At 51.1% G+C, this 71642-nt stretch overlaps 1 long non-coding RNA gene across 1 annotated transcript; it reads right to left on the minus strand.

Moving 5' to 3' along the window:
* Positions 1-10792: 10792 nt before the first annotated feature.
* On the minus strand, positions 10793-31651 carry LOC110359583 (uncharacterized). Its single transcript, XR_010466225.1, has 3 exons — positions 28494-31651; positions 18752-19042; positions 10793-11518 (listed from the first exon to the last, which is right to left on the minus strand). It is a non-coding gene; the product is annotated as an uncharacterized LOC110359583 (long non-coding RNA).
* Between the last annotated feature and the right edge of the window lie 39991 nt (positions 31652-71642).

The raw sequence follows: 71642 nt of genomic DNA on the forward strand, positions 1-71642 counted from the left end.
GTCAGGTCACGTTGCAGGGGGAATGCAGCATGTCAGCAGCAGCATGTGCAAGTCTCACCATCTGCAGAGCCCCGTGGGCTGTGGGGAGGCCAGAAGAAGTGACATCTTGAAGGGAAGTGGCACTGTGTCTTCCCACAGGGAAGTGGGGTGTTCAGCAGGGATGGGTGATGGCTGGGTTCCACACTTGCATGGGTCCACTGGTGTTTCATCACCCAACAGTAGAAGCCAAGACAAGCCTGCTCTCAATGTGTGGACATGGAGGAGATTGGGCCACTGTCAACACTGAGACTGGGCCACCACATCACCCAGTGTCTTGTCTTGTCAGGTTTAGAGAAGAAGCCAAGTGCATGGCAGGTGGCATATTTTGATAGACATCCCTTTCACCCAGTTTGGTGACAAACAGTGATATGTGAGGGCAACAGCACGAGACCAGCTGCCTTGTTCATGCAAACCCAGAGCATGCTGTGCAAGGTCACAGGGCTGAAGATGTTGGGGGGGGTCCCAGACCCCTTCCAGTGTTCACACCATGGTGTGTAGCTCATCGCACATGATGTTCAATACATTTCGCTGTGTCTTTTCATCCTCCCTGCTGCTAGCAGCTTACTCCAGGACAAGAAGCTTGTTCAAACATATTTTCCTTTGTGTCCAATGTCACCCACTAGTTCAAAGGTTTCTCCTGCCTGGAGCATTTTTGGGGAGCAAGCTGCCCTCTGAGCCACCCTTCCAAAGATGGGGAGGGGACCATGCTGGGAGAGTCTTGGAGTGAGCAGGACTGGCAAGACTGTTCTGATGGGGTCTTGCTAACACACCGTCCACAGCACTGATGGGTTTCTCTCTCCAGGACATACTGCAGTTCGACTCACACATGACTTCTTCACTGCTGAATCAAATTGGCAGTTTATGGCCCTTCGGTGACTGACTCCCCCTGCAAGTTCTCTGTGCTTTTCATTTACTTCCAGTTACAGCTGGAGTTCCTGTATCAGTTCCTAAGTACCTGACCTCACATTTGTACTATTGAATTTCCTTCCAGGTCTCTTACTGCAGTCTTTAAGGTCACCCAATCACTTCTGTTTGATATTCCACTGCTGCCATGTGTTGGCTTCCTCCTTTGAATCATCAGCAGGTTTTATCAGCAGCCTTCTACCTTTTGTGCAAAGATCATTAGAGGAAATATTAAGCAAAATCCGACTCCAAATGGATCTTTGAGAAACTCCATTAGTAGCCTGCCTGCAGCCTGGTGCTTGCTGTTCTAACACTATCCATTGCTGCCGCCCCTCCAGCAATTTCCCATCTTGCCCCTGTTCCTTATCATTTCTCCATTAATCCCCATCTTCACCAGTTTAATTAATAATTTCTTATGTGCATTACATCAAGTGCTTGACTGAGGCTCAGGGAGACGAGATCTACTTCAACTCTTTTGTCTGAGAAAACAGACATCTTCTTAAAGAAAGCTATCAAGCCAGCCTGCCACAGTATACCTTTGGTAAATCTATGCGGTATTTAATCCCTTTTTCTATTTACTTCAATGCTTTTAATTACAACTTCCTTTAAAATCTATTCTAAAGTTTGGCCTATTGCTCAGGTCAGGTCTCGTATCGTCTTTTCTCCAGATCTTGTTTTTCCCTCTTTCTGGCCAGCCAGCTCTTCAGCCCAGGGAAAGAACTCCCTGGGACATGAGCACCAATGTGGTCTAGAAGAAGAAAACTCTTGGAAATGCAGTTTGTGCAAGGGAACCACAATGCCCACACACCCACCACAAGCAAACATCTATACTTTGTCAGGATGGAGCCTCTTCTCCAGGGATGGTTTCATCCCATGTACTGCACAGGACACTTGGTCTCCATACAGGGAAGCTGGGGAGTTCAGAGTCGAGGCCAGCATGTGTCCCCGAGAGGTGACAATGACAGTTAGTGCTGCTGTGTGCGAAGATCACACAGCTGCAGGCATTTTTCTGTGCTAGAGGTTTCAGAGGGCACCAGTGGGCTTGGTCCAACAAGCTTGGCATGTTGGACAGGATCAGCCATCAGGTGACACCAGAATAAAAGATCAGCTCTATGTCTGATTTCAATACCCAGTGAGAAGAAATTAAAAACAATAAAGAATGGATGGACATCCAGGAGAGATAAAGTGTGGATCATTGCAAGCACAGCACCCAGACGGATCCCTGCCGAGGAAAGTCATATGTCTAACCCAGCCAGGAGACATGTAGAACTTGGAGAAGAGGCTGTTAATATACTGAGACAAGGAACCCAAGGGAGGAGGAACCAGGGCAACTTGTGCAGCACATGTGTTACGCCACAAAATTACCCTCATTTCCTGCTGAGACTCCTGGCCTGAGCTCCCCTCCAAACCTGCTACCTGATGGAAACCAGTGCAGGGCAGCACTGTGCCCACAGAGTTCTTATTAAAAGCAGGAAATGCTGTTCTGCCCCTTTGTGTTGCCATTTCATGAGCCTGTTGAGCTACTCCAGTTTTGGGACGCTTTTCTCCTTATACACCTCAGGCCACTCAGTGCACGTACCCACCAGAGCTGCTGACCCTGCAGGAGGCTTCTCCTGGCTCAAATCACAAATAAACCTTTGGACTGCCCCATAATGTTTAACCCAGAAAACTGATGGCTGAAAGACATGTGATAGCTCTCTATAAATATTTTGGGGAGAAAGAGAGGGAGGGAAAGGTAAACATCAGCACTGCAGCTTGTTATTTAAACTATAGGCCAGTGTTGGCACAAGAGCAAAATGGGATAAACTATTCATGAATATATTTTGAGTAGAAATTGGAAAAATTGCTGAAGCCATCAGAAGATCAGGGTGGATGTGTAAAACCTCCTGAGAGGAGCAGGGAGGTGTTGGCTCAGAGCCTTTTCGCTGTTTATGAAAGAGCCTCAGAGCCTCTTAGGTTGTGCAGGTCACCCTGCTCCCAGGGGCAAGGAGGGAGGGTCCTGCACCCCTGGGGTCCACACAGGAGGAGCTACACCATGTCCTATGGCCTCCCAACCCCTCTGTCCTTCTCAGATGCCATTGCTGCCCAGGAGGTTTGTGTTGTGCCTTCCTGTGGGGCTCAAAGTTTTCCTCTGCAAAGGTGGGAAAGGACTTGTGGGGAGCAGCACCCCTGGAATTACCATGTCTGAACATTGCACTTTCCTTATTTATCCAGCTCTTAATTTTCTTTGCCTAAGAAAAGGGGAAATTTTATTTCTTATTAGCAACAACTGGAAACCACTCTCCTTTAAGCTGAGCCCTCTGTTCAATCAGGATAAGGAAAATTAGATTAAAATCCTAAGCTCTTTGTTGGGCAAGGGTCCCCTGAAATGCAAGTGGGTGCAGCAGTGAGGTCCAGAGGCAGTGGTCACTTTGCAGGAGAGGAGCAGGGGCAGAGCCACCAGCACTGTCCCCCAGGAGGGGATGGAAGCCGGTCCCAAGGAGCCATTGGGGTTTGGTGTGAGGCACTGTGGTGGTGGTGGCGGTGATGGGTGGTGGGTGAGGAGAAAACAGGGGTGCTGCAAATGACATGGATGACCTCGACTCTGAAGGACCCTACATGACTGGAGGTGGCTCTTACACCACCACTGTGCCCAGACTGAGTGTCCCCACACAAGGACAGGAATGACATGACAGGCCAGGATCTCTTCCCAAACACAAAATAGCATGAGGCACAGTTCTACAGACACTGGAGATGCAAAATCATGTCCCTGTATGCTCCTGCCCAAGCTTTACATGGAAGACATGTTCTCATCTCTTGGTAGATCCCAGTGTTGACTAAGGGCATCAAATGTCTGTTGTAGCAGCTACAGCAAACCTTTTGCCCATAAAGTTGGACTCCAGACAGGAGTGGTGCCCAACGACAGGTTGAGGACCAATGGGCCCAGACTGAAGTATAGAAGGGTCCATATAAATATGAGGAAAAACATACATGAGGGTACCAGACCCCTGGAACAGGCTGTCCAGAGAGGTTGTGGAGTCTCCTTCTTTGGAGACATTCAAAACCCACCTGGACACGATCCTGTGCAATCTGTTCTAGTGACCCTGCATTAGCAGATGGATTGGAATAGATGACCTCCAGAGGTCTCTTCAACCCAAATCAGTCTGTGATTCTGTGATTGTGACCCTCAGAGTGCCTCCCCCATTCCTGCACCCTGCCTGTCCCTATTCCTCTGTCTCCATCACTCTTCTCCCTTCATTCTCCTGCTCTGTTTTCCTGGGAAGCTGGCACAGCTGAGATAGATGGCAGCTCTGCCAGGGCTTGTCTGAGCTTGCTCCTGACCTTCAGCTGATGGACCCATGGAGAGGTTCTGCTGACCCTGCACCCAGCTCCCAGCAGACTTGACTATGGGATTGCTATGCAGGGTACAACCGACAGGTCATCTCTCAGCTTTGGAGAACTCGATCCTGAACTGACAGAAGCGCCTGTGAACCAGAAACAAAGTTAAAGTCTGTGTTTGTGTTTGTGTTTGGTTTTTTTTTTTCAGCAACATATGTTTAGTAGCAGATGCTTCCTATGGGAATGTGACCAAAGCAGGGATGCCTTTGCCTGACCCTCTTTTCATAATGTGCAGACCAAAGAGGAAAATAGAGAGCAAACATTTATTTTCAGAGGTTCAGGAAATTGCATTTCCACCCTGACAGCCCCTTCGCCCTGCACAGAAAGTCTCCCTGTGTTTGCAAAGCTCTGTGCTTACCAGCCCTGGTGTGCAAACAACTGTGTCCCCTTGCCAGCCTGTATTTATCTCGTAGAAAAACCCACATGCAGATTATATACAAATGAGGTGCAGCCTAGGAATTTCTGTTTAGTTCTCAGAGCAGCCTGAAGTGCTGAAGACATTGCACATCTTTGAAGTCAGCCATGAAAGAGTCAGAGATGTTCCTGGAGCTTCCCCAGAATTTTGGACACCTATTACTTATATGTGCTCTTCAAACACTAAGGATTTGCCAGCTCTTCCTAATAAAAGCCAGAACATGCCTTTTAACTGGACCAGGCCCTGGCTCCTGAAGGTCCAAAGCAGCGGTTACTTGTGGGGAGTAGCTCCTCCCCGGTGCAGGAGCACATCTCCATCCTTGGGCTGGTGTCCCACTCCCCATGTGGATGCTGCTCCAATTCTCCCACTCCCTTCCTCTATCATGTTTAAACACAGAAGGTGCAGACACATTATGTAGCAGTGTGGGTGACTGGAGGGGCAGGACAGGGGTGGAAAATTCAGCCTCCATGTCCAGATCTCAGGCAGCCTTTTGGTCATCTCTGGAGTCTGTCCAGACGACTTGGTTGTTTCTGGAGTTTGCAGCCATGTGCTGGGGCTCAACCATGTGCTCCAGGCTAAAGACATGAAACTATTCTGCGACATGGTCGGTAAAACATGTCAGAGCAGCATGTAACCGCTATAGTCATCGGTTCTGCCCCTCCCTGCAAGCAGCTCCTGGATCTCCTACCACGCACACACGTGCTATGCCTCACCGGCTGCAAAAGCAAATCTGCTGGAAGGAAAAAAGGAATTCTCCGATTCTGCCTGTGCTGCAGTGACATCAGCTCCAGGGCAGGGCCTTCAGCAGCGAGCCGCAGCCGCGAGAAATGCTAAGCGGACCGTTAGTGCCAAGAACATATCCTCCCTCAGCACAAGGAGCCAGGATTTTGTCACTTCCCATTTCTTAACTTTCAAAAACTGGCCGTTCAACTTTGCAGTCTCCAGCTTTCTCCTGCTGACTCCTTCATGTTTCCCACTGACTCCTCCAAATAGCAACCAGTGCTTTCATGCAGCTGGTGTCTGCAGCTCTTGTCCCGCCACCCAAGCACACCTGTGCAGAGCCCTTGTTCTCAGGGATCTTTGCAGCTGGTGCAATTGCCCAGTGTACAAAGAAGCACCAGGAGCAGGTTTTGTCAGACTGAAGGTGCTCGTCTGCAGAGCTCCAGTGTGTTAGATGACAATTCTGCAGCTCATCACCTGAGCTGTGGCATTGTTCTTCGTGCAGGTCAACCCTGCAGGCAGGAGTGCTGCTGGGAGAGGGGACGGTGTGGGATCACCCATGTCCCCTCCTGCAGAAGCAATTCATGGGCAGAGCTGTGCTTTGCATGATCTGAATGGGTTTGTTTCCTTGGTTTGGTTTCCCTGTGGTAGGCAGAAGCAGCTGCTTCCCTGGGATGGCTTCATCCGTGCAAGGAGTGTTGCTGGTGTAATGTGTCAGTATTTGTGTACCAGCAATGCACTCATGTCAAAAATCCCCAATGAGCTTATTATAAAACCAGTAGCTTAACTGTGATGCTAACCTCAGTCAAGTGGCAACAGGCAGCTGCCTGCTCATGTAACCTTTTCTGTGTGCCTTTGTCTCTCTGGTTTTCACTAATGAATTATGATCAACTAAAACATATACCCTTACAACTCGATATGGCAGCTATTTGCCGCCTATCCAAAGGGCACAGTTTCACTAAAGTTTCAGGAACAGCAGAGGAAAATGGCTGGATCTGAGGGCCTAGGGAAGAGAGGAGCCTCCTTCCTAACAAGAGTCAGCTCCTTGAACCATAGACCCATTTGTCCCAGCACCTTGATTCATAGAAAGGCTCCCATGGCAGCAACCAACTCCCAAGAGGGAGGACAGATTTCTCCGTTCAAGACCTGAAGCAGATTTTGGAAAGAAAACTCCTCTGGGATGTCTGTCAAAGCCTTATCTGTGACATCTAAGTCCCCCGGCTCTCAAAGAGCTGCTGAGGAGCCTTGCAGCCCAATGGCTGGAAATAGCAATCCTGCCGGGAGGCATCAGCCGTGCCTTGGAGAGGTGCAGTGCAGAGGGATCCTCTGGCCCCGTGACACCACCAGGTCCCCCATCCCAGGAGGCTGCCAGCATGTTCTCTCTCACAAGCTCCAGAGGTTTTTGCTCATTCTCCTTCAGCAGAACCCACGGTCCACTTAAAGAATTGCAAAATATGATCACTGACAAGAGCAGAGAGGAGTGCCTACAGTCTCTGCTTGAGGTCTTGTGATTGTAATTGGCACAAATGTACTTCCACAAGCTATTTTAGATAGAATCTCCTCATGACAATGTGTCAAACTCTGAACATAAAGTCACCCAAATCATTTAAAGCTGATGCCAACACAGAAACCCTATACCTGTAGAGTTGCCTGTGATTTAGATCTGAGGTTTTAAGGTGCTCCAGACTCACTTTTCTCTGCTCTTTCCCATCAGCCCAGGACTTCAGTCTTGCCTCTTTGCCTCCTGTGTTCCATACATCTCCTATTTATCTTGGTTTTGCTGAGGTGGTCTCAGAAGTGGTACAAATGTCTTTGGAATTTCTTACTTGGAAATGCCTCGGGCGTATTCATCTCATAAATCTAAACACTTGATTTTTAAAATACTGTCTGTCAGCAGCTGCAGAAATGTTTGTGTTGGAGGCACAGCCCTCTCACAGGGGAGCTGGCTCTGAGCTAATGGGAATGAGCCATTTGGGGTGAGAATCATTCTGGGTCACAAGCGGTGAAGGACAGCGTGTGGAGCTGAGATGTGTTAAACCCAGGTTGGCACATGTCTGAAAACTGACCTCATACTCTTGCTCTTCTTTCCAGAGCCTACAAAGTCACCAGAAACTCCCCAGGCCAAGCAATTTGCCCATCTTCCTGTGGAAGCTGACAATCTCAAGTCCAAAAGACATTCAGAAAGACACGTGCATTTAGAGGGACCCCAAAAGGTGACTTTCTGGTTCAACTCACCCATAATTTGGAGGCCAGAGTGCTTGTCTTCCCTTCAAACCTGTTCTCTGCTTCACATCACAGGCTGCAAACCCAACATGTCCAACAGAGCCACCTGCTCACCTCCCCTGGGTAGGACTCCAAAGGCACTGGTGGGATGAAGCTGTATTGCCAACACCACACCATGCAGCCTGCGGCTCACTGTGTCCTGCTGTGGTGCTTGCAAATGAGCTGCCAGCAAGGGGACATGGGCTGAGGACATATCTCTTGGTTCCACATGTGGGTGGAAATTAGATCTGTGCAGGTCTGCAGTGGGGTGTGCAGGCCAAGAGTTTGGATAAAATAATGAGTCCGGCTTAAAACTGAGTAGCTGCCACAAGGGATTTTAATATCCAAGGAGGTATTTTGGGAAGTCCCACAGGACTCTTCTTCTGCCCAGCAGGGACCATACCCCCCAACTCAAGCTCCGAGCTGCCCAGGTTCCCCCAGACCCTGCTGAGCTGCACTTTGAGCCTCTCTCACACTTTGCACATGTGAGAGATGCTCCAGCACACAGACCTGTGTCCCTCCCCAGCCCCCATGCCCACACACCCCATCCCTGTCCCAGGCAGAACATCTGTGCAACCCTCCAGATGTCCTGCTGCTCTTGCAAACTTCTACTGGAGCAGGAGTTCATCAGGCACCCTGGCAAATGGCTGTCACTGGTTCACTTTTCATTTTCAAAATGCTGACAACTACTGTTTGTCCCTGGATGTTTTTTTTTGCTTTGGGCTTTTCTTTCAGTTCTTGTGAAACTGAATCATTTTGTGACCAGAAGGGAACCTGGACGTGCTCTGAGCCTACAAATGCAGCAGCAGCCAATACTGTTGCTGCAGCTCTTGCCTCCCACCCTGAACCTGCTGCCCACACGTGTCCCTGCCAGGTGTCACGGGTGCTGGAGCATCTGGAGGTGGGACAACTTGTTCATGGCAAGGGCAGTTGCCTGCCAAACACATACACCCATCCTCTGTAGGTCGAATCAACCATGATGAAATTAGGGGCAGTTCCTAGCTCTCCCTCATCTCACCATCCCCTCCCTGCAAAATCCAGGGTGCCGTTTCACTGCATGCTCTGCCTGAGCATCCCCATGCCCTGCATCCCAGCCCTTGGCACGTCTCACACATCCACTCCCATCACTGTTACCCATGGAGCTGCCGGCTGTGGCTCCCAGGCACTTCCCCGGCACTTTCCTGGCATGCTGATGTGCACTGGGGCCAAGCTCCCACCCCTGTTCTTCAGCTGCCCAGATCTATGGGAAGACTACGAGGCCATAGCCCACATTACTGGTCTTTGCTCTCCCTGCTTGGCGCCTGCTGGTTTCCCGAGCAGGGCAATGCCTGGCCTTGATGTCTGTGACACTCTGGCCTGGCTCACTTTGAATTAATAACATTCATTTCACAGTGCCAGGATTTCACTGAACCCTTTTCCTTATTTTTCACATGATTGCCAATCTCTTTTGTTTCACTAGTCGAGTCTAACAATTTCTCTAACTGTCCAAAAGGGCCATTAATCAAATGAGCAGCCCCTGCTCCACGTTGTACGTGAGACACATGCATGTGTGCAGCCCTGTGGAAGACAGCCTCTCCTTCGCATGGCTGGGCTCGAGCTCTGCAGCACGTCCTGCAGCCTCACCATGGCTCTGCTCCTCTCCATTGACTCTGACTGCCCATCCTGGCTGTGGTTCTCAGCCCAGGCTCCTCGCTGGGACCTGGCTGTGCTACCCTGTCATGTTACTCAGCTCCCCAGCTAATGCAGGTGGGGGTCCTGCTGAACCTCCCTGGACCTCTGTTGAGTCCCAGCCAATGCAGGTTGTCATCTGGTCCTGGGCAGCAGGCAGGCATTGCTGTCAGCTCTGGAGAAGTCAGTCCAGGGGAACTTCTGCTGCATCATCAAGGCTTGGCTGCTTAGCCCAGAACCAGCTCCCTGCCTGCTTCATCCTCCTGCCTGCTCCATCTCCCTGTCAGCCCATGCCCAGGTCATCTTCCCTTCTGGTGCATCTTCCCTTCTGGTTCATCTCTTTGCCTGGTACATTTGAACTGCAACATGGGCCTGAGCCACTGTTGCATGGAGGAGCAGCAGCTGCAGCAGCAGTGGGAAGAGAAGGAGATGCCCTTCACCCAAGCAGGAACAGCCTGACAGTGCTCCCATGGGCTGGAGAAGGCAGAAGCAGCAGGGTTTGCTATGCCTTAGCTGAGCCCTGCCTGTGGGCTGTGCTGGATGGTTGCCCGTGCTTTGCCAGCCCTCAGGTTTGTGCACAAGCCAGTTCTCTGGGCCCCTCATCTCTTAGCAAGCACCAGGGATGCCAGGGCATGCTGGCTTCTTTCTGTTTTCATCAAGCCTCATCGTTCCAGTGAGACATGTTGGGGGTCAACTCCTCAACCCCCTTTGCCAGCCATGGTTGGGCAGTTTGAGGCTGCACTTGAAACTATGCCCGAACATCTGAGCCCTCAGCAGAGCTTCTACTTCCAGGCAATTGGCTTTGACCTCTTTGTATTTGTAGGGCATCTCTCTGTGTCTCCTAGAAAGCCTCTAGATAGAGCTTGAACTCCTTCCAGCCCTCCTAGATTTTTTTCATATGCTTCAGCTACTTGCTTCCTCTCCATTTAGAAATAAGAGCTCTCAGCTTCCTTGGACACAGTGTTTGTACAGCCTCATTTTTTTTTTCAATCCTTGCAAAATTCTTCCTGGAAAGATGAAGCTAGGCACATGATCGGTCTAATCTGACCAGAGGTAGACACCTTCAGCAGAATTAATCACCCTGGGCTCCTCTTACAGCAGGTTTGGGGTGTACGACAGAGTATATCAGACATATCTTGCCTGGAAGTTCATTTTTCTTTACGGTGAGTGCAAATGAAACAGAAATGCGTGGCCCAGTTGGTGAAATGTACACTATGGACATCTAAAGCCAAGTGAGAAGAACTCTGCCCAGGTGTCTGAGCACTCTCCTGCCCACTCACACCCGTGTGCACACACACCACATCAGGCAGGGCTATGTTTCTTCCAGGAACCGTCACACAGCATCAGCACCTGCAGAGGGGATCTCAGCAGCAGTGAATTGATTTCCCCACAGGTTGTGGGGGGTTGACCCTCCTGGACATCAGGTGCCCACCAAAGCTGCTTATCATTCCCCTCCTCACCTGGACAGCCAAGAGAAAATATAACAAAAGGCTCATAGGTTGAGATAAGAAAAGGCAGAGATCGTTCACTAATTACCACCATAGGCAAAACAGACTCTTCTCAGGGAAATCAGTTTTATTTATTACCAATCAAGTTAGAATAGGATAATAAAAAATAAAACCAAATCTTAAAACACCTTCCCATCACTCCTCCCTTATTCCTGGGCTCAACTTGATTTCTCCACCTCCTCCCTCCAAACAGCACAGAGGGATGGGGAGGGTCAGCTGTGGTCAGTTCATCACACATTGTCTCTGCTAGTCCTTCCTCTTCCTCCTTACCCTCTTCACCTGCTCCAGCATGTGGTCCCTCCCATGGGAGACAGTTCTCCATTAACTTCTCCAATGTGAATCCTTCCCATGGGCTGCAGATCTTCACAAACTGCTCCAGTGTGGTCCCTTCCATGGGGTACAGTCCTTCAGGAAAAGACTAGTCCAGCGTAGGTGCCCCCCAGCCATGCCAAGATGCAGAAGAAGGATAAAAGATGCTATGGATCTGTGTTCATGTTGGAGCTTGGGCAGAAGCTGCCACAGGCAAGGTCCTTGTGTTGCAGATGATCACAGGTGAGGTTCACAGGTTTGCTTTCTTGCAGGCAAATTGTAAGAAACAGCTAGATGTTTCTTTTTGTCACATTACCTGGAACCAAGCACACCAGAACATGAGGGTGATGGAAGTGCTGCACTTCAGGAGCTTGGCATACAGGCAACTGGAAAGGTCTGGGATCACTTTGTGGAAGAGATGATGAGTGGGGACATGGTGCAGGGTACCTGTGCGCTACAGTTGTCACGTAATGAACAGCCTGTCCCCCTGCTCGCCTTTTTCTCAAAGTGAAAAAGAATATGCCAGACCATTAAACCAGAAGGCAACCTAATTAAAACTGATAAAAGGAAACAGTTTTATATGTACAGCAAAAGCTTAGCTGGAGGGACTCATGGCCACAAGGCATGCCTAAGGATGTGGATTTAGCAGGGATCAGAAGGGGGTTAGATCTGTAAATGGGTTAGATGACGTCCCTGGTGGCCACCCTTGGATGGGATCACACATTTGGCTCAGCCAGGAGATAATCCTGCATGCTTTGGGCCATAAACCAATGGCTTGCTCATTCTCTCAGGCATCTGCAAGGAATGGGATCTCTGCCTGGGGATATGGCAAAACTTTGTCTGGAGGCTGCAGACGAGGCCAGACAACAGCCTGAAGAGGAGATGCAGGCTGCAGTGGTAGCATTTGAGACTGGAAGGAAATAAAACAGTCATGGAGAAGAGAAGCAAAGCTGGAGTGTCCTGCTTTCTAGGATCCATCAGATGCCTCATTCTCTCTGCTGGACCCTGAGGGCTGCCAGCTCCTTCTTTCTGGGGAAAACTGGTTGTTGGATGAGATGCAGAGAAAGGAGAATAGGAGTCTGCTTCTGACTGCAAAAATGAGGAGGGAACAAAGGGCAGGAGCTGCTTTTTTTGGGTGTCACAAGCAGAGGGACTCTGGGCAGGGTGGGAAAAGCCCTGGTGGTGCAGGGATGCTCAGCTCTTTGGGGACAGGCTGATGTGGACAGGAGAATGCAGCTGTGCTTACAAATCCCAGAGACGGGAAACGCCGACAGTGAAATGGGGATGGAAACACCCCTGGCACAGAAGCCAGGCTGTGTAGCCTGTGCCTTGTCACTGCTGGTATCAGTGACCACTTGGCCTGGTATCTCTGTGAGCAGCCCTGACAAACCCTCATGGACATAGGATCATAGAATCAAAGAACCAAAGAACAGTTTGGGTTGGAAGAGACCTTCAAACTCATCTAGTCCAGCCCCCTGCCACGGGCAGGGACATCTTCACCCAGACCAGGTTGCTCAGAGCTCCATCCAGCCTGGCCTGGGATCTCTTCAGGGATGGGGACCTGGCAACACTGGTGCTGCTTACAGCTCCCCTGGCAGAGCAGAGTGGCCAGAGGAACAGCCCCCAGCCCCACAGCCCCCTGGGGAGGATGCCCCTGACAGGCAGCAATCCCTTCAGCCAGGGAGAGAAGCAAAGGGCATCGTCACCCCCAGCCCAGAGAAAGCACCACACAGAAAGAGCCGCATCAGTGGCAAATCTACACAAAATCCTTTCTAAACACAATCAGACAGAACATTATATGAAAGAGCTTTAAAGAATAGAGAAAGGCACACTAATAACTCTTGGTAGGAGTCACGACCCCAGCGATGAAAGTGTCAGTCTGACTATTTGAATTGCAGAGATTTTCAAAGAGGCTCCGAGTGTGGCAGGGACCCACAGGCATTTCAGAAAGGGGGAGATGTGAATGGTAAAGTTTGGGCTGCTTTGATGCGCCAGCCTCTCTGGCACGGATAAAGGATCTCTTTCTAATCAGCAGTGCTGGGACCCAGCAAAGCACACGCAGAGCTGGGGTTCCCAGGGTACATTATGAACATTGAATTCACACACCAAATAGCTACCAAAAGCAAAAAAAAAAAAAAAAATAAATAAGGCAGTTCATATAATTAAACTGCGAGTGAAGAGAGAAACAGTCTCAGTGCTGGGTGAGCTGGGGAGTGCTGGAGTCAGGCAGCTGGAAAGACGGAATGAGGGGGCGGGGGGAGCAATTGTGGTGAAAACCTGGAAAATTCATTTCGAACAAACTCATTAGAAAGATTGCAGCCCTGTCCTCAGAGGGGCAGAGGAAGAGCTATTGTCAAGAGCTATTGTGCTGCTCAGGAAGGACTGGGAGCTGCGATGGCACCGGACCATGGGAGGCGATGGCCGGGCTCCAGGGCTCTCTGTGCCCGCAGCGTTCATCCCTCTCGGGCCAGCAGCTCCAAGGAGCAGGTGGATTAGGGATTTCCTTGGACGTAGAGCAACCACACATGGGGGATTTGTCCTGTTGAGCCGCTGTGCTATCTGGCGCCGAGCACTCCCGTTGGTAGCAATAGAAGCTGCTTCTGCACCATCTTTCTCTAAGCTGCCCACCGGTGTGGGTTTGCAGTTTTGATCCAGGAACATGGGGGCTGGAACGAGTGGCAGAAGCACTAAGAAAGAACAGAGCAGGACCCCAAGAGAAGGCAGCCATTCCAATTTAACCTGCTCAAACCACTGTTCACCCCAAAATCAAGCTACTGCTTGTTTTGTTGCCTGTAGACATACGCCCTTGTTCTCACCGCAAAGCTTTTAGCCACGCAGGTTGGCAGCTCTCTGCACAGCTCCGAGCTGCTGGTGCCCCATCCCCAAGGGACACCACCAGCAGGCTGGGGGAAGTGAAGAGCCCATTACCCTAAGCCTTCATCGTGCATGCTTGGGTTTGGTAAACGGGACCCCAAAGACATTGTAAGACTGGCTGGTTTTTCCCACCTGGGGCTTCAGGATTTTTATTTTTGAGGTGTCCATATCCAGATCTGTTATAAATTTTACAGTATAAAGGTATTCAGAAAGCCTATTATATTTGCACTGGGCCAGATGTCTAGTGCCACCAGTGCCACGACAGCTCCCCATGTCACCTGTGGGAACTTGTGCACCCAGAGTTGCACCCAAGGAGCAAAAGCTCCTTGCAGGTGGTGGCAGGAGGACAGGACATTTAATTCCCATCTCTAGCAATGCTGTAGGGTGCTAGTGTGACAGTGACTTTCTGCTTATCTTTCCGCAGTGACCCATGCACAAATGAATCCCCACACCAAGCACTTGCCATACCCTCAGCACTGAAATAAAACCCAGCATTAGACATGACTCCAAGGAACTGATGCCATCATCTCTGACTTCTCACAGTTTCAAACAGTGTGCAGGTGGGAAGCACAGCTGGCAATAAAGTATAATTTGCCCTGTGTTATTGTGGTGTGGTTTATAGGAGGAATTAACTGTTGAGTGGGGTTGTTTTTACTGGACTAATCATCTTTGCCATGAGTTTTCTCACTGGGGGAAATTCAAAACATGTTTTATGCCACCACGTGTGCTGGCTCTTTTATGCCGCAACAGGAGAAGGAGATATCATGAAAGCATCTGGATTGGGAGTACATGTAACTGTCACTGAGGTTCAGTGCAAAACTATATTGCCAGGAGAAACTGCAGAACAGCTGCTGTTGCTTTGACAACAGCCGAAGCAGCCCAGTCCTGAGGTGAGGAGGATTTGAGCTCAGTGTGAGCTCCAGGAGCGTGTCTACCAGCACCATCAGCTCTTGTGTGTCCACTGATAGGCCCGGCTTCGAAGGCACAGCATGTGCCTTTCCTTACCCCAGCAGGTGTTAAAATCTCTAGCCTTGTGCATGCCTGTTTTTTGGAGCAAGGAATATCTCAGGGGTGTTAAAAAGCTCCAGTCCCTGAAATAAAGCCCTTGCTTTCCAGGGTGGTCCAAACAGTCAGCTCAGCCACAAAGTGCTGCATCAACCAGAAGGTACCATGTAGAGGTCCATCTAAACCCAGGGCAGATATCTTTGTCTGAGGACTCCTTTCTCCCATCCATCTCTTGCTAGAGAAAACCTGGTGAAAATAAACACAAAAAATCTCATCATATGCGTCTGTAACTCCTTCACCACCTGGATCAAACAAAATGACAGGTCTGGGTGCAGGCAATAGTGTACACGGTGTCTGGTGAGGCTGATACCCAGCCATGCATCAGGACTTGACACTGTGATCTCTTCTGCTTGGCCAGGGTTGGTGAGTGCTTTGCACAGTGCCCATTTGCAGAGCCAGTTGCCATCAGTCTCTGCAGAGGAAACCTACATGTTTCACCCTGAGCTTGTTTTCCAAGCCACTTTGGATGTGTCCGTACCTAGGTCTTGGATGCGGCTGTGTACCTCTCTGTTCCAGGACCCTAACTGTGGTGTCCTTTTTCCTGTACTAAACATTGTCTGGCTTTCCTCATGTTCTGCATTTTCTCCAGGACTGTTCCAAACATCACAGACATTCCTATGTCTCACTCCAGGGCGATGTATGTTGAGAGACCAAGTAGAGATCAAGCGGCAACTGAGAAAATAGCTGCAGCATCAGCAACCTTCAGCTAAAACAACAAACTTCACAAGTCGATGGCAAACCTCAGTGGGGCAACACCAACTATCTCCCCAAAAATATACTTTTCATTTTATAAAGGGCTTTCCAGGCCCATACAAGATCTCCAGCCAGGTCAGATGTTTCCAGCAGTTCAGATAAGAAAAGCAGAGGAGCTTGGGATCATGGTAGGAGTTTGGAATCATTAAGAGTTTGGATCATCTCAACCTGCTGGTACAGATGATGACAAATCCCCAAGAATGACAGGGGAGATCCTGCCTCAAAATTGAAAAAGAAAGGGCAGATACAGTCATGGAGGGATCCAACTTCTGTGAGCAGAGGGGACAAGGCCTGACATGGAGAAGTATTTTGCTCATGCTCATTTGGTTGCACCAAAGGGAGCAACGGGCACAGCCCAGGCTGCTCACCAATGGGCATTTTCATTCAGCTTTCCTTCCCTGCTGAGCTTGACCCTTCTTCAGCATGAGCGGAGTCTGACACATGACGATAGGGAAGCAGATCCCAGCCTGCTTGCTTACAGGACGATAGGGAAGCAGATCCCAGCCTGCTTGCTTACAGGATGATAGGGAAGCAGATCCCAGCCTGCTTGCTTACAGCCACATTATGAATGGCTACAGGGATCAGTCCTCTCCAGAGCAACGATGTGCTGCTGGGAATGTCATTAAGAAGATGCTCATATGTTTTCAGTGCTGAAGTGGTCATTGCACAGGCTGGGGACAGGAGGAAGGAAGGCCTGATATTAACTGTCTGAGTTACAATAATGTCATTTGCTTTTCCCAGGGGACAGGAGGCAGCTCACATTACAAATGTGTCAGTGCTTAGTCAGAGCGTTGTTGGATAGGTTACTTGCTAAATGAGTGTGTGGCACAGTGTTGCAGGTTTTCTGATATCTCACAGGTCTGGGCTGTGGGACCCAATCAGAATCACAGAATCATTTTGGCTGGAAGAGGCCCTCAGGATCATCGAGTCCAACCATAACCCACCCCTGGCACTGCCTCATGTCCTGGGAACCCCATCTCCATGTCTTTTCAACCCTCCAGGGATGGTGACTCCAGCACCACCCTGGGCAGCCTGTTCCAATGCCCCACAGCCCTGTCCATTAAGAAATTTTTTCCAATATCCAAACTAAACCTCCCCTGGCACAACTTGAGGCTATTTCCTCTCATCCTATCAAGACCATGCTATCAGAAAACCTCAACTCTGGACTACCTATGCTCAATATCTAAATGTTTTTAAAAAGTAATGATGTGTACATGGCAGGAGATTCTGCCCAGACCAGAAAGAAAGGTGATGGTGAGATCAAGGAAGAGCATACCAAATCACACTGAGCTTGGTCACGAGGTTTGAGGAGAAAAAAAGCCATGATCCAGTGTCAAGGAATTCATCTGACTGAATTTATTCACAGATTTGGCTCCAATAGAGACCTATTCAGTCTTCCTGAGTGCAGAAATCCCTTTCTAACAAGCTGACACAGCTCCTGCAAGGACCTCAGAGCCACAGGCTGGGCACTGGGCTCCTCCTGGCACTGCTCCCCTGTGGTGCTGGCCTGGGCACCACCCTGCACATTAACTCTGGGCCTGGCCAGTTTGCCTGGCACTACAGTTCCCAGAAGATATCTTGGTCATTTCAGCACCATCCATGCCACTCAACATCCAAATAACCATGGAGACAAGACATCACCTCCGCCAAGCCTTTCCTGCACAGAAGACAGTGCCCTCTATGCTCTGGCAACAGTGAGCCGCACATTTTTGACCTCTGGGCTCAATTACTGCAGCTCATTATATCTGGGAACAGAGCCAAGCAGGCTGCAAAACCTTCCACTGGTGCAAAACGTAGCAGCCTGTGTGCTCAGATGCCTGGGTACTGCGTTCCATCAGCCTGCAGCTCCTGCTTCTTTACCCATATTTCCAATTAACCCAGCACCCTGCCAGACACCCGCCCAGGACCTGAAGTATCTCACACTTTAGGAGACCAGCTTTCTCCCAGCATCAGGCTTCTCAGGTGGCCGCATCTGGGGTTGAAAGGGGAGATCACTGCAGAAGACAGCCCTTCCCAGGCAAGAGGCACAATGTCCACCTCTCCTGGTGGACTCTCTGATCTCGCTCACTTGCTCTGTCTTGCTGTGCAGGTCTTTTCCCTGGAGATGCGGGCTTCTCAAGTCTCAGCTAGGGGCAGAAGAAGGGGAAGGTGACGGGGCAGCTTTAGGCACAGAGGAGGTGGCAGCGGAGGGCAGGCGAAGCAGCCCTGGCTGACGTGTGTCCCTGCCAAGCCACTAATGCTCTGAACCGAAGAAGCCAGGTCCCCCGCTCCTGGGAGCAGGAGCCGGCACTAGTACCCCTGGTCTCCATTCAGGGATGTGGATTGTCCAGGTTCACATTTGGACACGCAGCTCTTGTGATGACTGGCAGGAGGAGGTGGGTCCCTTGCTTTGGGCTTCACAGACTTAAGTGCCTCTCTGCCTTTGGTCTCATCTTCCCTTTGCCTCCCACCTTGGTCTCTTCCAACAGGCTCATCTGCAGTGATACCTGAGCAACAGTGCAATAACAGCACCCCTTCACACCCTCTCTTTTCATCCCTTCCCCTCCCCCAGACTCACTAACTCACTCTACTGCTAGTTTATGGCCAGAACATTTTGTTTGCAAAGTGCTGTCAGATGCGACATTAAGAGGCGCAGTAAATCAGAGCACAGGGGCCTCTCCAAGCCTCCACAGATGAAAACCTTTTATCACAATTTGGATCTGTTTGCACTGGTATGAAAATTATGGCTCCAGTTTAGCATCAACTTCCCATTATTCATGTCCCTGTGAGCAGCGCCTGCTAAATTGGATTGTTTCAAGCCTCCCCGCCCTGATGGCCCTGAGAGCCCGGCAGATCCCACCTGGCTTCCCATCCTCACCTTGATGTCCTCTCCTGGCAGGATGTGAGCAGGAGGGAGGTTGCAGCACACTGTGCATGCTCCTGGCTGAGGGAGGGTTGAGGAGCGGGGAGAAAAGGGAGGCCACATGAGACAGAGAGGCTTTTGTGTTGGCGTACCGGCATCCCGTGATGAAGCAGGCATGGTCTCCACTCTGAGCTGCAGCCCAGTCCCTGCTGCTGCCACTGCCTCAGGTGGGAAGTGCAGGTTGCTGCCTGTGGCTCTGTGCATGTCCTGTTCTCTGCTCCGCTGTGCCCAAGCATCTTCTGGTTACTGGGAAGTGTTTGGAATCATAGAATCACCATAGAATCACAGAATGGTTTGGGTTGAAGGGACCTTCCCAGCTCCCCCAGTGCCCCCCCTGCCATGAGCAGGGACATCTTCACCAGCTCAGGTTGCTCAGAGCCCCGTCCAGCCTGGCCTGGGATGTCTCCAGGGATGGTTCATCCACCACCTCTCTGGCCAACCTGGGCCAGGCTCTCACCACCCTCAGGGGCAACAGTTTCTTCCTCATGTCCAGCCTGAATCTCCCTCCTTTACTTTAAACCATCACCCCTTCTCCTGTCACAACAGGCCCTGCTAAAAGTTTGTCCCCATCTTTTTTATGAGCCTCTTTTAAGTCCAGCAAGGCCACAATAAGGTCTCCCCAGAGCCTTCTCTTTTCCAGCTGAACACCCCAACTCTCTCAGCCTGTCCTCCCAGCAGAGCTGTTCCAGCCCTCTCAACAGAGAGGCAGAGTCAATAGTTGATGGGTTCAGGAATGAGGGAAGGATGAGGGAGAAAGCTGCAGCAGGGATGCAGATGGAGCTCAGGGGAAAGTGACTGATTTTCAGCCACACTTTAATCCTTGTATTATAAAAAATCAGGACGGGCCTCCTCTTCATCATGCCAAAGAGGCCAGCTGGGGGATTCCTTGTGGTAGAGAAGCAGTGATCAGGTGTAGGGACAAAGAGTGGGACAGACTGGAAGGGACAGCCTTGTTCCTCACATGTGCTGTCCCAGGCAAGAGCTGTGAGCGGTGCTGAGCTGGGAGCATGCTCTGCTCCAGAAGGAAATGCTTGCTTTGGCCAAGGGATGCTATGGCAGCAGCAGAACAAATCTGCTCCATGTCAGGGGCTCTGCCTCTCTCTGTCCTGCAAGGGTTGCAATTTCAGGGTGCCCAGTTTAAGACAAGGACTTATTGGGGGATGTCAGTGCATCATGGCAAGTCATTGGGGCAACAGATGGACCAAGAGACAAGGTCTGCGGGGGAAGCTCAGCGAAGGCACCTGCTAATCCAGGCAGTGGTCAAACCAGCCAGGCACAGGCTGGTGAACACATGGTGTCCCAAGGAACCTGGACCAGCACAGCCTTTGGCTTGTAAGGAGAGAGTCCTCTGGTCTCCCCCCAACATCTGGAAGTGCATCTCACAGATCCACCACTGTCCTGGTAAACTGGAAAGCCCATTACATGCCCATTTCCACTTGAAACACTGCGATTCATGTTAATGAGGCACAAGATTTTCTTTGTAAAACACTTAACTAGAAACCCCTCATTGAAATGTAGTAAGAGACACCATCAAGCCCTGATTGAAAGTATTTAATGTTCCTGCCCAACTTAGCTCAGGCTCCATGGAAAGAACAATTAAATATTCCACTGGACGGCACCATCTGGAACAGTATGAAATCATCATCCAAAGGGATGATCCCCAAGAGGAGGCCGCTGGCAGTTACACCATGTAAGCGGGGTTGAAGGTGGTCAGAGCAGGCAGGGCAGGGGCAGGACTGGCTGCTTTCCCCTCTGCACACATGTAATTTGCACATGCATATGAGAGATGGAGCAGGAGCAAAGCTATTGCAACATAAAGAGCAAGCAGCTGCAGAACGAGAAGAACAGCAACATGTGTGATGTCAGGAGGAGAAGAGGAACAAAAGCTGCTTCTAGATGAGGTTGACCAGCCACACAGATTGGTGGCCTGAATCTTCCTGCTGACGTTTGTGCTTGCTGAATTGAGAGACTCAGCCCTGTGGGTTTGCTTTTGCCACCTAAGAGGAACTGTTCCTGCATGTCATCATGCCCTGTCACCGTGCGTCACACAATGACACCAGAACACTTGCTCAGCCACCACACAACAACCTCTGCTCAAACAAGAAGCTGATCCTGTGAAGAAAGACAAATCTTGTAACTATCGCTCAGCCACCTGAGGTCCCCACCATGAGAAGCATTGTACCCAAGTCCTCACAGACTGCTGTTATTTATTTTATTATTATTATTTTCCATTGTGCAAGGGAATTCAAGCAGCAGCTGCAAAGACCTGGTTCTCAAGAAATAAGGAGCTGGTGTAAGGACTTTCATGTAAACAGACTTTCTGACACAGCTGGGAACATTCATTTTCTTTTTTGCACCTCGCTGCAGAATCTTGCCGCAACTGTAATTGCACATTTTTTTAAATAATATGGCCAGATGCTTTCCAAACAAACCTTGAAGTGTGTTGTTGCAAGGCAATAGGTATTTTAACTTAATACCAGCGTGACTGCTCAGAATGAGACAATGTCCAGCAAATCCCTTGGGGGTCATCTACCGCAGACAGATTTGGAGTGAGGTTTGCTGGGCAGGTGACCATCCCAGTAAATCTGGGCATTTATTGTACTGTTTTTATTATTATTATTATTATTATTCACTCGCCTTGTGCTTGGCCCCCGGCTACTATCTCACTCCAGTCAAGTCCATGCTAAAGATTCCCATCTTCTGTCAATCTCAGGATAAGTGAGATGACACTAATAAATATGCTTGCAATGCTGTGAGTCCCTGGTACTCACTGTATCCTCCCTTGCATTGCAGGCTGTTCAGAGCAGGGCTGGGTTTATTTCTCTCTCATACATCACTGATTTGCTGCCCTGTCAGAGTTCAACAATAGCAGTAATAATTAACCGTTTAATCTGAATCAGACACTGGGTCTTGTTTGCTCTTTCTGTATATGAGATGGAAAACGCTTGCAAAGATCAGATTCTGATGTGCCTCAGCTTAGTGTTAAGTGTCTTGACTCTGCAAAATTGCTCGGAGTCTTTCATTTTGCTCTTTAAGCTCGTTAGTCCAAATTAAAAACAGCATTCATTCTAATTTCAGTGTCTTGAAATCCCTCCAAGACCAGTGCTATTATTCTTTCAAATGCCTTGGGAGCAGAACTAACACTGAAAGACATTCACTTACATTCCTGATGTCCAAATGGTTTAATAAAAGCCACTAGCTTCAACTTAGTGATCCTGTCATCCACCTTGCCAAAGTGCACATCGTGCTCCTCCCGAAAGCTTCACTGCCATTTCTATAATATCCTCGCTGCTGCCACTCACTCTTAAGGTTTTCAGTGAATCACATGGATGAATGCCCTTCTAATTTTGTTTATGACCTCTGAATTAATTGGCTGTACATGCGGCTTTGTCTGCTCAATAGCATACAATTTCTGAATTTTGTCATGTTTGGGTTTAAGTTGAGCTTGTAGGGGGAATGGATTTCTTTTGGTCACCGGACTGCTTGAGCTGTTTGTCCTCAGGCAGGTTTCACGGTCAGGACAGGATTGAAGAGAGCTCAGCCATGCTACTGCTGAACTGCATTTGCTCAGACAGCAAAGCAATGACTTTAATCCTGCATGTGTTGCAGGTCTGGGGTCACAAACAGGATCTGAGAGAACCTTCAGCCTCATGTCAAGTGTGAATGAAATCTCACAGGCAACTCTTTCTCCACTACAGCCAACAACTCTCCATTGCCTTACCAGGCATTTATCTCCTTAGTCTTGAAATGGTCCATCAAGCCACACAATCACTGGGTCATGCAACCCCAGTTTACAGCTGAGGAAGTTAGTGAGTCAGGCAGGGTTTACAGTCTTTTCCTAAGGGATGTTCAGCTTCATTTCATGAACTAATAAAGTTGGGCAATGAGAGGGAAGGAGATATAGCCAGAGAAAAGCTGCATTCAGGAATCAGCCTTTAGCAGGCAGGCAGTGGAGAAGAGACCCCTGACAAAGGCTGAGGGGCAATTCAATGTCTGTTCAGTGTCTGCTGATGCTGTTCTGCATCAGACTCAATCATGGGGCAAGCCAGGAGAGCTACAGGGACACCTTTCCCATATACGCCTCCTTTCCTTTCTCCACAGAAGCTCAGCAGCCCAGCTAAGGGTGCTGAGTGTGTCCAACCTGGGGAGCACAGCTGGAGACACTGCAAATCAGCAGTCAACACATCACTGGGAGTTCTTGAAACACTTTCCTGGACACCCACACATGCAGCTGGCAGGTCCCCCAGCACAGAGCCCCTCGCTGAGAGCCACACATTGCTCCGGGACATCTCATGCCAGCTCAGCAGGCAGCTGCTCCATCTCCATCCACAAGCTGATTCCTCGCTCCATTCTGCTCTTACTAAAGAGGCATCCCAAAATCTCGCTGGTCGGCTTGCCTTATCCTGGACGAGAGCAGTGAGGGTTGTCCTGGGGACAGGGCAGATCTGACCAGGACTCTGCAGTCCTGCAGAGCTCTTGAGGAGCTGGAGGAGGAGGCAAGCAGCAGAGAAGGTGTTGGAAGGGCATCTACATTTATTTCCACCTCGGTGAAGTCACAGAAGAGGAGCAAGAGTAGGGGGAGAATGTCAGGAAGGTCTTTGCTAAACAACACGCACCAGGGAAGGTAATTTAGAGAGCACTGTCTGAAGTCACGTCTGCCTCCAAGTCCTGTGTAGTCTTTGGAGAGCTCAACAGAAGACGGAAATTATGAGTCCAGGAAGATATAGATGCAGTTAATACCTATTTTACATGTACAGTCTATAATATGTTGCCGTAGTCTTCAAAATGTTGTGACTTGGAAGCCATAAAAGCTGGAAGGAACATGCTAATTGAGAACACAGTCAGGCTATAAATTCAGAGAAGATACTGGGGCTGGCAGGAGAGAAACCCAGTCCCAGAGAAAAAAAGGAGGAGGAGGAACTCAGCTAGAGAGTCAGGGAGGAAATTAAAGAGAAAGGGGAAAGAGGGAGAAAATGGGACTACTCGGTTCCCCAAGGCTGCCTTAGCCTCAGGTAACACTCCAGGTTGATACTAGAAAATCAAAGGAATTGATTCAAGTGGAAGTGCCATTAGAAGAGAGAATTTAGAACAAATTGGCAGCATGAATAGGAACTAATTGCCAGAATAAGAGAGATTCACCCAAAAATCTTATGGAAAGAAAAGATGACATTTCTAATCTACTAACTGTAATATATAACCTATAGCTGAAAATGGTCTCTGTAGCAAAAGAAGAGAAGGTATCAAATGTGACACTAGGGGTTTTGTGGTGGCTTTTTTTAAGTATTAAATGGGATGTAGAGTCTTACAAAGAAGGAGGTCAGACTGCTGTTTCAAGCAAATAGGTAGAAATTGTAAAAAATAATAGAGTTATCGGGTAAATTAATAAATAGGATATAATAGGAGAAAGTTGCTTCAGTTTTCCTGAAAGGAAATCACGCATCAGAAATCCATTTACAGAAGGGATCCATATGTGCACAGGGGTGATCTGGCCAATATAATGTTAGGTTTTTCAAAATACTTTTGGGCAGTCTCATGTATCAGATACTCAAAAGGAAATTCACTTGTTACTGGTCAAAAAGGAAATTCCTCTCATGGGTAATTCTCCTGGTGGAAAAATAGGAAAGAAAGGGTATGAAAATCTAGTGATTTTCACAGCTGGCCCATGAAGTCAAAAGACAAGCTGGGAAGACAGGGAGCAGTGAGATGCAGAACTCACTGATGGCATAACATTAATTTGGGCAAGCAAACAAAATCTGAATGTGCGGAGCTGCCAAACGTTGTCATGGGACTGAGTGCCGAGGCCAGAAAATGATCTGGTGACATTCAACTTCAGTGGCAAGCAATGTGCACAGGAGACAAAACTCTCTCACCTGTAGATGACAAGCACAGGGGAGGGACCTTGGAGTTACACGACTGCATTCCAGCAAAAAATCACCTTGATTCACAGCGGTGGCAGGAAAATAAAGGCAGTGATGAGAGGCGTCATGAAAGAAATGGAATGCAAACTACACAACCTTTGTTTGTCACTTTATAAATTAAAAGTGGAGCCAGCTTTGAACGGTTGAATGGGAACGAGGTGCAGAATTCACATGTGCATGGGAAAGACAAGCAGTAATAATTACCCAGTAGTCAGAGTTTTAGAGTAAAGATTTTAACTGGTGCGGAGCATAACCAGAACTGGCCCAGGACCTGGCTGTGGCTGTTGTACCCTCATGATCTCTGGAGCTGTCAACAGGGCAGCTGGTGGCACTTTAGCACCTTTTGTCCCCCAGCGTCCCTGTCCTCACCTACACACCCCGGTCAGTGTGACCGTCACATCCCCTTAGGGCACAGTGACTCCTCACGGTCACCTCACCCGGCTGGGGACAGGAGGGTCAGGAGCCCCGGTCCCCAGACAGGTCATCAGCCCGGGAAGGACCCAGGCCCATAGAAGCTTCTGGAACAGCTGGTGACCAGCACAGCCAGACCATCCGGGCTGGAACACGGGGCCCCCACCAGAGCCCCTTGGAGTGGTCTGGGAGCAGTGGGACTGTGATCGGAGCCTCCCTTGAGTCCAGAACAGAGCTCTCACCTGCTCCTTGGGGAGGGATTTTCTGCTGGATTGTCCCCCCAGGCAAGCGATTATTTCTGCCGGGTCCCCCTGAGTGACAGAGTCCTCTTCATGTGAGTGAATGCGGGCTGGGGATCATCATTCTGGTGTGCTCGTGTGGTGAGAATATCCCCAACTGGGACATCCAACCTGCAGGTTATTAAATGTTGCTGGAGTGGTGGCTGATTTTGGATAAACCCCATTTCTATTTGTTTTTTTCTGCTAAACAGTTCTGGTTAGAATAAAGTATATTTGGAGCTTATTGCCCGCCTATGCTGGCTTCTGGGGTCTCTCCACGACGCTGGCACATTGGTAAGAGGCAGCATCCCCATGCTCAGCTTGAACTTTTCTCCTGCTGCTGGAGGATTCCATGAAGCTTTTGACTGCCTCCAAGAGGGACAATCTCTCCTATCTTTCAGGCAGTTTAACCTCTAATTTGGGTCAGAAAAATGCAATCTCATTCATGACTTGCAAAGAAACGGATCTGTTTTCTTCAGTTTGGGAAGGTTACTAGCTCCTGTATGGTATTCAGATAGATAAGTTCTCAGGAAGGCTTACAGGTATCGTCCCTGAAGGCTGAACCCCAAAATGACACCTGAGGGATGGGGAAGTGTGTAAGACTGCTCACAGAAAAGCAGCCCTGTCCTCTCCCATGGGCTTGTCTGGCAAATCCAGTCAGTTTGCAACATTTCCAACACTTCTAGCTGCGTTTGAATTCTCGTTCTCAATAAGACAGATGTTAACTTCATGGCTGTAACAGTATGTGCGACCAAATGGGCTGCCTAGGAGGGACCTGGCCCCTTGTCAGTGCCATTGCTGGTGGTGCTGCCTGTGCCGCAGCAGTGATGCTGAGCACATGGCTCGCCATACCGGGGCTGATGCAATCCCCGCTCTGAGCCCCAGCACATCGAGCAGGCAGCACGTGCTGACGAGACAAAGGGGAAGCTCCCACGAGAGCCCTGCTCTCACACTGAGAACAGGAAAGTGCTTAAAGACCACAAGAGCATAACGTGGCCACGTCAGCTCAGGCCAAAGGTTTGTGTAGCCCTGCGGTCTGCCTGCAAAGGGACATTAGAAGATGCGGAGGGGATGGGTGTAAGAAAAAACGGATGTTTAGAGAGGTCCTTCTCCTCTCAGCCCTCGCGCAGCAACCCACCAACAGCATTTCAGGAGCTTCCGGAGCTAGAAGCTGTTCCCAGATCATCATGTTCAGTGCTCCAGCTTTGTCTAATCTCTTTTCAGATCTGTTTATGTTTTTGGCCCCCGCCACCTCCCAGGGCAACGAGTTCCAGGTTTTAATTATGCACTGGATGAATTGGTATGCTCAGGCTGCTGCTCGTCCAGTGCGCTGGGCCTGGTGCTCTGAATAGCTGTTCCTGGTCCCTTTCTCTTGCTCGTCCCCTCCGGTGTCCTCCCTCCTCAGGCTCAGTTTATGCTCCTTCAGTGTCTTTGCCCTGACCATCCTTTCACAGGTCCCACCTCTGTGGGATGCAGATGGAGGGTGGGAAAACACCTACGACCCCTGGTCTGCTGAAGCAACAGTGGCATTCTCAACTTCTTTCCTAATAATGCCCCTGCCAAGTGGCTGTTTAGCCCCCTCCTAGGGTGATATTTTGAGAGCAGTTTCCTCGCTGATCCCTGGATCTCCTTCCTGACAGCCATGTGCTGGCTGTGCACTGAATAACAGGTTCTTCCTCAAACGCCTGTATCTTCAATGAATGTTTATAGATGATCATGGTTTGCCTATCCTCAGTTAAATTATCTCAGCAAACTAGTTCAGCGCACTGAACCAGCCCCATTTCCAGACCGTGAAGATGCCGGCTGTCCCAGCCTTGATGTGAGTCCACTTGGACGCTGCGTTGGAAGCCCTGCGCTGTTGTTTTGCAGTGCTATTTACTTGGCTGTCATATCCTTTGCTCACACTGTGTGCAATGTCTACGTTGCACTGTTTTGTGGGCTGACTATTTTATAGAAGAGAGTGAATATTACATGAAGCTGTACAATCATCCAGAAACGACCTAGTGCTGGAGTAAGCCCACTGGCAGGGTGAAGCTGTGCCATGTACCCCAGGGCAGAGCCTGCACCCTCCTCCCGCTGCTCACTCAGGCTGGATCAGGCCAGATCAGCCGGGGATTACGTTCCCCTCCGCCCTGTGTTAACGCTGCGAGATGCAGTAATAGCTATTGGCAGCATCACTCGCCTGCCTGCCTCTCATTTCCGTGCTGCTCTCACCAGGGACCAGCTACAGACCCTCTCCCAGGCTCTCGAAGTGACCCTTCGAAGCTTTCTGCCTCCTTCATCCCCCACGCTGCCCGAGCCATCCCAGCTCTCCCGCTGACCCGGTGCCCCTTGGCACAGTGGCACCCACAAGCTGATGGCTCTGATTTGACTAACATTCTCTCTGGAAAAATAGAAAAATAAAAAAACAATGAGAAGCTTGAGAAATGCCTGGTCCCTATATCTGGAGGGCATTTGTGTTGCAATAGCATTTTGTTCATGCTAAATTAATCTGCCTGTAATTTCAGTACTGTTGGTTTGGGAAAAGTGATGCTCTTGCTCCTCACTCTGTTTCCCCTTCCAAACCCCAGGTGCTGTGGGACAGGGGGACGATGGGTGCCAGGCAGGGGGTGGCTGCAGCCAAGGGGACCCTCTCTGCAGCAGTGCTGCCCAGACTGAGGCCAGGCTGGCTAGTAAGAGATGCCATCAGGGCAGGGAACAGTGACTCTGCACCAGGCATTAACTCCTGTAAGCAGGGATGCTCCAAGCATCTCGCTGCCTTGCTCGCATCTGAGGTCCCCGAGCACCAGGGAAGGGGCTGAACGCTTGCCAGAGGCCCGCAGGGAGCTGCTACTCACGTGGTTTCCTCCCTATTTCCAGCCACCAAATTGCATTTACAAGAAGGAAAACATACATTAAATAACTCTCGGATGTCAGAGCAGGCAACTGCTGTGGGGGATGTTCTGGGAGGGAGAAGGAAAAACAGCTGGTCAGTCCAGAAGCAAAGAGAAGGGAGGCAGCGTTGGGGGTGGGGGTGAAAGGAAGGGGCTGGAGGTGGCACTGGTGTGGAGGAGACTGAGAGAAGGAGCAGATGTCCCAGGATGAACGTACCCTCTGCTGTGACTGTGGCTGATGGTGAATAGCCCATGGCATAGGAGGCCTCATTGCAAGCGTCTGTCCCGCAGCTCCAGTTTAGGATGCTTTTGTACACATCCTGCAGGAAGAAATGGATGTAAACATCCAGTATCTCAGTTTATAAATCCCAGAGAGGCATGGTAGGTCTGGAAGGTCAGCTGGCACCACCGCCGTCCCCAACAAAGGCTCCGGGGCAGAGGCAGGGGTGGGTGGCTGTGATGGTCTGCACGTGCCCCCCACCCGTCCTCTGCTCCAGCTCCAAGCAGGAAACAACAGTCATGCCAGAATTGTCCCAGGGGAAAGTGAATCTGACGGGGCTGAACGTATGGACAAATCCCAGCAAATATCTGCTGGCTTTCTCTAGTGGATAATGACACGTCCTCTGAGTCCTCCAGCAACAATCCCGGGAAAGCCGAGCTTTTGAGAGGCAGGCTGAGCTTGTCCTCGGGTTCCTGCTTAAATTCCCATGGTGCCATTTATCCCAGCATGCTTGAAGAAGCAATTGGAGATTCCCACAGACAGCAGCACTGCTCGACCACAGCCTGCATCCTGAGGCACGGGCAGTCTGGGGCCGGGGTCTGCTCATGTGGATGTGGGGAGAGCATCTCCTGATTCATTGCTCTGCTTGTGCGGACCCAGAGAAGATGAATCCTCCTACTTACCCATTCCTTCCTCACATTTAGGCAGGCAGTGTTCCCATGTCAGCCCTCCCAGCAATGCATTGGGAGCTTTTATGTTTCCCCAGGTGGCTTTTGTGTTTCATTCCTGTTTGATACTCTTTATTGGGAGCTATGCAGGCAAGCGCAGTGTCTGAATTTCCCCCTCTGCAGCACCTTGGGGGTTGAGGGGAAGGCAAGGTAGAGTCTGCACGAGGAAATCTGTGCGGAGGTGCACAGGCTCCCAACCTGGAGCACTGCATTTTCTCGGGAGGGTTTGCCATTGTTTAAGAGAAAATTTGAAAAGTAATAATCTCAGCAAAGCAGAGAGAGAGGCCCCTGGAGACAGTTCCACAGCAGAGAGGGAGCCTTGCAGATCTACATGAATGAGAGTATGTGAGAGAGGAGTGAGAGAAACAAAGAGTGATGATGAGATGGAGAGGAGCACGTGAAAGAGGCTGCCTGGTATGGGACCATGACAGGCAGGTGGGTCTGCAGTGGCATCCATGGCTTCTGTCTGGTGTGGTCTGGCTCTTTGGGGGAGACCAGTAGCCTGACTGCAGGCGGAGGACATGTCATAGAATAATAGAATAGAATCACATAACAGTTTGTGCTGGAAGGGACCTTCCAAGCTCACCCAGTCCAACCCCTGCCATGAGCAGGGACATAGTCAGGTTGCTCAGAGTCCTGTCCAGCCTGGCCTGGGATGTCTCATTCACCACCCCTCTGGGCAACTTGGGCCAGTGTCTCATCACCCCCACAGTAAAAAATTTCTTCCTCATGTCTCACCTGACAGTCCCACCATGCTGGAGCACCTCGTGGTGCCTTGCGCTCCCTCCTCAGTCACCTTTGGCAGGCTGTGTGACAGACGGGGTACCTGTCGTAGGCTGCTCAGCACTGCTCCACATCACACACAACCCCGGTCAGGGCAACAGCAGTACGTGCTGCTGCCATCTGCTCCTGACCCTCTGCAAAGGTCCTTCCTGTACAATCAGCTCCCCATCCTTTCTTGTGGAACAGCAGCTGGTTGTGGTGCCCCGAGGGTGAGCCGCTCACCTGCACTTCCAGGCCTCGGTTCCTGCCGGCATCCGGAGTGCAGGGAAACGAGCAGTGATGCAGTTCACAGCCCATACTGAGACACGTCCCCCCGCCTCCAGCATGGCTGGCGTCCAAGGGAAGGGGCTGCTCCCAGGGCGTCCCCAGATGCAAGGCGAAGGGTAGGAAAGAGGGAGGGGTGTCTTCCTGCACGGACCCTTCCTCCGGCCCTTGGCTATTGTGCTGCTTCCTTCCTCCTCCCCGAGGGCTGTGAAGGAGCTGGGCTTTATCACAGCACTGCATCAGACCAGGTAATCCAGGCCACAGCTGCTTCCTGATGCTCCTGGGACATCACTCTCCAAGCAGGAGGGAAGGAGATGAACAAAACGCTCTGCTACTGAGAAATCCCGGTGAGAAACAGCGTGTGATTTCACTCCCCCACACCAGCCAGAGCACAAATCCTCCTTTCTGGGGCTTCCTGCTGCCTCTCTCCCACCCTGCTCACATCAGTTATCCCAAACAGGGCGCAGTCGGCTAAAACCCTGATAATAGACTTCAGCGGGAGCACAGCACTGGCTCTAATTGACTGCCTGATGACTCCTCTGTATTGGACACACACGAGTCCCTCATGCACAAGGTGTGTGATGTGCTCTGCCCACCTGCTCAGGGTTGTCTTCTCCAAGAATGGTGGTTTATGGTGCTGGAAAGAGGATGGGTGGATAGGATGGAGACCCCATGGCTGGCAGGGACCAACAGATTCAGGAGCACGTAGAAGTTGTACTGAGACTCAGGAGAGGGCAGATGCCTGCAGCGCATCACTGGCTGAAGGTGGGAGTTTAGCACTGGTCTCTTGCTGTGGGTGGCAGTCCCACCCACGATCTTGGAACTGGGGAGGTGATCCAAAAATGAGACTTCTGGGGCTTGGTTAGTCCCTTGCACCAGGCCGGGACTATCAAGAGTGAATGGGAACCAAGAGCCAGAGCTGCCTGCAGCATCAACACTGAGCGGGGACCCTAGATGACTGAAGCAGGCTGGAGGTTTCGGGTGGGCTGCAGGACACAGGGTGGCTGCAGCATTGATCTCTGTCCCTTCTCATCCAGGCTGTGCATGCAGAGATGTGCAGAGGAAAGAGGAATATCTCCAGCACAAGGAAAAGCAGAACGCAGCCTGTTAGTGTGACTAAAAATAATCTCTGGGTATAGCATTGCTTTAGCTTCATCCAAACAACCACACTGCCAGACGAACAGGAGTGCGGGCACCCCAGTGCACACCCCCAGGCAGGGGAAGGACATGGGGAGCAGCGAAGCAAAACCTCCAGCTGCAGGAGCACCTCCAGGCTCCCAGCAGTGACACTGGGACATGCCTGTGGGCTGATGGATTTCGTCCCCACCAGGCCTGCCCACAACCAGCACCCCCGGTAAGCTAGAAGAAAGCTGTTGCTTTCCGGTGGGCTTATGGAAGAGCCAGATTACCTCCAGGGTTGTGAAGGTTAGCCAGGAGCAGCAATTTTATTGCACAAAAAGACTAGCATGCATCAGAATGAAAACAAAGTCTTTCAAGATGGTTCCAAAAGCAATGAGATGCCACAAATAGTTCGGGAGTCAAGTAATTCCTCGAGGCCATGGGAGAGTTAAGTTTGTGGCCCATCTGGTTCAGTGCCTCAGTCACTGGGCAATGAAGTCCCTCTTGGAGGTCACCTACTGCTGTGCTTCTGTTTTGTAGAGATAAATAAGCCCTTGCTGGGTTAGAGAGGGACAGACAGCTCCCAGCAGGGGTGGAACTGCCATCTCCACGTTTCAGCTGACGGCCCAGGCCACCAACGTGATGTTCTTCCAGGATCTGCCTTCACCAACTGCAGATTCCACCCTCAATTTGAAAAATGAGTGTCAGTACTAAAAGCCTTTAAAGAAATTATTGGGAGAAAAATTCACCAAGTCAGACTGAGCACTATAACCATCTTGGGAATTGTGTGTGCCCCACATGGCGGCAGCCAGAAGGGAAATCATCTTGATCTTGGTTTATACCTTCCATGGAGACCCTGGGTGAGGTGGGCCTTTGGGCTGAGCCACTTAACCATTCCTGCATCCTCGCATGAAACTTTCCTGAGCAGCATCCATGAGAAATCTCATATAAATCCACCTATGAGCTCAGTTTTGGTGAATTGTGTTATTTCCGATGTGAAACGGTTGCACAGAAAGCTCTGGTGCATGTTTTTGCTCTGTTGTCTGCACGCCATACAGCGGTTCTTGCACCAGCCAGGATGGGAGAGGTGGTTTTCTGCCCATGTTAGTACACTGCTGACCACATTTCTGTGCACATACAATACAACAAATTGCACCAATGAATGCTTTCTGCATCAAGTTTCTTGGGGAAGACTGCACTGAAGCCCTGCCTTCTTTCTGCTCTAGCCTCTCCTTGCAGTGGTTGCATTCCCAGCCAGAAGCGCCACGAGGAGCAGGATATGTGATACAGGCTGAGATCTTATTCTATTATAAAGCTTGGAAGCTTTCCAAGAGCCACAACTACATCTGTTTTCTCCAGCAGTGCCTGTAAGATGCACTGCTCCAGGTGTCTGCTCAGTGCTCGTTCACACAGCAATCACATCGCCTGGCTGGCACACAGCATCCCTGCATCTCGGGGTGTCAAAGGGGCACCCCAGAAATCAGCACAGGCAGGCGATAAGCTCCAAACAGATCTTATTCTAACCAGAACTATTTAGCAGAAAAAAAAAAACAAATAGAAACGGGGTTTATCCAAAATCAGTCCATACTCCGGCAACATTTAATAACCTGCAGATGAGATGTCCCAGTTGGGGATATTCTCACCACACGAGCACACCAGAATGACGATTCCCAGCCCGCATTCACCCACATGAAGAGGCCTCTGTCACTCGGGGGGACCCCACAGAAATAATCGCTTGCCCGGGGGGACAATCCAGCAGAAAATCCCTCCCCAAGGAGCAGGTGAGAGCTCTGTTCTGGACTCAAGGGAGGCTCCGATCACAGTCCCACTGCTCCCAGACCACTCCAAGGGGCTCTGGTGGGGGCCCCGTGTTCCAGCCCAGTCGGGTCTGGCTGTGCTGGTCACCGGCTGTTCCAGAAGCTTCTCTGGGCCTGGGTCCCTCCTGAGCTGATGACCTGTCTGGGGACCGGGGGTCCTGACCCTCCTGTCCTCAGCCAGGGGAGGTGACCATGAGAGTGGCTGTGCCCTAAGGGGACGTGACAGTCACACTGATTGGGGTGTGCAGGTGAGAACAGGGACACTGGGGGACAAAAGGTGCTAAAGAGCCACCAGCTGCCCTGTTGACAGCTCCAGAGATCGTGGAGGTCTGGGCAGGGGAGGAGGGGGAGGGTGCAACTGCCGCAGGGATTGGTGATGTCCCTGTCACCAGTGTGGGTGCAATGTGCCAGGCCAGGGTCCTGCTGCCCCCGCCAGCCCCAGGGCCTGGTTACATGCTATTCATTTTTATCGCACGCCTGATGGATCGGTGCATGGGTTCAGTGTTGTCAGATGATTTTCTACCAGTTCCCCTTTTTTTTTTTTTTGTAATCTCTGATCACCTCCTGTTTGTAATTGCACATGTGTAGGCCACAGCTGTGGGCTGTTCTCAGGAAGGGACCCAACTGGACCTTAATGGATTATGCTGTGTGCTGCAGGACTGTTCACTAGGGCTGTTGCACCCTGCTGCCACTTGGGGATGTGTCCCCAGGACAAGGGGATGGTGTCCCAGGGTGTGCTTGGGGATGTGTCCCCAGGACAACTGAGGATGGTGTGCGGGGCTGCATGTCTGAGGTGGGGTATGTGGTTTCCTGAGCTGGACTAGGCCAAGGCTCCCGCATTGTCTCAGGGGTCCCATGAGCAATCAGCTCTGTGTTTAAGTGTCATTGTTTTTCCAAGGATGCTGCTTTGTTCAGGGTCAGGTTTCCGGGTCAGATTCCTTTCAGGAAGGTTGAGCTTTGTCTGGTTACCTTCTTCCTAGAAGGACTGTGGGAGCTGGTGCAGTATGCTATTTTTTTTTGACTTCTCCATTCCTTATTCTCTTTCTACAGCACTTTTGATCTGCAGCCCTGCAGGGTGCTGGGGTAGCATATGGGAGTCCCTGTGCTGTGTGTTGGAAAGAGCACTCACTCTTCCCCAGCTGTAGCTGTATCAAAGCAATTGTTTTCGAGCCTTGCTCTTGTTTTGGGTTCCTTCCCACCCTATTGCCATAGGCTAAAGAATTATTTGCCGCCCTTGTGCAACTTTTGTGGTCATGTTAATATTGTTTGAAGTATTGCCACAAGGTTTGTTTAAAAACATATTAATTAGATTTTCAGTAATTGGGGTTTTCAGGGCTCTCTCATATTGTTCTGCTGCTATAATTTGTTCTATTGATCTTCCTCGAGATGTAACTCGGAGCCAGTCTGCAGTGAGGCTGCGGTGTGCAGCTCGCTGTTGCTGTTCGGCGTGATTTGTTTACTCACCGGGCTGGTGGCCCGTGGTCTGATGAGCACGGCCGTATTCTGACTCTCAGCCCATTCCAGTCATCACAAACCAAATACATCCCAGCAGCTGATCACTTTTTCCAGCTCCCCAGTCCCGATGAGATGCAAAATTGCCTTTGTGCAGGGTCCAGGGATGCCGTCGGTGATGGCCGTGGGCACGCGGGGCGTCTCCGGGCCACGCTGCCGCCGGCTCCCGCTCGCATCAGCTTCACTACCGCAGACCCAGAGACACTGTGGCTGTGTCTCCTGCTGCGTCGTGGTTCAGCAATGGGTTTCCATGGTAACCCCAAGGCTTGTTCCCCGACTCCAGGTTTTTCAAAAGCGAAAATTTTCATTTCCATCAAAAGAGCCTTTCTGCCAGGAGACCCAGCGCCACCTCCCCCAACCAGCGCCGAGGCTGCCAGCTAATGAGCGCAGCCCGGGGAGCCAGCTGCCTGCAGCCTGTCCTCCAGGAAGCTGTTTCTACTGGCAATCTGCCCTCGTCCTGCCATGGATGTCCTCACCCCAACGGGTGCTGTGCTGCAGAACCGAGCTCACACACCCTGGGCTGGGCTCATTGTGAGCCCCTCGCTCCCTCCATGGTCCAGGAAATGCTTTCCCCAGCATCACCTCACTGTCTGGAGCCCACATGTGGGGCAGCCTCTTCATCCGACCACTGCTGGTCTGGCTGGCTGGTCACTCCCCCTTGTCCATGTGTCCCAGTTCAGTAGGACCGGGGTGGGATGATGGCGCAGCCCCCACTCCTGGCAGCAGCATCTGGCTCCTGACATCCCTCCTGTGCATCTTGGTCGCCGTCCCAGCGCACCTGGCAGTCGCTTGAGAATGGGTAGAGACGTGATCATTTTTCTGCCAGCAGACACAATACATTCCCAAACAATAGTCATTGCACAACTCATCCCTACATTTAACAGAATTTTACAGGCAGAATAAATCTCGAGGCCTCAATAAATCTTGTTGCTGAGATAAGGAATGTGCATGCAGAACCTTGTGTCGAGTAAATCCTGCCCAGTTCCAGGACACATAAGGAGCATCCTGTATTTCACACCTGCTTGGGAGTCCAACAGGAAATTTATGATATTCAGAAATGCAACCACCCTCATGTTCCTCACTCAGCACTCCTGATTGTCAGGCGGATGGAAAATAAGATTTCCCAGACCAACTGGCAAGGTCCACTGGGCTTTGCAGTGTTGAGATGGGGAAAAACTCCCCCATTTTCACAACTTCTCGGCCAGTGCTGTCACGTTTGCATTCTGCAGCAAGAGTTCAAACAAAAATCTGAGCGGACACGTCTGAGTCATACGGTCCCACATCTCCACAGTGTCCTTATGGATTCCCTTTGTGGTGTCCAGTCTCACCATGGCAATTGCCACGGATCCAGGGTAGATGACAGGGACCACCAGGATTTTTGGCATGTGAGCTGCTGTGTGGAGCCATTAGTTCATTTTTCTGGCTTGTGTCATTAGTGAAGCATCCCAGAGTGTCCTCTCCTAAGTGGGACCCAGTACATCAGAGAGTCAACTGCACAGTGGGGGAATGGCAAGAGGTTTGGAAGTGTTTTGAGCTCTTCACCTCCGCCGTGGCATCCCTGAAGCCGTGGGTCTCAGCCTGCAGTCCCGCAGGAGCAGCAATATGGGCAGCCCAGGGAAGATTTTGTGAGACAATCTAGGGAGCTGCTACCCCCTGCCTAAGACAATGCATTGCAGACATGCCCCATCTGATGGTTTGCAATTCCAAAAATGCTGTGGTTTGCTCTGCAGCTGAGAAGACATTCTAATTTCCTAATTTTTCCAGCCCAATATTTCCCCTTTGGATAGAGCAAATGACTGGAAATTTGAGTGCTTCCACAAATCATCTAACTGCTGAAGACCTGAGCTGAGCCATATGCTGGGCATGCTCGTAGGTAACCTTGGGACACAGGCTTGGAGAAGGGTGCTGGTGGATGGGGAGGGATGGAGAGGGAGCAGAGAGGTGCCCGGGGGTGGGGATGGTGCTCTGCTGATCCAGCTTTACTCCTCTGATGTTTCAGCTGCTGCAAGGGAAAGGATGTAGGACAAAAGACTGAGTGGCTGGCAAGCAAGACAGAAAGTGCTGGAATCCAGGAGGCTTTGGGAAGGTGAAGAGAAGGTGAGAGACACCGCCCTGATCCCAGAGGTATGACCAGCATTTCTCATTCAGGTTCGACATGGGTAAGAATCAGATGCCTATACAGAGCCTGGACAGCCCCCCCAACACTGGAGCTGAGACATGGTACGGGAAGACTTCTCACCATGCAAACCCTTGCGGAAGGGAGGGTGTTTCCACACATACTATCATCTGCACCTGTGGGTACAAAAGAACACGGGAAGGATAGAGGTGTCTGTCACATCAACTGGGAAAGAAGCTTGAGGTAGGTGCTCTCTGCTCAGGTTCACAGGATTCAGAGCGTTTTTTGAAATAGGATTACAACCAAAAAATATGACTTTCTAATCCATTCTCTAACAAAAATAAGACTAGGTGAGCTGCTCAAGTCAGGAGAAAGCGTTAATCTCTACAGTGTTCCCGCGCTCAGGTCTGGCAGATCTGGACTGTCTGTTAGTGGCTGGAAGTTCCCGGGTGTCTGCAGCAGCGGGAAGGCAAAAGCCTCGTGAATGGGACAAAGTTGCAGCAGTGAAAACAGAAAACCCTGCAGGGTCCTTATCCCCTCAGGCAACCACTTGGGATCTGGGTGGGAGGCACGGACACAGGCAAACTGGGTGCCTGTTCCTCCCACGGCATAGGATGGGGTGATGCCCTGAAGCTCCTTATGCTGCCAGGTGGTTGGAGTTGCTGGGAGCACCCAAAAGTCAAGGGCAGGAGGAACATTACTGTGCAGGGATGTGGGCAATGGGACCTGGAGCATCCTCTGCCCGGGCTGTGGTTGGAGAGGAGCGGCTGAGCTGGGGATGGGGCAGAGTGCTGGTTATCCTCCCCCCACGGGATCTGCGGTTCATCTTGAGCTTATCCTGAAGGAGCAATGATAGTTTTCCCTGCTTTTTACTGCAGAAACCTGACCCTGACAGACACTAAATCCAGGCAAGAGGCTCCAGGGTCTTATTTCAACCCTCGTTCTCCACCCTCTGCCGCCTCCACTATCTGATGCCATGCAAATGTTCCCAGGCTCCAGGAATCCTTTGCCTTTCTCAGTCCCATCTCTGATTTCCGTGGTGCATCAGAAAAGAAGAGGCTGACTTTCCTCACTTCCCCGCTGTGCCTTCATTTCAACCTGCAAAGGCGAAGTGCAAAGTGTGTAGAGAACATGGGCAGATTAAAAATCCCCATGGGTTCAAGGGCAGATGGGATGGAAGAGACGTCCACAGAGGGTTACGAACAACACAGTAATGATGCCTGGCCCAGGAAGCCACTGAGCTGCAGATTGTGGGAGGATAGGGGGTGATTAGAGGGGAACATTGTGTGCTTGCCTGGTCTTTTTTCTCTTTGCCAGCATCTGCTCTGTGCTCTGTTGGAGAGAGGAGCTGTGCCAACAGACCTCCAGTGTCACCCAGCCTGTCCTGCGTCCCGCTCAGCAGCAAACTTTGAGAACCCAAAAATGTCCCATGCTGGATGGAAGAAGCAGATGAAACTGAAGATATGCACCATCCCCAAACCCTGTCCACCAGGAACTATCATTCCCAGTGCTGCTGCGGTGACAGGACCCAGCACCTACCAGGGCCATTCATCAGAAGCTGCTGAAACTGTCCTCTGTCTCCTGTCCATCCCCCCATTGCTTCAGCCTCCATGTTGTAGTGCCAGCACAATTATGGAAAACAGTCAGTAAAATGACTGTGTTTTTTGAATGATTTTTTTTTAACTCTGGATCAATGCAGAGAGATGATCAGTCTGTCTAGAGATGGCCCAAGGGCACATGTTGCTGCCCACGCTGCCTTTATGCACTCAGAGCATTGAAGACCTGATAGACCATCCTGGTGTTGCCACTTACCTAAACCAAATTTTGTTTGAACTAAACCACATCTTTTTCTGGGGGAAAAAAATAAAATAAGTCGAGATGCCAGGAAACAGAAATCACCGCAGCCCTGGGGCGTGGTAGTTAATTGTCCTCCAGACCTCTACATCTATTCCAAATTCACCGATGTACTGCTTCTGGCTCCAGCTCTTTCTCCTTTGGTTCCTAGACCAATAATCAGAGTTTTATTCCCCAGTAAGTTCTTACAGGCTGAACAAGTTACCTTTTTGCTCCTGCTGTGCTGGGAGAGGGGCTGTCACCATTTCAGCGGTGGTACATGGACTGGGTGCAGGCAGCAGCCCTGGCCGAGATGCACAGAACACATGCAGAGTGGGTAGAGGTGGTTCCTCTGCAGCAGTAGAGGTGGTTCCTCTGTGTTCCTCCTACTACTACAGCAGTAACACATCTGGTGGTCCACGTAGTCCACAGCAAAGGTGAGGGTCTTGCAGTGATGCAGTTTGACCCAGGCCTGCGTTTTGCCTTTACAACATGCAGGATTTGGCAGCAGTGCGCATGGGCTCCGTTCCCAGAGCATTTTGTAAGGGCAGATGGCTCGGAGGCAGGAGGCACGAGTGTCAGCACAGGCTGGATGGAGGGATGGTTGTGGGGAGGTTTCAGGGCAGAGATGAGCTCCCGTTGCATCTGCCACTGGAATCCCCTCCTGCCCCCCTGTACACCCTGCAGTGCTGACCTTTCCTTGCTCTTAGACTTGTCAACAAGACCCGTTAACTGAACTAGGAATGATTTCCCACTGATACAAGAAAGATTCTTGGGAATGTCAATTTATTTCTCTTTTTATTTTCATTTTTTGTTTTTCACCCAGCAATTAGCTGAATTTCAGTAGGTCCTTCAGTTTAGCAGGAGCTGCGTGCTGCTGCTTCACCTGTCAGTGCCAATTTTACCCAGAGTATGTTTGAATACATGATAATATTCCTGTCAAATTTGCAACAGTAAACAACACGCTATTAATTCCACATTCACCCTGGCTACACCCTGGCTGTAAAAGGGCAGGCAGGATGGGATATGGCAGGAAGTTTGCTGGGGAAAAGCAAATTCCACTGAATACTTTGAACAGCTGAACCATCAGAGCGAGTTTGCCCTGGATCAGCGGTACCCTTGGCCCACATCAGATGTGCCATCTTAAAGAGCTGTCTGACGTCAACAGCAAAATCTGAGCTGTGCAAATTCCTAGATGCTGTTATACTGCAACATATGTACCACCAAAACTACTTCTCCATGCACCAGCTGCAAAGAAACTACACTTTGTTGGCCTGATTGTAGAGCCTAGGCTTGAACTAAATTATCAGACAGATGTCAGAATTAGGAAAAGGCCCTTAGACTAAAATCATCCAACCCTCCTTTCCAACAGAGAGGTCTCCAAACTCTGAGCTGCAAGGAGGATGTCCACCTTCCCAATAGTTCTGCTTTGGCAGAGCTCCAGGACAGCAAACATTTCTTGGAGCGTAATCTCTCATTACCTGAGAGATCCTAAACGAGTTTCTGAAAGCTCTATTTTTCTGCCAATATCCCATCAACAGCATAAAACTTTTGAAATTCCCCATGTGTATCTCACCTCCCCACACACCTTCACACACTGCACCACTCTGCTTGGTCTGACTGGTGCTGGGCCACCCCAGGAGGGATAAGAAAGGCTGAATCCTTCATGTCCACCCTCCCAAGAGGTGAGTCCTCCAGCTCCACCCTCCCAGCAGCTGCACACTTTGTGCTGCTCCAGCCACCTCTTTCCAATAGACCCCTCAGTGCACGTCTCTCACCTTCCCCCGCATTGAGGAACAGGCGACCAGCCCTCCTGGAAGGTGGTTAGAGCTGGATGGAGATGCCCCAGAGAAGAGAGGAACCCTATCACCCTACTGTCAATTCCTGAGAAGGGGTAATTTAGGAGAAGGGACCGATCCTGCCCACCAGTGCTTTGGAGAACCCAACAGCTTGGGCAGCACTGTGGCTGGGAGCCCCGTCAAGCACTTTCAGAAAAGACCCAAGCGGAGAAGATGATCCTCTTCGACAGAGAAGTACCAAGCCTACCCCCAGCTGCAGGGGTGGCAGCAGGTCCATCAGGCTTTCCAGGGTTTTCCAAAGGGCAATGCTAGCAGCAAGGGGCCCGATGCACAGCCTGGCTGCTGGGAAGAGCAGGGAGCAGATGCCTATCGGGCTGGAAACAGGGACAAGAGACCCAGGGGACACCACGGAGGGTTGCTGGAATTCACTGCAAGCTGCTGGACTGAGAACAAGCCTAGAAGAAAGCATGAAGCCCCCCGGACAGTGGACAGGGCAGGGCTTCTTTACAATCTCTTTTATTTTTATTCCAGCTCCAACAAAACAGAATTCTCACGGTTTTTTATAGTTCTCTTGTGTTCTGCTAAAAGCTGGCTGTTAAACGCTCCAGACACTTCCCCCTCAGAGCTCTGGCCAGCTCGGGGTCCTGCCCGCTCCACCCGCTATGTGCGAACACCGAGTGCCAGGGCAGACACCCCAGTCCGGGACACGCTGTGGCATGGGTCAGGCCCCAGGGATTGTCTTTCCAGACAGGTTTGTCAGCTGGCAATGATACATCATTCCTCCTTACTTTCTAATTCCTCCTCTGATGGATGCAGCCAGCCCTTTTCCAAACCTGACATTTATAGCACCAGTTTTCTCTGGGTATAAATATAACCTGAATGCGTTGGAGTAGCAGGAAAATCGTTTAAATGTTCCCTTTGACAGCAAGTTTGAAGATTGCTGACACTAAAACCACTTACTTATATTGTTCTGTATCATCCTGCACTCAGCCTTCAATCATCCTCATTACAGGTGTGGCAGGCACTTTGCACAGGGATGCACGCTTGAGCTCACCCTCCCGCCCGCTGCCCAGCCCATGACTACTCCCACAAGCCCAGAAACCCTCATATTCCCACTTAAATAAAGAGCAGACCTAACCGAGCATGCATGTGCCTAAGTCACAGGGTGTGCAGGCACACATATGCATAAGCCTAAGGTGAGTGTGAGACGTATGGATATGAGATGCACACAGACACACTCTCCAATGTGTTTGTTTAGACACCTCTCTTGGTGCCAGCTGGGGAGGCAGGCAGCCCTGGCTGGTTTTGGCACCCAAAGCTATGTCCAGACTCCATCATTCAGGTAGTGGCACTAATGGCACATGTATGTGGTGGAAAGGTTCAAAAAAATGTATCTTGGGCTGCATCCCCAGCCCCGTGGCCAGCAGGTGGAGGGAGGGGATTCTGCCCCTCTGCTCCGCTCTGGTGAGACCCCCCTGCAGTGCTGGTCCAGCTCTGGGTCCTCAGCACAGGACACACATGGACCTGCCAGAGAGGAGCCAGAGGAGCCACAGAAATGATCCGAGGCTGGAAAAGCTCTGCTGGGAGGACAGGCTGAGAGAGCTGGGGTGTTCAGCTGGAGAAAGCTCCAGGGAGACCTTAGTGCAGCCTTTCTGTACTTAAAAGGGCCGATAAGGAAGTTTGGGACAGACTTTTTAGCAGGGCATGTTGTGACAGAACAACCGATGATGGTTTAAACTAAAGGAGGGAGATTCAGGCTGGACACGAGGAAGGAATTGTTGGCCCTGAGGGTGGTGAGAGCCTGGCCCAGGTTGGCCAGAGAGGTGGTGGATGAACCATCCCTGGAGACATCCCAGGCCAGGCTGGACGGGGCTCTGAGCAACCTGAGCTGGTGAAGATGTCCCTGCTCATGGCAGGGGGGCACTGGGGGAGCTGTGAAAGTCCCTTCCAACCCATTCCAACTATTCTATGAGTCTATGAGATTTGGATTCAATGTTCTGAGATGATTTACAAATCCTGATGTAGTTCAGCATCCCTTGGCCTGTCTCTGACATCTGACTGGATACACACCTTGTGGTCTTTTAAGAACATAGGAAAGGTGGAAGGTCCATCATGCAAGCATTAGAGCACCTGGGAATGGCCAAAACTCAGACACGAGCCCATTTCTCCCCACCACTGACAGCTGCAGGTGATCACTGGCACACAAGGAGCAGCATTGCTTGCAGTGAGGAGGATGATGCTCCTGCGAGGATCTGGCCACCCCGCCTGCTCCTGACCTAGGAGAAGGCCAAGTTCAGGTGGACATGTGCAAATCCATCACAGGATGTAAGTACACCCCTGTCACCAAGCCGCCAGTGACAGTCCCCTGCCAGACGCCGTCCCCTTGCCATGACAGAAATGAAAGCAGAACAGCTCGATCTGCGGGGATATTAAAACAGCCCTCAGGCAACTGGTCTCTAGGAGGAGGTTCCTCCACTCCCCCCTCTCCCAGAGCCTGTCACTGCAGAGGTGGGGGGACTGCAGACACTGGAGAAGGAGCAGATAACGAACAGCACCGTGGCAGGTAGTAACACATTACGCTGACGCACTAGCTCCTGCAGACATGAGCTGGTGATGAGACAAGTACAATGCTTTAAAAGCTGGGTAGAGAGATGAGCCCTCAGGTACTGTGTGTTCTTGTGACTGAGACAAAAGCCAACCAGCGTATGATGTGCAACGGGAATCAGAAGATCTTAAAAAAGATCAACATTAATGTGTTTCCCTGCCCATCCACAACAACTTTCTGGGCCAAGTGAATGGGACCATGGCTCTCCCAGGGCTCATGAAGGAGCAATGCTGAAGGATCTCAACCAGAGCTGTCCAGAGGTGTGAAATATAGGAGCAAAAACACTGCGGGAGAAGCAGTTCTAAAAGATACGGGCATTAGAGATTGTGATGAAAAGGAGTGCCAAACACATGGTGACACAGCAAAGGAGACAAGCGTTTTGTGGGAAGCTTGCAGAAAACTGCTCTGCAATTATGTCTCCTTAGGACCAGACAGATCAGGCTAGTTTCTGCTTTCAGGTGTTTTTATGCTAGCAGTACCCTGAAGAAATGTATTTTCCCCTTCTGAGTCCCAAGATGATGGAAATGGATGTAGTTCTGCCCTGACACAAGGCTCGGGTGAATACCTGATGTCGGGGGCAGCTGGTGCGGGGTCCATGGGCAGCGACCTGTTTGCACGTCTGCTCTGGTCATGTCCTTGGGCTGCCGGAGCTGCAGCACCATCGGGCGCTGGCTCCCAAGGAGGAGATCACTCAACGCATGCCCTTGTCTCTGGTGACGCCAGGTGATGTTCTCTCCTGTAAACATAAGGAGAGATGACATATGCTTTGCTTTCTGCTTGGCTGGCTCTAAAGCTCTCTGTGGTTAATCCACCGCCGAGGTGACACACTGCGCATTATGGGCCAGAATCAGAGGTGACGTGAATGGCAGCATAAGTGACATGTTGGTGAGTCGGGGTAAGCGAGTGGAAGGTGGTGTAAAACTCAGTGTTGCTGAGATGCCAGCGGGCAGGGAGAGGCAGGAGCGGGACATCCACACACCTGGAGAGCAGGAGAAGCGGCAGCACATACAGAGCCTCTTGCTGGGCAAGCACCCACCAAGAGCCAGCACCGGCTCCCACTGAGGTGGGGAATAAGCTCGATGCTGATGTGCACTGCAGATCGCATCCTTGGGGAGGGGATGCAGGTCAGGGGAACTTCTTGATCCCCAACATTTAAAATGGCAAGCTGAGACCCCACGGAGAGCTCTCAGGCTGTGTGCTCTACAAGGGAGGAGTGAGGACGGCTGCCCTGGTGACGCCGTGGTGCCGGCATCCCCCCTCCCCTGCCCCGCCATACACCTGGCTCTGCTCCCCGCTGCCACAGCAAGTGTCCGTTCAGCAAAGCTGCCCCACCAAGCGCGCCTGGTTATTGACCCTGGCTTCGGCAGTTTCTCCTTACACACAGTCTTTCAGGCAAATCTGTTGTATTGGTCTAAAACCAGCCACACTTTGCACTGTGGTTTGCTTGAACTTAAAAAAAAACCCTCGCAGGCTACATAACCTTATGGAGGAGACTTCACACAGCCCCTCATTAACAGTCCCAGGCTATTCTGCATGAAACTGGTATTCTCTCTAATAATATTTGTGTACTAAGGTCTAGCCCTGCTGCTGCTGGGCATTACCTTTTACAGTATTTTCCTTTCTTTATGGCAGGTCACACTAGACACTACTGCAACCCATATTCTGGTCTCCCTATACATAATTCTCCACCTACAAGCAGAAAAATTCCCATTTTCTTTTAACACAAAGATGTTTTCTTCACTTAAGCTTCATGCACATTGTCACAGTAACCCCTCCAAGCCCTCCTCCACAGAGCAGTGGCACCACACAGGGAAAATCCAGATATTGCTTATTCTTCTCGGTGGGAGGCAGAGCTGTGCCCCCTCCACCCTGCATGCTCTGCACCATCCTGGACATTGTTTTGCTCTGCTTTCCTCAAACAGATTTGCAGAGGAAATAGCAAAAGCACTTATTTCTGCCAAGCTCGAGGAAGGTTCTACCACCTCCAGAGAAGCAACATCCTCTTCTCACTGTTGTGTGGGGTGGCTGCTGCCTCTGTGCTCAGGCTGGACCAGCAGTCCTCAGATCACAGGTGCATCTTTGCTGGAGCTAGAGTAGGATGCAAGGATGCACGAAGGAAAACCTAGGAACAGCCTGGGTGACCCAGATGTTTTCAGGTATCTGTCTAGGCTTTCAAGGTAACATTTTCCCCATATAACCCATAAAAATGAGATCTTACTCCTGCCAGAAAGAAGAGGCTCAGGACAGAGAGCTTCTCCCAAAGTCCAGCAGCGGGTCACCAGGACAGGAGCAGGGTGGGGATGGCGGAGAGCCCAGCCATACACAGGCTTGTTAGCAGGGATGAAACACTTGGCATCACGGGGCTCTGCAGCTTCTGGAGAAGGAGAGCTTACCATTCCCAGGGCATTTGGGAAGCTGTGCAACACTGCCCTTGCATTTCCCAGGGAGATCTGCTCCACTTAAACCTGGGATAATGGAGGAAATTCCCAGGATGGATGGATGCAGCCATGAATCCAGGAGCCTCTATGGAGCAGAGGCTCCCAGCCCTCCCCGTGGGGCAGTCCTGTCAGTTTGCTCTGACATTTGATGGCCCTGCTGGTTCCAGGACCTCCCCGCTCTCTCCCTCTGTCTCAGCTCATTCCCACTCAAACCACAAGGTACAGAACCCTCGTCTGCCCCAGCAGAACTCCCAGGGACACGCTGAGGTCAGGTGAAGGATCCAAACTGGCTTCAAATGCACGCTGCCAGAAAAAGTGCTGGTTTCATAGAATCATTTTGGCTGGAAGAGAACCTCAAGATCATCGAGTCCAACAATAACCCAACTCCAGCACTAACCTATGTCCCTGAGAACCTCATCTCCATGTTTGTTCAAACCCCCCAGGGATGGTGACTCCACCACTGCCCTGGGCAGCCTGTTCCAATGCCCCACAGCCCTTTCTGTGAAGAATTTTTTCCTGATATCCAATCTAAACCTTCCCTTTCTTAGAGCACGTGAAGTTTCTTGACCCCATTCTAAGCAGCAGGAGTGAGAACCAGATCCCCCAAGCTGATGTTATCAGCATGCTCTTTAGAGAACAAACCCTCATCCTCCGATGCCTCCTGGGTACCAGCTGCACCCAAAGCTCGGCTGCCATATGGTGGTGACTCTGCAGAGTCCCAGCCCGCAGGAACCTCCAGCACCAAGACACGGCTGTGTCCTCACTGCTGGGACAGCTCAGTGTTTTCCTGGGGTGCAGAACACCAGAAGCCACCAGCTCAGGGACACGAGTGCATCCATCTTCCCTTCCTCTCCCCTGGGACCATCCCATCACCTCTGTTCCCCGCCTGCACTCAGGATCCTCTGTGATGCAGCAGGAGATAAAAGCCATGCGAGACTCCGGCTGGGGCTCTGAGGCATGGCAAGGGGGAGGGGAGTTTTATTGCTAGATTAATAATTTAACAGGACAAAACTAAATTCATGGCATTGGGAATTTGATTCATACTGAGATGAAGTTGCCCACTTTTTGACCAAAAAAAGTGGTTGCTCCCATTGCACAGCTGCCAGACATTTTTGTGCTCCCCACCTCATCCCTACAAGCCCCTTCATTTCCAATTTGCCCCCTCCTTTTGGATCCAGACTCTCCCTATTGCAGAGGGCACTTCTCAGCCTCTGGCTTTGCGAGGAGCTGGATGCTGCCACTCCTGAGCTGTGACATCCTGGCCAAGGCGATTTGGCACCAAGAAGGGGACAATTCACAGCCAAGACAACTTACCTGGATTGAATTAATCCCATCCAGCAGCAGGAACTTTCTCAGCTCCCTGACAGCCCGTGCACGTATGGCTGCACGGAGCTGAATGCATGTATACCAATACAGGCCACACACAGGAGATTGGCACAGCTCTCTGATAATAAATTGAGCAGAAAACAGCAAGAAAGGGATAAAAATCCTGACTTTGATGTGCAGGCGTACTTGCTATCTCCTATCTCCGGTGCAGCAGACATCCCAGCATGGCCCTCGCCAGCCTGCTCAATGCACCACGCAGATGGGGATGTGTATTGCAAACGTGGGCAAAACTGAATGCTCTGGAAATGGATGCAAGGTGCATATTGGGTGGAAAATTGGGGGGACTTGCTCTCATCAGGAACTCTTAGATTCATTGCCACAACTCCTGAGCACAAGTCTGGGTGCCACTGCCAAAGTGGGTTGAAAATGTGGCTCAGGCAGAGGCAGAGAAAATAGGAAGGGGTCCCAACCCCTTACGATGGGAGAGCAAGGAAACTCATTTAGAAATTAGAAATGGGAAGACTAGTTGCTAGTTAATGGTTAACTCATCGGTTAGGGCACGGAGCCCAATGCCACAGGAACTACCTGGGGCAGACCTGACTCAGAAAAGCAGGCCAGAGTGCTGCCAAGGTTACGAATTCAGCTCCCAGCAGAGAGTGTCAGCTCATTTCTTTCCTGGATGAATGATGGTTTATCATAAGAGAAATATAGTTTCTTAATCCCACTCCTCTTAGGAGACAGTCTGGGAGCTCCCTGCTCCAGTGCTAGAAAGATGCTACCAATTTCCAGCTGGGATTTCACAGTCTCTTCACCCCCATTCGGTGCCATATCAATATTCTCCTTAAGTGGCATGGGGGTTTATTTTCCTTATGTTATAAACAGCGGTTGAATTCCTGCTTAGCCGCTCTGAAATATTGCTGTGAAAATCAAGGATATGAGCCTACTTATCAGGAGAGAAAAATACCAGAAGGACTAAAGCCTGGCTCAGGCGCTGCACAGCCACTGAATCACTGCACTCCTCCTGCAGGGCGGGAGCCTGGGGTAGGACTGGACCTTGGGAGACCATGGGCTTTACCAGGAAAGTTCCACTTCCAGCCAGGTAAAGGAAAGGCCATACAAGAACTTTCCAAGAGCAATCTGCATGTTCTTCCAACCCTGGGCAAGCTGTGCAGTCTTAAGAGGAAGCTCTACAGAGATGCTGGGTCCTCTGTGCTGCTGCATCCTCTGCTGCACCCAAGCTGTAACCATGGGGTTTTGCTTTCGGCAACCTGTATAATCAGTTCCTTTGGCCTGAGGACAATTTTTATTGCCTCACGCAATACAAAGGTGAAACAGTTTGAGCAGTGAGTACAGTAAAACCCCTTTTCAGGGCGCAGACCCACCAGGATGCTCCTGACTGATCGTTCCTCTCAGTGGCAGCTCTTGTGCTTGTTTTAGCTGGAGGAGGTTGCAGTAGAAAATGTTATAGTAGGCTTGTGTGCTTGCGTGTGCAGGCACATAAGGCAACAGAGGTTTAAGAATACAGTATCACACAGCGCAGGAGCTGTATACATTATTCATCATCAAGGTAACACTAACAAGATGAGAACATTTCGCTGTTAAATGTTGGAAAATAGAAAAATAAAGAGGCCACTCCCTTGTAAAGAACTTCGTAACCGTGTCCTACAAACCCCTTTTACGCTCAGTTCCAGTTGCATGTCGCTATCCAGACAAAGCCAAGGCAGGACTTGAGAGAGGCTCTTTGGTGGGGGTGACCCCCAGCGTCCCCGGGGGAAGAACCGTGCTCTCCACACAGGGTGCAGGAGGAGGGAGCGGGGAAGCCTGGGCCTGTGGTTCGGGGAAAACAAAGTGGGACGCACAGATCCTCAGAGCCCAGCCCTGCCCCAGGGGATTCCTTCCAGCCCAATGTGACAGTGACATTCAGGCTCTTGCCCCGGCAGCAAGATCCCTCTTTCAGTCACCCAAAGGCAGATGATCCACAACCCATATGCCTAACATGCCAACCGTTACCTCTGCGCCTCTGTTTCCCCGTTGCATGACTACAGCCAAAGACTGAAGTATTTTGTAAGTCTTTCCTAATTCAGCAAAATTGTAGCATGTCATTGATTCATCTGCTGGAATCAACCCAGAAGACGCTTCTGAGCCAGCTGCTGGGTCACTGCTCTGCTTCTTCTGCATCCAGGGTTTCCCGCTGGGGGGTCCCTGCACCAGGGACCTCGGTGTGCACGGGGCCAGACCAGCATGACAGGCACAACACTGCGGGGACATCTACCCCAGGACTGTCAAGGTCTATGGCAACACAACAGTCAACAAGACACATGCCCTCAGGCAGACCTCAAATATTAAATTCCCCAGCGTAGTGGAGTTCCCAGCTTTCATAATTATACTTACCCAGTTCAGCAAAGGCCCTTGAAATCTTCTGATGGAAAGTGCATAATTTAAGTGCAAGGTACTTGTATTGTTGTTAGTGGTTAGTGGTTAGATCTGTGCCAGGTCTGCTCTCCTTTAACATCTTCATTTGATCTGAAAGAGGGAGGGTAAAGAGCATGTTAATTAAATTTGCAGAGGATATGAAATGGGAAGGTGCTGCAAATCCTGGTGAGGACAAAGAGCTAAAAGATAATGCACTGGGAAAAAGGGTCAGGCATAGGAAGGAAATAGCCAAATGAAATTCATTCTGAACAAATGCAAAGTAATCCAGCTGGGGAAATATAATTTAACACCATGGAGACTGGGAGAGAGACATTTGGAAAGCAGTAATACCGACGGCCTGAGGGACAGCAAATTACATTGGGATTTGCAATACATTATGGCGGGCTGCGGAACAGGAGGCTGTACACAGACAGCTCAGGCTTTTCTGATGAGGCGGAAAGGTGGGGTTTCTGTTTTCCTGCTTGGGGTGTCACTGCATGTTGCAGTGTCTCTGTGTGTGGAGCAGCTCAGGGCCAAAGGTCCCATTGCCCCAGTAAAACCAGGGAAGTCTGAGAGGTGTTCAAGGCAACCCAGGGACAGTTTGGGGCCACAGCGAAACATGGAATCCATGAGAGCACCCAGAGTCCCCAGTGTCCCCTTCCCCACCGCACGCTCATGTCCACAGCCCCACACTTGCATCAGGCTATGGCGCTGGGGGAACATCAGGGACAAGCACCCGCTCTGTGCTGGGGACATCTCCCAACACCCTGCACAAGCAGGTGGGCTACGTGCTAGGCTGGTACACAAACCTCCTGAGCATGGCGCAGAAGGCGGCTCCTTAGCCATGTCACAGAGCCCTGCAAGTCACACTGCCACCGTCTCTCACCCTACAGCCTCCCCATTAACACCTCTGGCATCACCTGCCAGGGAAGTCTGCCACAAACACCGCCACGTTACCCACCACCTCCCTGTCCATCACCTCCTACCCTGTCACCATGGCACCTACATCCCTGGCACTGCCAGCCCCATCACCACAGCACCAACACAGAGCATCATCATCTCATCAGCTCTGGGCATACCACAGAATCACAGAGTGGTTGGGGTTGAAGAGACCTCTGGAGATCCCCCAGTCCAACCCACCTGCTAAAGCAGGGTCACCAGAGCAGATCACACAGGATCATGTACAGGCAGAGAAGGAGACTCCACACCCACTCTGGGCAGCCTGGGCCAGGCTCTGGCACCTCAAAGGAAAGAAGTTTCTCCTTGTATTCAAATAGAACCTCCTGTGCTTCAGTCTGTGCACACTGCCCCTCATCCTGTCACTGGGCACCACTGAGAAGAGTCTGGTCCATGCTCTTGACACCCACCCTGGAGATATTTATCAGCATAAAAAGATCCCTCTCAGCTTCTCTTCTCTTCAACAGCCCCAGCTCTCTTAGTCTCTCCTCATAAGAAAGATGCTTCAGACCCCTCATAACCTTTGTAGCCCATCACTGGACTCCCTCCAGTAATTCCTTGTCCTTCTTAAACTGGGGAGCCCAGAACTGCATGCAGTACTCCACACGGGGCCTCAGCAAGGCAGAGGAGAGGGGGAGGAACAACCTCCCTCGACCTGCTGACCACACTTAACTTGGAGCCAGCTGCTCCTGAGGCATAACCTGTGATAGGATTATGGCACCGCGCTGTCCCCATGGCAGTGCGGACACCCCGAGGGCTGGACCCCTGTTCCTCTGGGACTCCATCTGCATGGGCCATGCTCCACATCCTTCCAAAGGGTGTGGATGTCACACACCAAAACCAGACACTCCTCCTGCTTCCCAGCCTCTCATCGGCCCTGCAGGACCCCGCTTGCTCCCATCACACCCAGGCAGCCGAGCAGAGCAGACAGCTCCATTTAAGACACGCAGCAAGTTTCCAAGAAATCATTCTGTCTTCAAAGTGAGGTTGGCATGAATATTTCAGTGCAGCTGCTTGGCCCTGGGTACCACACAGCGTCTCTGGGAACAGACAGTACCGGGGCATCCACGCGCAGGGTCGCCAGTCCCGTGGCCGATGCTGGCATTGCGGGACCATTCCCTGTGCCCCATGTGATACGCAATCCAGGCTTTCCCTTCCCCAGCCCCACAGCGCATCCCCACCCACAATGGGGTGACACCAGGGGCTTTGCTCCTGCATGACAGGACCCAGGAGCTCTTGCTCCCAGCCCCAGGGAGGTGCCAGCTCCTGCCTTCGCCCCCCTGCACACGCGACAGCCCGGGGCCGCGCACAGCCTGTCACTCCTATTCTGCAGACGAGTCCCCTTTGCCAAAGTCGCAGCTTGGCAGCTCGGCTGCAGCCCATCCCCGTCGCCGTGCCCACAGCTCCCGTTCATCACCCTTGGCTTCACGCGCTCGGCTCCCGCTCCCCGTCCCCCAGCCCGCCGTGGCCTTGGGGGGCCGCGCTGCCTGCCAGCTCCTGCCCGCGCTACAACAGGCAGCTCGGCAGCGGATCCACACGTCTGCGGGGACGCTGGGTGCGCGGAGGGGGCCAGGCGGCAGGACTTGGGGGGGGAGAAACCAATGCACCGTTCATTAGCCTCACTCTGCCTGTCCTAATTGCCTGTTCAGGCTGAAACAATTGTGTTAGAGGCTGCTCTGCCTAATTATTATTGTTCTTCTAAAAATAATGGGGGAAGGGAAAGTGGGGGAAAGAGGGAAGCGGGGGGGGCGGGGAGCAGGAGGGCAGGGAAAGGAGAAGGCAGGAGGAGCGGAGGAAAGGGGATGCAGCAGCTCACAGACTCTTGCAGACTAAGTGACTTGTTTAATGACTGTGAGCTCCGAGGCTGGTAGAGAATAAACAGGTCTAGAATTGGTTACCCCCACCCCTCCGCCTGCCTCCCCCTCTCTCCCGCTCCCTCGCTCGGTGTTTATTTCCGAGTGATCAGAGGGAGAATAAAAGCCCATCTCGTGTAATAGAGGGAGAGGATTTAATCTGTGTGCCTGGAACTTCAGCAAACTGCAAACATCGATCCAAGGCGGTGGGAAAAGAAAAGAAATTTACAGACCAATAAAAGTATATTAAAAAACTTCCCCTGCCCTTTCGCCTGGGCAGGGGTGATGCCAGGGGGCTGCTAGGGGCTGCAGCCAGGGAGAGAAGCCCAAGAATACGGCATGGACTGACCCAGGGGGCTGATGGGGTCCCAGGGATGTTGGCTCCACAGCTTGGGGGACAGCAAGCGGCCCCGGGTGCTCCCCACACTAGCCCGGGGTGCTGCAGGGCCGGGGGCTGAGAAGCAGAGGGTCTGGCAGCCAGTTTGACACTTAAGGAATTAGCTCTGCATCATTTGGAGTTTTCTGCTCTACTAATTTTCGTCCGGCTCCTCATTTGTGTCTTTTTCCCCCCACATTTTAAAGGGGCAGCATCCTGGGTTCCCGGTACCTCCTGGGACCCGAACGGCAGAGCCTGGCCATGCTGCTTTGCAGGCTCGCATCCTTTCTTGGCAAAAAATGGCAGATTTTGCCCTTTTCTCCAGCGACCTCTTCCCTTCCACGGGTTGTGCGTTACGCTGCCTTCCCTTGCTGGCATTTGCACAGCACCGGGACCCTCCTGCTGGGTGGCACCTCAGCTGCTGCAGCGTCCCCACACCCAAAATCTCCTGGGGAGACTTCGGTCGCCAGAGTCAGCAAACAAATCCGCCCAGCTCCGACTTTGCCCTTTGGTGTTTGCTTTTGACTAACATTTGAGGTCTCGTCTGTGTTGGCCTGTCGGTTGATGAAAACGAAATTTCAGTTGTCTGTTGACTGACGGTGCACTTTAGACTTTCACGAAGGGAGAAGGAGGGAATATTTGATCAAAGGTTTGCATTCACCATGCACAGCTTGCTGTGCTGGGGAAATGGTGGGTTTAAATACAGTCCTGCCTTGAGAGACAGGGAAAGCATGGTGCATTTACGCCTATACTCAACCTAATGCGTGGACAGCCTTTATCACTGCTTGGAGCAGTCTGTCTGCCTGAAGCGGGGGTCAGAGATCAGAGCATCCCAAACCCTGCTGCCCACCCCCAAAGGATGTCTCTGCTTGCAGGAGGTGGCTGGTGGCATCTGTCCCCTCTGGTACCAGCTACAGCTGCCACAAAGCACATCAGTCCTGGCTTCAAACCCCTGTGCTGGCTCCAGTCCTTATTATGATTTAATGCTTGGTGAAGTGAAGGGATCATGCCCGACTCCATTGAAGACAGTGTCTCAGCCTGTTGTGGGGACAGTGTCACACTTGGGATGCTGCAGATGACAGAGCCCAGGAGTGGCAGGAGCCTGCTTGGCAGCGGGAAGCGGCTCCACACGAGGCAGATGGACCCAGGGGCTGTCTGACCTTTACATTTTTCCTTTCCACCACGAGAGCAAGCTGAGGACACATCGTTCGAACAGGGCCTATCATTTTCCTTCCCTTACCCAACAGACCCCAACACTGATCATCCCATCAACAGTTACTAGCCGAGCTAACAAAGGAAATCAATGACACTAAAAAAAAGAATAGAATGCAAGCCAAACCCCAGTCCTAGACACAGTTGTTATCCCACATGAGGAGAAGTACCAGAAATTCCCCACAGTCAGCTCAGGGCTTCGCAGAGCACTATTGATTCTGCATCGATAGCCTCCAGCCACTGCTGCCACGGGCAGGCAGATAAATAATCCTGGCTCAGCCCATCCTCCTGGATATCCCAGGCTCCTCAAAACTGCAGCAGGGGACTCTGATCATTGCCAAAACCCCTAGCCCTGCTGTCCCCTTTAAAGCCAGACCTTAATGCTGTGCATGCCCAAACCTTAACACTGAAATGCTCTTTTTTGCTGAGCCCCGAGGGCAGCTGCCTGCTGCCCCTCTCCTGCCCATAGGCTTGCATGGATGCTCTGTGCTCCTGCTGGACGTGACCCCACTAACATGAGTCCTGGGCAACACCTTCACCCTTATTTCATCCCTTCACCCCCGAAAGCACCTTCCCCCCAACACAACACTGCCAACCCCTCCTGCCCCACCACTCTGACCCACTCATCCTCACCAGCTCCCCAAACATCCCCGCTGCTCTGGCCCAGTAAAGGCTCCCCTGCACACAAAGAGGGGAGATGAGCCATTCTTCCTCCCACACCCACACTCATCTCCACACCCACACACATCTCCACATCCCAGAAAGGCCCCGCTCTCCCATGCACACACAACACTGCCTTCCATAAGCATCCCCTCTGTTCTGCTCCAACCCTGCTCGCCCTCCATTGCCCAAGAGGCTGCTTTGCAGAAGCCCATGGCCCAGCCACTCTGAACACGGCCAGCAAACTTTTTCTGGTGATAAAGTTGCAAATCCTGTGATGCTCTCCATGTACAGACGTGTTCCCTCATGCAAGCTAGGCTGTCTGCAGGCTCCAGCGCCATCCCTGTGGAATGTCACAGGGTGACCACCTGCCCCATAGGAGAGGGAAAGAAAATTCCCCGAAGGGGAGCGGATTACAGTGCTTCCTTTCAGTGGAGCAAATGCTCTTTTATTAGCCACTTAAGGCATGTTTCCAAGCCATTGTCTTGTGTGCCTGAATGCACCAGCCATAGCCACAGGGCAGGCAGGAGTCAGCTGGTTCCAGACTTCCCCATGGCCTCTGTGGGGCTGAAGACTGGGGTCCACAGCCCGCTCTGGATGGAGGGGCTGCCAGTCCTCTCCTTCCTGACACCTGCTCCTGCAATGCCCTGTGGAGCTGTACCAGGAATCATAGACTCACAGAATAGTTTGGGTTGGAACGGACTTTTCCAGCTCCCCCAGTGCCCCCCCTGCCATGAGCAGGGACATCTTCACCAGCTCAGGTTGCTCAGAGCCCCATCCAGCCTGGCCTGGGATGTCTCCAGGGATGGTTCAGCCACCACCTCTCTGGCCAACCTGGGCCAGGCTCTCACCACCCTCACGGACAACAATTTCTTCCTCACGTCCAGCCTGAATCTCCCTCCTTTAGTTTAAACCATCACCCCTTGTCCTGTCACAACAGGCCTTGCTCAAAAGTCTGTCTCCATCTTTCTTATCAGCCCCTTTTTATTATGGAAAGGCCGCACTAAGGTCTCCCTATAGCCTTCTCTTCTCCAGCTGAACACCCCAGCTCTCTCAGCCTGTCCTCCCAGCAGAGCTGTTCCAGCCTCGGATCATTCCTGTGGCTCCTCTGGCCCCTCTCCAGCAGGCCCATGTGTGTCCTGTGCTGAGGACCCAGAGCTGGAGCAGCACTGCAGGGGGGTCTGGCCACACTGGTTTTGATGGAGCCCAAATCTGGCACACCTTCCCTGTACCATGTTTGGAGACCCAGAGATGACTGGAGAGATGCCATACCATGCGCCTCCTCACCTGGCTATGGAAGCTGGTGGTGTCTGGATGGAGGAGGGACAAATTCTCCCATCAGAAGTGGCTGTGAGGGTAATGCTCTTGGGCATGTTGTTGCTGATGTGCCTGGGGGACACACCATGCCCTGCTCTGTACTCATGTTCTTCCCCAGACACAGCTTCTGGGATCAAGCTCTCTATCTGCCTGGGCAGAGGCCCCTCCTGGTGGGAGGACACGGGCTGGGGGTGAACACCTTGGACTCTGCTCTGACTCTGCCAACAAGAGAACTGAGAGTTTCACCCCAGAGCAGAGCCCAGCTGGACCTACGACATCTCCAGGGTGGGTGGTGGGGCCAGACTAGGCTGAAACAGGAGGAGCACCATGGATGGGTGCACCCCCAGGGTGGGAGCATCAGGGAGCAAGGGAACAAGGGGGTGCCACATCCCCAGCTGGAACAATAGGAGTTTTCTTGCATGGAGACTAAATAATAAGAGCTCTGGCCTTCAACAGAGATGACTAAAGAGGGATGTGATTAAAGTTTTGTAAAGCTATGACTAGCAAAGAGAAAGTGATTACTGAGTGATTATTCACAACTTCTCATTATGTCTGAACAAAATGAAAGGCAAACAAAAGGAAGTACCTTCTCCTACGGTGCATTATTGTACTGAGGAACTCATTGCCACCAGATGTGTTCAGAAACCCAGAGAGAGCAGCTCTGCCCACAGCTATCACAGAGGAGGGATCACCCAAATTCTGCATGTTCTTCCCTTGTCACCCACTCCTGGCTGCCATCTGGCCCGAGAAACCTTTGCTCCGAGTCTATGGGGTTGTCCCCATGCCCGCTGATATTATCTCCACACGTGCAGCTCATGATGCATGCAACAGAAGCTGAATGGAGTGGGACACGGCTAGGAGCAGCTCTCAAGATCATAGAAGTGACAGTAATCAAGATGTTAAGTGACAAACGTCTGACTGTGCAGCTTGGCAGTTTGCGTGCAGGGGGTCAGCAGGGGTGGAAGCAGCTGCTTGACAGAGGACAGGGGGCTGACGATCACAACAACCTCGGGGAACTGAGGCTGGAGAAGCTTCCAGAAGGTTATATAGGCAAAGGGCTGCTGAGAGGGAGAAGGATGGGTGGATGGAGAGCGCTCCTCTTGCAGGTGCTTCCTTCAGTGACACAATTAACGAAGAGCTGGGGCTGGGTTGCTGGAGCAGGCAGGACAGCCAGGCAGCAAGGAGCACATTCAGAGCCACAGAAATGATCCAAGGCTGGAACAGCTCTGCTGGGAGGACAGGCTGAGAGAGCTGGGGTGTTCAGCTGGAGAAGAGAAGGCTCTGGGGAGAATGTATTATGGCCTTTCTGGACTTAGGCCCAAAAGAAAGGCGTGGACAGACTTTTCAGCAGGGTCTGTTGTGACAAGACAAGGGGTGATGGTTTTAAACCAAAGGAGGGAGATTCAGGCTGGACATGAGGAAGGAATTGTTGCCCTGAGGGTGGTGAGAGCCTGGCCCAGGTTGGCCAGAGAGGTGGTGGATGAACCATCCCTGGAGACATCCCAGGCCAGGCTGGACGGGGCTCTGAGCAACCTGAGCTGGTGAAGATGTCCCTGCCATGGCAGGGGGGCACTGGGGGAGCTGGGAAGGTCCCTTCAACCCAAACTGTCCTGTGATCCTATTATTTAAAGGAGGAGCAATAACGGGTGCCGAGCAACACAGACTTGGTAGTCAAAGTTAAGTAACACAGGAGATGAACACATGGTTAAAAGAAGGGGATTGAGAAGACAACTAGTAAGGAACAAGGAGGTGTCTGAGCAGGTAACATCAGCTGAAGAGCTGGTAAAATAGGAGCTGCAGACATAAAGGGTCTCTTCACCCCGTGTCCCAACCATACATGCTAAGGAATATATGCAGGCTAGTTTCCAGGATTACAAGCATCATTTCAGCTTTGCACTAAGCTGTGGAAACTGTTCTGCAGACCGAGGATGCATGTTTGTGCAGTGTGAAAAACGAGATCTGCGTTTCGCAGGAAAAAAGCAGAATCTTTGTGTCCTTCTCCCACCCACACCACTTGTGTTGTGGCAGTGTAATCGAGAGATGAACTGATCCAAAAGGATGTGAAAATGGGTCAGAATATTGCTTTTAGTGTGAATCCATCCCAAGGCATGTTGCAGTGCTCTGTGTCCTCCAGGGTAGCTGTGGCAAAGGGACACCTGCACTAAGTATTGGTGGCTTTGACAGCGACCTTCCCCACTTATTTTTTGAGGGTTTAGTTATGGGCTACAGACAAACGTAATGCTCTGGCTCCAGAAACAGCAAAGGTAGATCGCTGAATTTCTTCAGTTTAATTTAAAGGTTTAGCACATTCAAAATTATTTTGCCTCTCAAGTATTTTTGGTATTTTTGGCATTATGAGCTGCACAGGAAATCTAGTGCTGACCAGCTCAGGGGATTTTCCAAGGATTCAGTCCAGCTTATTTCACCTAGGATTTGAAGAGATGGTTGGCCTTTAACTGTGTGTTTGAAACCTCTGAATTGATTGATACTGATTGATTGACTGATTTGGGGAAGTCCTCCAACAAGCTGGGTACCATAACTGATGCTTGGCTTGCTGGGGTGCAAAGTGTCCACTGGAGCAGGCCAGGCCCAGATGTCCCAAAGGCCATTGGGGCTCAGGACCTGCACAAGTCTGTTGGCATTTCATCTTGGGGATCACACATGAGGGTGGCAGGTTCAAATGGCCACGGCAAATGATGAAAAATAAGCATCAAACCATCTCTAAGAAATGAGTTCATAGGAGAAGAAACACATAATTCGTCCTCCAAGAGCTGACATTGTGGAGATTTAGTTCACTTCAGTAAGTGATGCTTTAGCAAAGTGACATTACAGATATTTAGATGCTTTCACGAAGTGATAGGCTTCCCAGCTCATTTAACCACCCAGCTTCACGTCCTTAGCAGCGCCAGAAAAACTGCGCTGATAGGGTTACAAATTGAAATTTGGGTGTTGTGGGCTTGCTTTCATAAATGTAGCTGTGATCACAGAGAAGTCAGCAGATTCATTTGTAATGGGAAACTGGTGAGATGGCAGAGCAGGAGCGAGGTCGCCGAGGGAGCCACAGATGCTGACGGCAGTCGCATTATCTGCCATTATACAGGGTACCTCGCCATCACGCTGCAGCCCAGCAGGTGCTTCCCTAGATATGCCTGGCCTTGCACAGCTTCTGAGGTACCAGAGGAGCTTCCAAGAGCTAAATCTCCAACAATATTGAGATTATGGATTACACAAATGAGAAGGACACTTGATACAATGACAGGTAATAGGGAAATGATATAGCAAAATAAATATGTAACATCTTCAGGTAAGTGGAGCGTATTCAGCTCAGCAGAAATTCAGGCAATTAACCCACCATGGAGGTGGTGGCTGAGGTGGGTCCATTAGCAATTACACATGAGGAGCCATGCAGGACACAGAGTTTCAAGGACAAACACCAGCGCTTCACCTTGCAGCAGACCCAGTGGTGGAACACATACACCCCAGCACATCTCAGTCCGGCTCCCAACAGTGCAGAGATCACTGAAACAATTAACAGACCTTGCGCCTGGCAGCACCCACTGGAGATGATGAACATTGTTCAACAGGAAGACTTCAGCAATCAATATCCAAACTAATCTCATTCATTTCTTATTTGAAAATAAGCTTACTAGGTGACAGAAATAATCCGAGTAACATAATAGTAACATAAGATTGCGCTCATTTTAGAGGAGGTGTTAGTAGACTGGCACAGGAGCAGTGGGGTAGGGCACAGCAGATCTTTCTGGAGAAGCTTTGCCACAGCCTATGGAGCACAAGGGGTGCTGCAGCCAGCTAGCATGACGGGGGAACATCGGGCAGCAGGAGGGAATCTATCAAACCCACCTCTGGCCACCACAACGTGGCCAATAGCCCTGCTCAGGTAAGGCATACCCTTGCATCAATACAGCACTAACAAAGACGCAGCAGCTCTGGAGATGGATGAGTCCTCATCACAGACAACTGCTCACTCCAGGATCCGCATCTTCCCAGGGACGTTCTTTTGTCATTCAAAACCTGTCCAAACCCTGCTGCTTCACTTGCAAAATACGACAATCATAGTATAGATGCAAATAAATTTGGCAGGGTATACAGGTGTCAGCGTCCGTGTGTGCTCAAAGGGAGTTCACGTTTGAGCACGGCTCCTGCAGACACAGGAGCCTGAGGAAGACTTCTAACACGTTCTCAGTGAACAAGAGGAGGAGGCGGCACAAACCAAACTCTTCTAAAATGACAGCGTGGCTGCAGGAACACCAGCACTGGAAGAGCATCCTCAGCAGCGTGCAGTGGCTGACACAAGAGTTTGCTAAGACAGACAAAGTAATCAGACAAATCAGACAAAGTAATACAGGTGAAATCCTCGCTTCCCTCCATGATGGAGAATGCCCTGTGGCACGCCGGTTACCAGCATTCCCAGCCACTCTGCCCTGGGCTCTCCCCACCCTGGCATTCCGACATGTCGTAAAAATCTCTTGGGAAGAGACACATGCCTGGTACTTAAGAGTGTTTTTGGGATGAGAAGTGGGGAGCTCTGCTCCTCCTCATGGCCTAAGAACAACCTCCCCAGGGAGCTGGGGGGCAACTGGTGCTCAGGAGCCCAGTCCCAGCCTGGGAAGCGCTGGCAGCACATACCAAGCTCAGAGATGCTCCACGGTTCAGTGCTTTTGGAGACATCCCTAACAATATCGCTGCAATTATCCTGTTGTTTAGGTGTCCCTGAGGAACGGAGAGACTCTCATTATCTGGCGGACTGAGAATTTGGATGTGCAGGGGATGTCAAAGAGGATTTTGAATGCAGAGTCCCATGGATAGACAGCTACCCATCCATACACCTATCCATCCACCTTCCCACTGCCCCTGACACAGGCAGCAGTAACAAACCAGTCCGAGCCAATGGAAAGGAGAGAAAAAATGTGCTAAGCTCTTGAGGGGTTAACCTGCTCTCAAGCATGGTTCAGTGAAATTGTCAAAAAATCCCTTCTGACAAATTGCCTGAGAAGAGAGAGAAAAATATAAAGAGCCGAGCGCATGGTAATGATTTCTGAAAAGTTCCCCAGCACCAAAACGGCAAAAAACCATTAGCAAAGCAAATTGTATTTTGTGCGCATAATTCACACCAGAACACAGAATCCAGGCAGCCTCACTTTCTATTATTAACGGGACAGCATGCCAAGTCATCTAGAAAGCTCTCCTGGCGCTGCCCGTGACGCAGGACAGGGGATGGGCTCTGCTGTGGGGAGGGGGGCAGCCCCAGCCGCACACGCCCCAAAGCGCTGTCCTGCAATGCACGGGGTGGGAGACACCGTGGGATTTGCTGTGTGTGACCGGACGGGGTGTGCAAACCTCGGCTCCCATCAAAAGCACGTCAGCGTTTGCCTTCCCGGAGCCTCCATCCCCGCTGCAGTGACTGCTGCTGGGCTCCCCGACCCAGACCGGCTTTCATCGCTCCACACGCAAGTTTGGGAGCGGCCCTTCAAAGCAGGGTGCTTGCAGGACACCAGCTTTACAGATCTCATTTTCCTTCTTTTTTTGATCCCCACGCTGCCGGAGAGCCTGCGGCTGGCTCTTTACATGTCCCAAGCCTTGTCGGTGCCTCCCCAGCCAGCCAAGCCTGACGGAGCCACACTCCACCCTGTTACTGAAGCTCCTCAAGGGCTCTCCGGGTGACTAAGTGCCCTGCTGAGCAGCTACCAGACAGATTGACTCCAGATGCTCACGGACAAACATCACCCGGCTGCTCAGAGGCCTGGCTCTGACACATTCCTGGCATGCCCAACACCCCAGGAAAAACAAAATTCAGATGAGGCCAGTGTGTGCTGCTTGCAGAGAGTTGGCTTTTAGCATGCCAGTTAAAAATATTACCTGGGCTTGTGCAGGCTGCTCTGGGGACGCTGTGATCGACGCTGCTTGTTGCACATGTGGATGGATTTGCGTTTGTGTGCAGGGCATGGCCGAGCATCCACACAGCAGCACTGGCTGTTACATGGAAACCAAGCAGCTCACACCAGGCAACGGGCAGCGCTGAGATGCAGGCGCTGACACTGCTCTGCCAGGTTTCCCAGGCTGTCCTACATGCAAATCCTGCTTCTGCAATGGAACAAGAAGAAACGACCGCAGCAGCACAGGTGTTGGGGCTCGTGCCGTGGCTGTTGGCTTACGGGAGACACAGTCCTCAGGCTGTGGGTCAGGGCAGGTTCCCGCTCCTCCCTAACCCGGCTCACACTCGGTTCTTCTCCTCCTCTCCCAGGGCTCTTGCTGGCACCCCGGCATGGAGAGATGCTGCGCCGGCCCTGCAGCTGATGGGACACCAGCCTGAAGGGTGAGGAGGGACGAGAGCATCTGCTGTGGTACCCAGAGCAGGCAGCCCCTTTCCCCCATCAGCACTCAGCTGTCCAGATGTGCACAGATGTTGGGGGTGCTGGGAGATTCACGGTGGGTCCCCGAGGGGCACCCAGGAAAGGTCCCATGGAGAGATGAGGGTGCGGGAGCACCATCTAGCACCCCCCAGGTCATGCACTGCAGGACCTCAGCCCCCCCTGCTCCCCATGAGGCTGGGAACAGCTTCAGCGCAGAGGAGCCAAGCTGGATTTTGGTCAGGGAAAGGCTCTGTAATTCATTACCTGTGCCCCAGGACAGACAGGATTGTAATAAACACCTTCTTTGAGTCCTATAGATAGAAGTTACATGAAAATTACCTACTTTAAAAGAACATTAGCATTTCAAAGTCAAACATTAGTAGACGGCAGAGCACAATGACTGCACAAACTGGCAGGATTGTGCTTTGTCTCCTTATAGACTGTGATGCTTTTCATCTCACTGTTGCACGTTAGTTGTTCCCACCGGGATGGGACAGGGTGGGGTACAGGACCTTCCAAACCACTCCCCAGGCTTCCACTGCTGCATCACAAAGAAAACATGACTTAACAGCAGTTCGCTGTGCTCCTTATTATTTGGCTTCAAAAGAAGAGCGGAGCAAGCTCCTTCAGCAGGTTGGGCAGCAGCAGTGGTCAAGCCCAGGCTGTATTCCTGGGTCTCGGTGATTAAAAAAGCATTCCTCTGCCCTGATGTAAATCCATGCAGTGCTCAAGTCCCAAGCAGTCCTGGCAGCCTTGGCACTCTGAAGCTCTTGTGAGCAGCAGAAGCAGTGCATGGGAGAAAGATGGCAGCGACCGGGAATATTAAATCGCCTTTTCAGGGAAGTAGCTGAGCAAATGAGATCTGTCTGGAAGTGAGCTGGAAGATCACTTGGGAATGGGTTTTACTTGTTAGGTATTGAGGAAGAACTAGGGACATCAAATGGAATAATGGAGCAGCGGGACGAACGCGTGGAAACCCTTTTCCACTGACATGTGGCACTGGCGATCACAGGGCTCTGCAGCCCCGCACAGGTGAGCCCAGAAAGCAGTTACATAAATTAACAGCACACGGATCCATCAGGGAATTGGAAACAAAGGAACAGATGCAATCTCTGGCTTGGGAAGCCTTTAAACAGAAGCTCGCTTGTTACTGCTGGAGGGTATAATCAGGGAAGCCATAGCTGTTGGTTCACCCCTTGACAAACCCTTCCTCAGCACTTTTCGGTACCAGGCTGTATCAAAGCCAAAGGCGGGATGCACCCTTGTGCATATTCAAGTGCAGGATCCTGGCATTCCCATGAGCAGGCTTGCTAATGAGAGATGGAGGTGCAGATAGGATGGTGCTCTAACCCCAGCTCACGAGGTATCTTAGATAGCAGAAAACAATGCTAAAAATATCTTTGATCAACACGGCTAGAAGCTTAGAAAAACAAAACAAAAGAAAACAAAAACCCAAACCAAACATACAATAAACTCTCCCCCCCACAAAACCCAACCAACCAATAACAACAACCACCAAAACAAAACAAAAAAGACTTAAAGGGAATGTAGACACCTCGTGGCTCTGGTGCTGTTAATGGGGAAGAAGATGACCAGCAAGCATCGGTGGTGATAAGACCCAGTACGGCAAAATCAGACCATATTAAGGAAGCCAATTTGTCTAGAGACTATCAACAGACATATGTTTGCCTTCTTTAGTGTTAAATAGTTTGTGCTAATAATACCACCTTGCCTCATGCAGACTAAAGCAATCTTACATTAGTAATTAAAGAGAAAATGGTCCCAACAGCACAACGGCATTTGTAATGCACCCAACCTCATTTTCTGTAGAGACGCCATTTGCAGGTGCCCAAACTGAGGCAAGTGAGAGTCATCTCCTGATGGGCTAATTACTTGTTGTTTCTCAAGATAACATACCAAGCGTTTGAATATGGCTATTTTTTCCTGCTCATCTACAGCAGCTATGAAGATTTTGTTGCTGTCATATATGACTTCTTATGTCTCATCTGTATTCTTTTATCTTTGCCACTCATTTAAATGTGTTTAAGGTTCTGAGCAGAGTCTTGTCTCTGATCCAGAGAACCCAGTTCCTCTGCACAGCTCCTGTTCAGCCTGGAGAACAGGAGCTGAGGGGAGACCTTCTGATCTCTGAACTGCCTGAAAGGAGCTTGGAGCCAGGGGGGTCGGGCTCTGCTCCCCAGGAACAAGCGCCAGGAGCAGAGGAAACGGCCTCAAGTTGCGCCAGGGGAGGTTGAGGTTGGATGTGGGAACAATTTCTTCCCCAAAGGGCTGTGGGGCATTGGAACAGGCTGCCCAGGGCAGTGCTGGAGTCACCATCCCTGGAGGGGTTTAAAAGGCATTTAGACAAAGTTCTTAGGGACATGGGTTAGTGCCAGGATTGAGTTATGGTTGGACTCAATGATCTCTTCCAACCAAAATGATTCTATGGTTCCATGATTCTATGTGAGCACTCTTGGCTCTGGACTGGTGACAGGGTCTCAGGAGCTTCTCCAAGGTGTCATGTTCTGGTGTGCAGCCGGAATGTGCTCTGAGACGTTCAACAACTTACCTTCTTTATAAAATAGGTGATAGTCTCAATCCTTCCCTCTGGAACTCTTAGCCATTCTCTCTCCAGGCTCTGACAAGCTAAGGTTTAAACCAGGGCAGGCATTTAGCACTCCCCAGCTCAAAAATGGGTCCAGCTCCACTCCGGTCACACGACATCCATCTTCTGTCCAAATCCACATCCCTGCACATCAAAGCCTCTAGTTGCAAATGACTCCTTAAGACTTCACAATTTGACAAGCTAAGGTTTAAACCAGGGCAGGCATTTAGCACTCCCCAGCTCAAAAATGGGTCCAGCTCCACTCCGGTCGCACGACATCCATCTTCTGTCCAAATCCACATCCCTGCGCATCAAAGCCTCTAGTTGCAAATGACTCCTTAAGACTTCACAGTTTGCTCCTTCTCTCTTCTGCAAACCGGGATCGGTGCCGCCCAGGGGTCTGCAGGGGGGGTACAAGCTGGTAGTGCTGTGGGGCTGAGCCCCCTGTCCCACCAGGACACACACAGCCCATGCACGATGACAAGCTGCTGCTCCCCCGAGGACAGAGCCAGGACGCATCTCCCTCAGCCCAGCAGCGATCTGGGGGGGCTCCCCCGGCACGGGAGGCTGACTCCCCATGTCAGGTCGGATTTCTCCATGGGGAGCCAGCAGGCAGTTGTTATCGCAGGGGATCATTACCCAGACTGTAACACTAACACAGAAACCCTGCCTCGGCAGGCAGGTTTCCCAGCGCTCGCTGCCGCCTGCGCTCCGGCAGAGCTGGGGGCTAGAGATTGCACAGGGAACGGATTTGAGGACACTCTGGGTTAGAAACAGGATGCGTTTTTTCCTCCTTCAAATTAAAAAAATATCCTGCGCATCCATCTAGTCAGCCAAGGGAGGCATTTCACAGCCGCCATAACAGATTCAGAGCCAGGAACCAGAAGATAAAATAATTTACTAATTGGAAGTGGCACCAAACATTTTGCCTCTTGCCCCTTCTGTGATCTCGGTGGCAAGTGTCTGGCAGCTCGCCAGGAGATGGAGCAAAGGGACAGCCAAGACCAGAGAGGTGGCTGGGGTGTGACTCCAGGAGACCCACCCTATTGTTTTCCCAGCACCCTGTCACCTTTAATTAATAAGAGAGATGCCCATCAAAGGCAGAGCTGGGTGCAAGGCTGAGGAGAAGTGACAGGGCTAGTGCAGAGGAATTTCACACAACAGTCCAGGCATTTTCTAGCTCACTGAGTCGTTTTTCCCCTTTTTTTTTTCGGATGGCTTTGCACTTGGCAGACCTCAGCAGCCTGGCGCACGAGGAAAGCGCGGCTTTCTCCACGGTCAGAAGAAGCCAAAAGTCTTCATTCACTCACTGACTCATTCATTCACTCCACAACCTATATTTATTTACTAGGGCTGGCACTCCACAGCAAAGGACGCAATAACGTGCGCAGTCAGGGCAAGGAGAGGAGCAGCCACCCAGCACTGGCAGTCGTGGTCACAACAGCTGGTGGCACAGCTATCAAGTCCCCCACACCAAGGTGACCTCTCCAAGGTAAGCGCTGGGCAGCTGGGCAGCGAGACCTGTGGAGCTGGGACTGCCTTCCATCTGTACAACGTCCCACAGGACAGCACCATAGCGCTGTCCCCACTGTGTATCCCCAAAGAGGTGACTGCCACCCTCTTCTGCTGCTCAGCATGTATGCAGATCCCTCTGCCCTGGCTCTCCTGTGAGGACCTACACAAACCTCATCATTATAAAAATTTAACCAGAACTTGCTGCCTCGAGGATATTGCTCTGTGGATTCAGGGTCTACGTAGAAAATCTATCTCTACCCCATTTTCAAAGCCCTTTTGGGGCACCTACTCTGAATGTGGAGCCCACAGCTCACCCACACACTCCCCTGAGGGATGCTCGCTGGGAAGGGAAGGGCAGGAAAAGCAGCACGAGGATGAGCAGATGAAGGAAATGGCGGGTAGAGGTTTTGCCAGCAGAGATGTAGCTGGAAAGCCCAATGGGACATGCCATGGGACCTGTCCTGCGGGACCTGCGTGGGACATCGCAGGTGCTGCTCCAAACATGCCATTGCCTGCAGGAGCCAAGGCTGTGGCACCCAGGCACCTTGTGGAGACGCAGAGCAGGAGCACAGCCCGGGTCTGGATCTCAGCAGGATTTCCCAGTCCCTGCTTACACACAGCAAAAGACTAATTTGGTTTGTGGCTCCACGACATTTCTAGTGAAACAAAACGGGAGGAGATTTAAGCTTTCCATTTGAGAGGGAAGCGATGAGAAATCCTTGCAGAAGGCTCACCCACTACGCAGCCCAACCTGGCATTTGTCTGGTTCGCAACAGCATCATATTGCATTAATCAAAATTCAGTCCATCATCCACTCCGACTCCCACGCCTTTCTGCCCAGCTAGTGTTCCCTGAGACACGCCGCTCTCGGATGGATAAATACTTGTCTTAAGTTGCCATCTAGGGGAGCAGAAAAAGTCAGTTGCTTTGAGGTAGGTTATGGAGTACAGCGAAAGCCTTGAGGTGCTTTACATTTAGAGCGAAACTGCTGCCACATAAACAGTGACAAGGAATGAAAATGAAGTTACTTAAAATGCCTAAAACATAGCACAGCAGTGTAATTACAAACACACGCCTTTCTTTTGAACGTCTGAGAAAGCACAGGGAAAGGCATGGTTTATGAACTCCTCCAGAGCTTGCTTGATGGCGAGGGGAGGATGCTCTGCGCAGGGTTTTCCCCCCGGAGAGGACTGGATTTAGGGTCTAATACTGGGAAATATTTGGATGCAGGAACAGAAATCCTTCTGAGCCGTCTCCTGAGATGTCCCCCGTCCTCCACGTTGAGGCGGGTATTACCGCCGGGGATGCAGAGCAGCTGGGAGCAGAGGTGCGCACAGAACCAGGGCGGCAGGACGCACTCACTGCTGAATTCACCAAGGGAGTTTTCCCCAGAATCACCTACAGCACGCTCAGCTCCCGTGATCAGACAGAGCGTGTTAGCACAGGTTTTATACCCAGTAATTCTGTTTTGTTAAAAGGGAAAGATAAAAATGATATTAAATCAATGTGAGATCTCCGGCGAGGTTAAATCCAGATAGGCACAGGATGGAAACAAATTCTGTGGCCTTCAGAAAAGCAGAGGGGAAACAAAACATCTAAGGACGGAGAAGAGAGCGACGATAGCGTGGGGAAAGATGGGTGAGGGTGGCTGGGCTGTGCTGCTGCCGTGGGGAGCCAAGGGGCTCCCCCGGGTCCCAGCCGCCCGCAGCAGGGCACAGAGCTGCAGTTCTACCGTGGAAACTGCTCCCAGCTCCTCAGACAAAAGGTTCCCTCTATCTGCATTTATAAAGTGCTTATCACAGTAGAGTCTCACTGCTCCAAGCCCTTTCCTAGAGAAGGGCAGAGTGTTTCTATTGTTGTTATACAAATAGCTTCCCCTGCCAGTTCCTTTCCTTCCAGGCTACTGAGTGGAGCTTGGCTCGGCTCCCTCTGGACTAATTTGATGAGAGATAATTATCTTGTTAATATCATCTTATTTTCATAAGTCCCAGCTTCTCTTTTATTAATTCTGTCAGTTCCTGGTTGTGTTGCTCTTAGGTCCGTGTCTTTTCAAAACAGTATAACAGGCACTTATGGGAGAAAGTCTTAAAAAAGAACAACTTAACTTAGAGAATGTAAATATTGACATTTTTCACGGTGGCGATTTTTAATCTGCTCCTCCTCCCAGAGCCGGTCCCCGTGGGAACCGCGCGGACACTGGCCGTGCCTGAGTGGGATGCGGCTGCAGCGGGAGATGCTCAGGACCTGGGAGCCCCTCACGGATGGCGGCAAAGGAGCAAGGGCAGGAGCGCTGGAGCTCCACAGCGTTGCGGGACAGGGAGGCGCCTCAGGACACACAAAACAAGGTGCACCCTGGTGAGCGTCCCTTTCCGTGACCCATCTCTGGGCTGAACCAGCTGAATGCACCAGAAAAGGGACAGAAAATAGGAAAGGAGTGTTGTCATGGAGGCACCCCAAAATGACTCCCCGCACATAATGAGCTTAAATCAACTTTAATTTGGAAACTGCAACCAAACAACAGAAACCAACGCAAGCAGGGGGGAGGAAGGTTTTTCAAAACCAATCAGCACTCCATCAACATTTAATAACCCACAGGTTGGGTGTCCCAGGTGGGGATATTCTCACCACACCAGCACACCAGGATGACGATTCCCAGCCCGCATTCACTCACATGAAGAGGCCTCTGTCACTCGGGGGGACCCGGCAGAAATAATCGCTTGCCCGGGGGGACACGGGCTCACTCACGGATAAATCCAGCAGAAATCCCTCCCCAAGGAGCAGGTGAGGGCTCCGTCCTGGGAAGTCTCCTCAGCCGGTCCCTGGTGCCAGGGGAGGCTCCGATCACAGTCCCTCTGCTCCCAGACCACTCCAAGGGGCAGGTGACCATGAGGGGTCACCGTGATCTGGGGGAATGTGATGGTCACACTGACTGAGGTGTGTATGTGAGGACAGTGACAGCAGGGGACAAAAGGTGCTGAAGTGACACCAAGTGCCCTGTTGACAGGTCTGAGGCCATGGGTGGGGGCAAAGGTGGGAAGGGGGAGGTGTGGGGGTGGTGCAACAACCACAGGCATGGATGTGGGTTGGTTTAAGTGGAAAAGCTCGGTTTCCAGCTCTGCAAACAGCTGCCTATGAGGATGCAGCCAATACATCTGTCCTGCCACACAGACCCCAAGTACTCATCCTGGATCACCTCTACAGGGAAGTGGGACATCCCACTTCAGGGTGCCTACAAAATGCTTCTGACTCTTTGAGACCTCATTATCCTTTGCAAGACCATTTATGGTTGTACTTAACATTAACAGTGCAATTGTATTATCTCATATAATCATATGACACGACTCATTATGAAACCACAGCCAGTAACTGCAGTGGATGGCCGGGAGCACCGTCCCCTTTTCCTGCACTGACCAGGGGACATGCCAAGGAGGGTCTCACCACCCCACTATCCTCCAGAAGCAACACCTACCTGCATCCCTTGCCACCAAGGGGACATTTTGTGGGGCTGCTGATGCCCCAGGCAGGCCCTGAAGAGGACCCAAAGGATGTTCTGCTGCCCGGATGCCCCAGCACCAGCCCAAGCGCTGCCCAGCTCCATGGGACTGAGGAGATCTGGGGCTTTGACAGGGCAAAAAGAGAAATTTCAGCATCAACTGAAGTGGGCGGAGGTATCTTCCTGTTTGGGGAGACCCGAACAGGATTTTGAGAAACACCTTATTTCATATTAGACGTGCAAGCTTCCTCACAGACTCACTTCAGGTACCTAAGAGATGGTTTTTTTCTTGGATCTGCTCCTCAGACCCTGTAAAACAAAGCACTTGTGCAAATGCTCAACTCCAACGATAGGTTTAAAGTTAAGTACGTTCTCAAGCGATTTTCTGAATCAGGATGTAAACGCAAACCTCTTCGCCTTGACTTCTCTTCAATAACACAGATATCAAACTCATTCAACAGAGAGGCAGAGAAAATGAGTGGGCCGGGCAGACTTCCTCTCTGCTAGAAACCAAATTACATTAAGCCTGCTCATGGCTGCTTGCAGGAAGAAGCGTTTTTGTTCTAGTTTGTACAAGTGCTCACACTGTGCTTGTCACTGTAGCATCCAAGAGCTTTCCAGTATTGCATTAAACAATGTGACTAATATCTGCAGCATGCTCATAAGCTGTGAATTTCAAGTCCAAAGCTTAATTTCATTTATTCAAGGGACCCAACTCATTCACTGACAGAGTAAGGAAGTGTGTTTTCAGTAGCAGCAGATGTGCTTACAGCATTTAATCATGCAGGCAAGAAGAATCCCACTCTTGGGGATGCTATGTCATACCCCAAGGTGGAGTGTCTTTTAACCAAGTCCTTTGCTGTTCCACATGGTCTGAGGTCACCCTACCGGCTCCACGGTGAGAGGGAAACCGATTAACAAGCCCTCAGAAATAAACGCATAAAAATGATTCGATGCTTCAAGTCGTATCATGAGAAGACTCAGGGGGTTGAAACATTCAGATAGACAGCCTTGAGTCAGTAATTTGGCCATCTCCATGGTGAAAGAATTTGAAGAGAAAAAGCAAGGTAAAAGGAGATCGAGTAAGATGATGGGCAGGACAAAGCAGCAGAGTAAAGAGAGTAAGAAACAAAATAAGAAGATGGATGGTTTCTCTGATTGCCCTGTGGATGCAGGCGTGGAACGAACGGCAGTTTGGCTACTCCGTGCTCTGCAGGCAGGCTGGTGGGACGCTGCGGGAATGCTCGCTGTTTGAACGCTAACTGGTGCCCTCCTGGGACACGAGGTCTGCTGCTCGGCTCCGGCAGTTCAAGAGAGACTCACATTCAAGGAGAAGCAGATACTGCATCTTGACATTGATCAGAGCTATAAAAGACCTGGTAGTAAGGATACACCTATATGTTGTTGCAGCATAACACACATTTATTGTACATACAAAGACATTTATAGTAGTCTATGAGATTTGAAAAAATAAAGCAGAATTTGGACTCCTGGTTAAACCTCGTAGATTACAGAAGAAGTGCAGCACGTGTACATTGATCCTACAGCCCTGGAGACGGTGTTTGCGTAAAGCAGGCACGGTACCCCAGCCATTGTCACCATGCTGCGACAGCAGCAGAAATGACACGACCGACATCTGCTCGGTCCTCGTGTCAGGATCTTGTGCTTCTCCAGGCAGAAGAGCCCTGACAGCATCTCCTATCTAGGAAGGGAAATTGCTGGCTGGATTGCAGCAAACTGGGTGAGATGCTGAAGATTTGCAATGCTCCATACTGGCTAGTGGAAATCATTAGACCTTCAGTTTCTCTTTTGCAGGCAACTTTCACACAGAGCTGGAAAGTGGTTCCTTGTGTCTTTGCGGCCCAAGGTTTCCCCAGAACTCGCAGCCCCTCTGTCCTCTACTGAGTCACCTCAAAACTCACCTTTTCTGCAAAGCAAACAGGAGCCTGGGAGGACCAAGGCAGGAGATGGTGGCTCCAGACTGGCCAAGCACCCATCAGCTGGTGGTCCTTGGTCACTTGGTCACCATCCCAGC

The sequence above is a fragment of the Columba livia genome, chromosome 14, assembly GCF_036013475.1.
Source record: "Columba livia isolate bColLiv1 breed racing homer chromosome 14, bColLiv1.pat.W.v2, whole genome shotgun sequence".
NCBI lineage: Eukaryota > Metazoa > Chordata > Aves > Columbiformes > Columbidae > Columba > Columba livia.